Source organism: Mustela erminea, chromosome 15 (assembly GCF_009829155.1).
Source record: "Mustela erminea isolate mMusErm1 chromosome 15, mMusErm1.Pri, whole genome shotgun sequence".
In the NCBI taxonomy this organism is placed as follows: domain Eukaryota; kingdom Metazoa; phylum Chordata; class Mammalia; order Carnivora; family Mustelidae; genus Mustela; species Mustela erminea.
In genome coordinates, this window is record NC_045628.1 from 52,467,177 (window position 1) to 52,539,265 (window position 72,089).

Genomic DNA, 72,089 nt, shown 5'->3' on the forward strand with positions numbered 1-72,089 from the left:
GGGAGAAAACACTCTCGATTTCTACCTTCAGGCTTGTTGCAAGAATCCAGATGAGCTACGTGAGGGACCTTGCGCCCAGCTGGAACTCAGTAGCGCCTAAGCGGAAATATTATTCCTACTGATGTTATCAGAAGTGCCAATACACTGTTGTGTACGTGTCTCCTTCGTCTTCAAGGAGTTATTAATTCCCTGAGCCTCTCCAAGGTGTTAGGCAGAACCAAAGTCCATATGTGATGCTACTGATCAAGCAATAGAGCAGAAAGTGTTTAAGGTGGACAAGAGCTATTTGGAAATCACAGAGGCAATGATAGGAACAGAAGCGAGGGGCCGTATTCCGTGATGGTTAATTTTATGTGTCAACTTGACTCAGTCAAGGAATATCCAGAGAGCTGGGAAAACAAGGGAGCTGTTTCTGGGTGTGTCTGTAAGGGTATCTCCAGAAGAGATTAGCATTTGAATTTGCACACAGAGTAAAGAGATCACCTTCTCCAATGCAGGTTGGTACCATCCAATCCCAGAGCTTGAACAGAAAGACAAGATGGAAGAGAGATGATTTTGTTCTCTCTGCTTGAGCTGAGACATCCATCTGCTCCTGCCTTTGAACACTGGACATTGGTGCTTCTGGTTCATCAGACCCTTGGACTCAGACCAAGATTCTTGGACTTGGACTTACACCATCAGCTTTCCTGGTTCTCCAGCTCGCACAAGGCAGATTGTGGGACTTCTCAGCCTCCATAATTTCATGAGCCTATTCTATAGTAAATATCCTTTTATATCTATCTGCCTGTATCTATATCTTTACCATACTGGTGTTGTTTCTCCAGAGAATCCTGACTAATACAAGAGCGGTAGGCAATAATGATAGAATTAAGAGAGACAGATGGAAGCTTACCTTCCTTTTGCTTGGAGGCTGTGGAAAAGGTCTTCCCTTGAATCCGAAGGGAGAGAAGCTGTTGAGGAGGAAGGGAATGCCCTCAGAAGTGGAGAATTTCAGAGAGAAAGCATATGTGGAGAGGAGCAATGTTTAAATGAGAGAACCTGAGCCCAGGAGTACACAAAAGCTTTCCAAAGTGTATGTGGGCACAAATGGCTCAGAGAAAATTAAGTTTCACATGCTCCATTTCCTTGCAAAGTCTCTCCTAGAATTAATATTCCCAAGAACACGTCTGTGGCCAAATGTCCTAGAGATTTTCCTGCCCTACCTTTCCTTTAACAAACACCCATTCCCCATTTTTAGCTATTATTTTGTTGTGGTGGTTGACTATTCCCTAGCTTTTCTATGTTGGGGCATGATTTTGCCCAGAAGGGAGTCTTGTAAGATTCTCATGGGGAGATGAAGAAAAAGATATGATCAGTCAACATCAGGAGACTGGGAGAGGTGTCCTAACCCCTTGTGTGTGGTGAAAGATAGCCAGACCAGAGCTCTCATCACACTCGGTTTAATCCATGTATCAGAAGGGATCCTGACACACGGTGGGCTGTATTCTGTAACCGATGGGAAATCGTCAAAAACGATTTTTTCAATAAATTGCTGATGACATTGCGCTTTGAGAAAAATGACCCTATGTCCAGAAAAAAAAAAAATCTCATTTTTTAAGAGAAGCAATTGCAGTAGCTAAATATTTGAACGTAGTTAAATATTTATAGATTCACAACGTTAAATATTCAGGTTACCTCTGGTAGGCAGATGCTCCCTGGCATCAGTCACGGCCTCACAGATGCGTGTCTCTCTCATTACCTACTTCTTTCGTTATTCTTTTAAGCCCTTTCAAGTCACCTAATTGCTCCAGCAGCCAGGACATTTTTTATCAACCCCTGTTAATTAAAAGGCTTAACTTCCAGTGCTCTGTGCCTAGAGCCAGAACACGTCTGGAATTCTTCATCTTGGTCCTCGGCCCAGGACCTACTACCATGACCACCCACAGTACCTCCAGCCCCGTCCCTCACCTGTTCATTCCTGGCCCCCTCTGAAGCGCCTACTTCCCCTGCCCCCGCCATCTGGAAAAGAAAGGGGCAGGCTCTCCCTGTGGGTCTGCTTCCTCTGTAGGAAATAGAGGACAAATTAGGGATTGTCCTGTAAACCTTATGGCTTGGGTCAAAAGTAATAGGACAGAGCTCTGCCATCTACTGAATCATCTTCTGTGACCATAGGTGACTCGGAGGATTCTCCCCCTTCATCCCTCCCACTCCTTATCCCCCCCCCAACCTTATATGTGCTGCTGTAGCGAGTCCTCCTTCCACCTCACCTTAAACTTGACTCCCAGTCAGAAACTAAATGAGATCCAAATAATGCCTACACAACACACAGAGCTGTCGATCTCTGTCTCTGAGGTCCTTGGGACTACCCTGGATAGTTCGTCTTCCTTCTCAGTTCTACAAATGTGTGTCCTTCCAACAAACCCTTTTCTGTCTAAGCTGGCTTGCACTGCATTTCTTTTCACACACACATTCATCCATGAACATGCCTACAAATATAGAAATTTCTGATTCTTTATCATCACGTTGGTAGAACAAGGGGCCGCAGTTCTATTCTTCCATAAAACGATAAAGGCTGCTCTGATAGGCAATACATACCAGGAATGCACAGATGGATACCATGGCCATTCACCAGAATCAACAGATGTTTTTGAGTTCCAGATAGAAGTCAGTGCCCCCATGAATTTGCTATCCAAAGAGGGCACTCACCACTAATTTTGACAACTGTTATGGAAGAAGGGCCAAACTCTTGCCATGATGGTTCAGGACAGGAAGAGTATTACCCCATTTGGGGACAGAGGAAAGCCTTTGCGAAAGAGAAGCCATCTTTGCTGTGCACTGAAGGACAGTGAGAGTTCCAGCCGGCCAAGATCCCAGAAAGGAACATTCCAGCCAGAGCACTAGACACAAAAGCAGAAGAGCAACTAAAGGCAAGTAGGGAAGCAGCGGCCATGCTGTGCCTGCCTTGTGCGAAGCCAAAACAGCGTTCTCTTAATTTAATAAACAACCAGAAAAAGTCATAAAATGTTTCTGAGCCAAAGAATGACACGATCTGAGCTACACTTTAAGAAGATTAATCCAGTGGAATTATGTGGGATGATCTCAAAGGCAGAGAGAAGGCAGGCAGAGAAAGGAGTAAAAAAGCCAAGGAAATCATCTTAGGCGGCAGATAATGAGGGATTGAATTAGGACAGTGGGAATGGGAAGGAGGGGGTTGATGGACGGAAGGCATCCGGCAGAAGTAGCAACTGACAGGCTTTGACAAATGTACGCATGAAATCTTTCACCAAAGTGTATATCGTTCTTATTTGGTGTTACTTAGGGTAGTCGAGATTATAGACCATCTGTCATCGATGCTAAGAAGTGAGACAGATTTGGGGCACCTGGGTGGCTCAGTTGGTTAAGCAACTGCCTTTGGCTCAGGTCATGATCCTGGAGTCCCAGGATCAAGTCCCACATCAGGCCCTCTGCTCATTAGGGAGCCGGCTTCTCCCTCTGCCCCTCGCCCCTTTCATGCTCTCTCTCTCTCTCAAATAAAAAAAATCTTAAAAAAAAAAAAGAAGCAAGACAGATTTTATCCCCATCGAAAGCAGGCTGTTGGACACTCAGGGGCCCGTGCTTACAGGGGGTACAGCTGGGAAATATCACAGGGCAGGGCATTTCCAGGGCCAGCCACCGACTCAGTCAGGGATCACATCAGACTCCTAGGCCCCCAGCACCTCCAGAAGCGGAACAGCCCATAGGCAGCTGAATTATCACTGAATTCCTAAGTTGGCTGGGGATCCTGTTGGGCTGCACTGCACTCAGAGACTAGCCTGCTTCACGGTGCCCCCTGGGAGCAGACCCAGGACTCAGGACAGGGACAGAGTTTATATGTTAGAGGACAGTGAGTGAGGCTGCCTGTCTCTCACTGGCATCCCAAGCACCCAGCACACGGCCAGCATATACATAGAGACGCCCAATAACTGAACACATTAGGATTTCTAGAATGTCCAACCCTACTATGGAGTCACCCCCCCCCCCGCCAGCTGCCACCCCTCTCCTTCTGCTAGCATCCTGTCTGCCCCCGCTCCTCTCCTGAAGCACCCCAGAAAAACTGAGCTTCCTATGACTTCCGCTGCAAGCTGAGAGGGGCCAGAGCACGACCCCCACTGCAGGGAGAGCAGCAGCGGGAGCAGGAGAGAGGGCTGGGAGAGGGCCGGCTTGCAGAGACAGGAATCCAATGCGGCCCCACCCCCGTCAACTGGGAAGGCCATAACAGTCGCTCTCTCAGGAGCAGACAGAACAACTGAATACATTAAATAATCATTTTTTTAATTTGAGTCGGTAAAGCATTTGGGAATAGCAACAGTGTGAACAACCCTCACAACCCAATAACATTCCAGGCGGACACCGCGGTGACTGCTTGTCTCAACACTTGTTCCCCCTCTTATCTCTCTATTGCTTCCAGCCACGATTTGATGAATCTCTGTGCCAGGAAAAAAATAAAACTTATTAAAATTATGCTGTCAAACTGTTGTAATTTTCTTTTATCTTGCTCTCAGCTGTTTAAAAAAAAAAAAAGAAAAGAAACAACAAACTGTTCCCTCCCAGGCCCCGGAGACCTTGGAAACAGTATGGGTTTCAGGTCCTTCTGCTTCTGCCTTGCACAAACAGGGGGGGTGTCTCGTGTTCTAATGGGGGTCTACAGAGGTCTAGAGAGAGAAGCCCCTTGTGGTTCCCCTCCCCACTGCTGACTCTATGTGAGTCGTCATTACATATGTGTGAGGCATTTTGAAATAGAGAAGTTATAATGATCAGAATTCTGCCCCCTGCCCCACACACAAACACACGCATGTTCAGGCAAAAAGCCTCGACCTCTACTGGGCAGCAGTCATGTCCATGATCTTGGTCCTAGAGATGAGGTCAGTGGGAGCTACTCAGGAACTGCTGAAGCAATTACCTGGACTGTGGAAGGTAAGGGGCCTACCAGTCTTCTTTGGGGGACAGGCATCTTAATCAAGGATGCCCTCCCTGGAGATCACATGGCCTGGTGAGCCTCAGCCTTTCGTGGCCAGTGAAATGAAGACCACAGAGGTGGGAACTGCCTCAAGAACGAGCTGGTGAAAGCACCTCCGGGAAGCACTTTCAGCCACAGGCTGGGAAAGAAACAAAAGGTTTGGGGTCCTGGCAAGCAGCAACAGCTATACTGGTGGAGCGCAGACCTTTCCTGAAGCTAAGATAAAGAATCAACTCTCTGTGGTCACATGCATCGCCTCAGCTCTTGTATTTCTGGGTTGTTTGCTTTGGATTCACCGCCCATGCATTTCCTCATAAGATTCTTTGGGGGATGGTCCATCCTCACTGCAGCTGAACAAAGGGAGTAGAGGGTATAGGCTGCTGGACCAATGTACCCATGGGTGATCAGGCCACTGCTTGGTCACTTGGAGGAGTGGTGGCCAGGGCAGGCGCCCAGGTGGAGGCCAGGCAGGTGGGCAGGGGAGAAAAGTGAAATGTAGGGGCTGGAGGTCAGAGACCCGTCCTCCTGGGGACAGCCCCCATTCCCGCTTTACCTCCTCTGCCTTCTCACCTCCATTGGCTGGAGAGTGTGGCTGGGGACTGGGGAAAGAGAGGCGTTTAGATCAGGGACTTGCATTTGGACAGAAGGGGCGCAGCAACTCACTCTGCCAGGGTTGGCTGAGGAACCTTGGACAGGATATTGGATATCTCGAAGCCTCAGTGTTTTCATTTGTTAAAAAGGAATAATGTTTTTGTTGCTGTTGTTGTTGTTGTTTTTAAAGATTTTATTTATTTATTTGACAGACAGAGATCCCAAGTAGGCGGAGAGGCAGGCAGAGAGAGAGAAGAAAGCAGGCTCCCCCGCCGAGCAGAGAGCCCGATGTGGGGCTCAATCCCAGGACCCTATCATGACCTGAGCCAAAGGAAGAGGTTTAACCCACTGAGCCACCCAGGCGCCCCAAAAGGGAATAATGTTAATGCCTACCTCAGGGGCAGGTTGGTGCTGGAATTCAGTGAGATATTCTATGTAAAAACTGAGCAGGATTTCACTGCCCCATCAGCACATCACCCCCTCCACACCTGAAAAGCACCCTTCCTCTTTCAGTGAACTGCCTTTCCTGACCCCTTCACTCAGGTGGCCACATGCAAGTTGCTACCTTTAACACGACCTGGACCGCAGTGACTGATGGAGAGGCGATCACCCTTTTTCAGCCATGCCAAAGCTAATAGACACCCTACAACTATAGTCATTGGTCCAGAGAGGGTGTGTGCCCCTAAGCAAGTCATTGGAACTCTTCAAAAGGAACAGGGAGTACAGATGTTCAAGTCCTTGGCTCTAGTCCCCTGCCTTCTGTGATTTAGCTCTATGCTAATTCTTTACTTTTATTATTATTATTTCCAGTTAGCCATTGTATAATATGTCATTAGTTTTTGATGCAGTGTTCAATTGTCGTTAGTTGCACATAACAACCAGTGCTCATCTAATCCAAATCATGTCAGGATCAACCAAAGAATCCTATAAAAACCAGAAGTGGGATTTTTTTTTTAAGATTTTATTTATTTATTTGATAGACAGAGATCACAAGTAGGCAGAGAGGTGGGCAGAGAGAGAGGAGGAAGCAGGCTCCCCGCCGAGCAGAGAGCCCGATGCGAGGCTTGATTCCAGGACCCTGAGATCATGACCTGAGCTGAAGGCAGAGGCTTAACCCACTGAGCCACCCAGGCGCCCCATTTTTTTTTTAAAGATTTAAATGTCTTTAGTAGTTCTTTGCTTGTAAATTTTGACTCTCTTTAGCACCATGTTTATTTTAAAACGTCTTAAACAGTCTGCTTACATAACCGTACAAAGAAATTTCTATGAGAAAAGTAGTTTTCCGTAAAAAGGAAGAGGTTGGGAACTAAAGGATTCCCAAAAGGGTCACTGGGTGGGTGAAGGTCAGGAGAGAGTGGTTTTGACATTCCCTTGAAACTGGGCCGGTCTTGGTGACTGTCTCCACAAAGCCAGTGTAAGGGAGACAACACTTTGATTTCTGAGTTTGGGATAGAAAGAGCCACGGAGCTCCTGCAGGTTTATCTTGGGACACTCAGCCTGGGAGCCTTCAGTTGCCATGTACAGAGCCCAGAGCGCTAAGGCCACCAGATGGAGACGGCTCAAGGAGAGAGAGTTGCCTGAGGAGCCCAGCCACTGGAGTCTTCCCAACCAGGCAAGCTTGTGGGATGAAGAAGCCTTTGAGATGACCCCAGGCCCAAGTGCTGTCTGAGGCCGTGGTCGAGAATGACCCAGCTGAGCTCAACCTCCAGAACCAGGAGCAAAATAAATAACTGTTATTACTATCACCATTGAAGACTGAGGTGGTTTACTGTGCAGCAACGGATGGCCAGAATAGCAAATGGAAGGCAGTCAGCATCACTTCACTCTGCTAGAGATCTTACCTGAAGAGTCAAGTAAGCTATTTGTTACCAGATTATCTGCCAGGTCTGGGGACTCAGCCCTCTGAGACCAGAGCTCTAGGGGCTTGAGTCAGTTGAGAAAGAGTAATTGTTCATACTGCCTGTAAGTTTCAGAATCACAAGAAGCTACACCTGGGGCACCCGGGTGGCTGAGTTGGTTGAATGTGTGACTCTTGATTTCAGCTCAGGTCATGATCTCAGGGTCCTGAGATTGAGACCCGCAGAGGGCTGCCTGCTCAGCAGGGAGTCTGTTTGTCTCCCTCCCCTTTCTGCCCCTCCTCCTGCTCATGCTCACTCCTTTCTCTGACTCACTAAAATAAATAAATCTAAAAAAAAAAAAAAAAAAGAAGCAGCAGCAGCAGCTACATCTAGAACTAATGAAAAGGAATGATGTATAGGAGTGGACATGACTTTGAAACATTTCAGAACGTGAAGGAAAAAAGCATGTTTGTGGTTTTGCACAGGTGGATGCATTTTGTGGTTTTGCACAGATGGTGCACATGCACACCCAGGTACCGAAGAGCCAATGGCATATGATAGCAGACTTCCCTACCATGACCGATCAGGAGATACAAACGTGGCCCCCCCGCAAGCCATCCCAGGGCCTTCCTGGCCGTTGTTCATGCTTGAGCTGGGATGAGACTAGTGGGGCAGAGGGAAAGACCCTTCCTGTCTAGACGCGAATCTATAAAGACAGAGGATCAAATCTGACCGTGGAAGCGGTTCTAGCCTCATGAAGAAGGATGCCAGCACACAGAGAAGAGAAGAGAACTGGTGCAAACCGGGGAAGCCCATCTGGGGCTTGAGGACCTGTGTTTTCCACCATTATTTATGCCGGCCAAAAATTCACTGCCAAAGCTGTTTAACTCAATCATCTGCAACCAAAAGAACGTTTAACACCATTCCAGGGACACAGAAAGCCCCAATAACTGCTTTTCACACGTAGCTGTTGCCCATTGCTGTGCTTCTAGCAAGAAGGGTAGAAGTCAACTATGTATGAGGAATGTATTCAAAGCCGCACCCCATTGGGGCTCAGTGGCCCATGAAGTCAGCTCACCTCATCCCCCTACTGGGAGCCCGTTAAATACAGGAATGCCCGGATCCCGTCTCACACCCCTTAATGAGAATCTTTAGGGATGGGGCCTCGGTGTCTGTATCTTGTTAAAATTCCATTATTGGACTTCTGATTATATAAACACAGGTGTTTATCTCTACTTCCTCCCCAAACCTGATAAAATGACAGCAAAAGAATTAAAGAGCTAAAAATATGCAAACAAACAACAAACAGGAGAAGACTAAACAGATGAGAAATGTCAATAACATTTTGTACCGTGGAAATTGTATGGGAAAGGCAGCAAAGAAAGCCGAATCCAAGTGCCTGCAGGGGAAGGCAACCAGAGGCAAACCTATTTATACTCCAGGACCCCGGAAAGCTCAGGAATTCATAATACTAGGTTCTCCTGAAGGCAGGGAGGCACAAAGCAGGTCCCCATGAGGAGGTCTGTGTCCCAGGGGCCTGCCCCACCTTGGTAGCCAGGCAGGAGCCCTTACCCTGCCAGGAAGAAGATGAGGGTCATTCGGAGAGGATCAAGGAGCCAGGTGCTGGAGTCTGGGCCTTAGGCACACTTGAGGGCAAGAAGAGCTTCATCCAAGAAAAGAAGAATGAAAGGAAACACCACACAGACTCTTAGAAGCAGAGAACCAGCTGGTTTCCAGAGGGGAGGGGGACCCAGGGAGGGGCAAAGAAGGTGAAGGGGATTAAGAAGTACAGTCTTCCAGTTATAATATAAATAGGACATGGGGATGTAATGCACAATATGGGGAATACAGTCAATAACACTGTAAAAACTATTTCCGGTGACAGATGTTAACTGGACTTACCAGAGTGACCATTTCTATGTTGTACACATGAAACTGAAATAATACCATATGTCAATTACACTGCAGTAAAAATTAAAATAGGAGGCCTGGGGGCTCAGTTAGCTGAATGTTCCACTCTTGGTTTCCATTTGGGTCACGATCTCAGGGCCATGGGATTGAGCCCCAGCTCTGTTCCACACTCAGTATGGAGTCTGCTCCAGATTTTCTCTCCCTCTCTTCCTCTGGAGCACGCCCCCCCCCCCCAACTCCCTGGCACATTCTCTCTCTCTAAAAAAAATTTTAATAATATTAATTAATTAATTAATTAAAAATAAAGGCAATACTGCAGGCTGAATGGAGAACCTTCTGCCCCCTTCTATTCTTGCTCCTCGAGCTTAACTGAAACTCTGAAGGCAAGACTAGAAACAGTGTTCCATTCTGAGAAAACTGCTAGGATCCAGAGAAGGACGCACAGAAGAAAGCGTTTTTATATCCCCAACAAACAGCCAAGTCCCCATCTGTTGACCATACCAGTTCGCAGTCCTGCCCACGCACACAGAGCTATCACTTCGCTTGTGGGGGCCTCACACTCCAGTATCGGTGACAGTCAGATAAGTGAGGAAAACCACTGCAGGGGAAGAGAGGCCAGAAGCAATACACGAGACAAGGAAACCTGGAAGAAATAAAGACAATGCAGAAACTAGAAGAAAGCTTCTGTAGTATTTACAAGCATGCGTGTGCACACAGGCACACACATGTGCACGCACACACACAGGGATTGTCCCTTCCTCTCACTTCTTCAGTAGCTGCTAACAAGTTTTACTAACTGCTTTTTTGGGGTTGTTATTTTACTTTTCAGAAAGATTTTGTCCTTTCTGCCGCTTCACAGTCTCAGTTTTCAAATAAATTGACCATTTTCTGCTTTTCATTTGGGAGCTTTGCACACAGAAAATGTCAGTCCTGGAGTCCACCATAACCACTCTTATGGCCCTTTAACCTCCCGTCATTCTTTGGAAGTCAAAATCCCCTAGAAGAGAAATGCCGGCTTTTGTCCATTTGACTAGGTAAGGACCTGCTCGGGAGGGCTCTGCGGGGACACAGACAAGCACAAACGCCGCTACCTCACCTCCTCTGTGAAATGCAGAGACCAGCTTGGGAGCCAATATTGATAGATCTTGGGATAGGAAAAAGACCGCCTTTCACCAAGGAATGTTTCATTTGAAATTACGAAGATAATGCCAACAGTGCCTGTCTTTGGGCTTTTTCTGAAGAAATGGTATATATTCAACTGGGCTGAGCCAACCCTCTCCTCATAAAGGCAATGACAGAAACTTTCAAGATGCGTTGGCTGTTTGGCACAACATAACTGTGTTAGAGCACCCATAAGACGCCCCTAAAAGGGTACAATGTCGCTGCACAGCAAGAAGAGGATTTTCTTCAAAAACGCAGATATATGCGATTTCTTAAGTTCTATCTCTCCCTCTACGTGATCTCAACATGTTGGTTTCGACAGTGTCTCGAAGGCCCCCCTCCCGCTCTGCAGAGGTCCTGAGCAGCTAATGCCCAGTTTCTAGCAGAGATCACCTCTTCCAGAGGAGCGATGACGGAATTAGGACTGGCTCCAGGCCGATGTGGCCACCTGTATGTCGCTGAAGCAGACAGTAGAGAGATTAGGAAGCAGGGGGACATAACTACCCAAAGGAGAATTGATGGGTACAGTGACGGGCCAGTGTTCATGAAGCGCTTCTCCTGCGAAGTAGTTAAAAACAACTCTGTGGTAACATGAGAATAGTATTTTCTTCAGCCACTAAATTGTATTTATGCCGTAAACCACCTTATAGATTATTAGAATACCGGAAACCACCTGTGGATCAAAAGAAACAAATGGCAACATTCAACAAGCAGTAGAAATCATTAAATCATCCCAAAGGGGATAATATTCAAGGCGTTTCACTTGACTATTTTAAAATTGTTCTCAATTGCTAAAATAACAAAGTCTTTTGCCATACGCCTAGTTTTTTCCCCATCATTTCATTTTAAGCCTTACAATACTTTTAGGGAATAAATAAGGCCTGCTATTACTCTCCCCAATTTACGAAGGAAAATAAGGCTCAGGAAAGCTAGGAGGTTGTCAAAGGTCCCGCAATTAGCAGGAATAATACCTAACCCGGTACAGTACTTTGTAAGACGCGAAGCACCTTCGAAAACATCAGAGCCCCTGGAAGCCTCCCAACAGTCCTGTGAGAAAAATGTTACTAGTAGGTTCATTTCTCAAGCAAACAGAGGCTCTGAGAGGTGAGAATGTTCATGGGGGCCAACCCTGTCCACAAAGACCCAGATCCCAAATCCTAATCTCACCCTCTTCCCACTTGAACTCAAACCCAGGTCTATCGCCCACAAGGCAATTGCCCTTTCTGGTAAGTCATCTGCCCTTGAAGAAGATAAAGAAATAAATCTTTCTCCTCCTTGACTGGCAATAGTTTAGCCAAATGCTTTGAAAGCCTTAGCGTTCTTGGGTGCTACGTTGACTCTTTCAGCAGCAGTCCACCCAACAGTCCGTGTAAACTGATTTACAAATAGAGGACTCCTGAGAACTTGTAGAAGTCTTAACATGTCCATGGATAGCACAATATTTGGCATTTTAGATCCAGCCAAGAAAGGCTGTGGCTTTAGAAGAGCTAAGTGTGTCTTGGCATGCCATCGCTAAGCCCTGAACCAAGCCTATGTCCTTGAAAAAGCATAGGTGAGGTAATAATAGCAAACCAGGCTTTATTAAGTGTCCACCTGCAAAATGTCGAGCTGTCTGTGTGCCCCAGACACCCTTCCCTCTTCACGGTAATCTCAGTCAAGGTCCCTGTGGGAGACAAGGTGGCGGGGAGGGGGTTGCGTCTACTCACAAAGCCCAAAGGTCATTAGTCTTCACTTGGCATTTGGTTCATTTGGTTACTTCTCTTATTTTTCCATTCAAAGCTAACCTTAATTCGGCACTGATTTGGGTGTCTAACATATTTTCATTTTTCAAGCAAAATTTATTTATTTTTAATATTTTATTTATTTATTTGACAGAGAAAGAGATCACAAGTAGGCAGAGAGGCAGGCAGAGAGAGAGGGGGAAGCAGGATCCCCGCTGCACAGAGAGCCCAATGTGGGGCTCGATCCCAGGACCCTGAGATCATGACCTGAGCCGAAGGCAGAGGCTTAACCCACTGAGCCACCCAGGTGCCCCTCAAGCAAAATTAAAGACTGCCATTTCTACACCCCTTGTCCCCAGTAAGAAGCAGCTTCAGTGACAACTTTTTTATGAAAGTTCCTCATGACCCAACAATGGTGCTTCATTCATCTGAATTGAAAGACAGGGTTGTCAGAAAATCTGTAAGCTGTTTCCACAGAAATCCCCGAGTGCTGTGAATAGTATGTCTGTCCGGCTCCAGCTTCAGCACAAAACTTGGCTTGGTGGAGTTCATAAAACCAGTCTTCAGATGCCATAAATGCCCCATGGGTTTTGTGTTGACTCTGGAAATGCCATACTCTGTATTTAATCTTTCCACACGATGTGCTCATTAGTTCAGTTTCCACATTCCTGAAATACCAGAAGTTTCTCATGTGTTTAGGGTACACTTTTAGGAAATCGAAATGGCTTACTGCTTTTTAAGTTTGGTATAAATATTAACTACTACTTTTCCTTTCAACATTTTTACTTTTCCTAAACAAAGTGAAGGCAAAAAGAAAGAAAAGAACTGAATACTGCTTTGCAAAAGTCCAAAGTTTTTCCGTTTTAGTTTATCGAATTCTAATGTCACTAAGAAAGTAGTCTTTGAATTAATACTGAGTCTCAATGTCAGTGGAAATCTTGGTCCCAAGAGAATTGCTGGGGCTTTAAAACAGAAAATAGTTCACATGATACATGTAACCACCATAAATCTGAGAAGGCAGCTTATTAGGGAAGCTTCTCTTTGAATTGCAGCATGAAAGACTGATCTAGTTAAGAGAGAGATCTTGACTTCGAAGAGAGAAGGTAGAGTCGGTGCCTATGGTGATTCTCAGATTATGCATTTGATTTTTTTTTTTTTGCAATTAAATAAAAATGTAGGAGCCTCTTGATTGCTCATGTTTGCTTCTGTTACAGCTGCTCCCTGGGGAAACGGTATTTTCGCCATCTGTAAATTGGCAGTAACTCCCAGCTTTTCTTTATGTCACAGCATATGTTATCAACAGTTTTCTGTTTCGCCTGCACTGGATCTGCTCCTTTAAATCCTTACTTAAAACTCACTTTTCCTGTGCTTCCCTGTGTTAAGGCCCACCAGCCTCCTTCAGTCTGTCACTACCATGTGTCTCGTTCCTTCCCATTTAATTTAGCACCTACTACATGCCTGCTTATCACCCAGCTCTCCACAACCTTCACGGTTCTGATGTCCCAATTTTACAGATGACCGAACTGAGGTCCCGAGAGATGACAAGTAACTCATCTACAGTCACAAAGGTTATTGGTGGGAAAAGTAGCGGGGCTACAGACCACAGAGCCTGGCCCATTCATTCCAATGTGCTCTATGTTAAATGACGTGCCACGTCATTCCTGGAGCAGGAAACAGCACATGAACGTCTAAGACCCTCAACACCTTATAGAAAGGTCACACTGATCATGGGTGAGACTCATAGACTCAGCAGGTCCTTGAGATCAACAAGTTCAGACTTCTGATCAGCACTCCAATCAGCAATTCTCTATGCAACAAGCCAGGTATATGATTTCCCAGCCTGTGCTTGAGCTGTTTTTAAATTAAAAAGAAAAAAAGTGGAGAATCACTGTGGATTGGATCGCATTTATGTATCAATATCCATCCAGTGGTTGAGTTTCCGCAGCAACATTGCGCTTGGGAACAATTGTGCAAATGGCCCTGCTCAGGTTGGATCAAAATATTCCCACCAGCAGAGCCAGGCACCCAGGAGACACCTGGCAAGTGAGTGGACAGCGACACATGTAGCTGTTCATGGGCCTTCCAGGGACCGACGCTCTCGAAAGTGGGCCCCGAAAGAGCTAAACAGCATCCTTTCAAAACGGCACAAACAACGTGATAAACACCAATTCCAGAAGATGAGGAATCCCTCACGATCCCACCAGCCAAACTAATCTGTTTTCATTCTTCTTGCTTCCTGCTAGTCCTTACCCACATGTAAACACGATGTTTAGAGTTGTAATCAAGTATACGTGCAATTTGCTCTTCTGCTTTGCGTGCTTGACATTATATCATAGCCATTTTCTGTTGCTACACAGTCTGCATAATTATAATTTTTAGTGACTGTACAAGAGTCCATCAAATTGGCACAACATAATTTCCTTAACTGCTCTTGTTTTAGTTTTTCTTTATTATAAATTACTCCACTATGATCATCTTGATTTTTATTGACTTTTCCCCCTTCTTTTGGATTATCTCCTTGGAGTCAAAAATTAGCATACTCTTTAAAAAACAAAGTCAGTGCAAATGGCCTCTGTTTTGAATTTTGTGACATGCTAAAGATCCCTGTCCTTAGCAGAACTGACATCAGGTATGGCTGTTCTTTTATGTATTAATATTTAGGTGTCCCACAACTTTGTGTCAGAAAGAGATAAAACTTTGCACTCCATGAGCATACTTTCTAAAAGAAAATAAAAAGAGAACTTTTTAAAGAAGAGTAAAATTATTTTCACGTCTTCCCCCAAAGAAAGTTTTTCCAAAAGTTTTTGTTACCTTGGGGTGCCTGGACGGCTCAGCCATTAAGCATCTACCTTTGGCTCAGGTCATGGTCCAAGGTCCTGGGATCGAGCCCCGCATTGGGCCCCTTGCTTGGTGGGAAGCCTGCTTCTCCCTCTCCCACTCCCCTGCTTGTGTTCCCTGTCTCGCTGTCTCTCTCTCTGTCAAATAAATAAAATCTTTAAAAAAAACTTTTTTTTATCTTTCCCTTTTTAAAATCTGCTACATTCACCTCCTATACTCTTCAAACATGAGTTTTTAAGCAGGAGCTTGAGGTCACTGGATTTGTTATTCAAGGAGATCACTTGGTCCCCAACATAGGAGGTGGCTTAGACAGAGTTGAGGCATAGCTGGGGTCTGGTTGGGAGATCCCAGCAGTAGGTCAGTTAGGATGGCATGAGGCTCCGAGGTAGGCATGGTAGGTGGAGTGGGGATGGCCAGAAAGGGGCAAATGCTGGTGACACATCTTGAAGATCAATTTGGTGTGTGCATTGGACAAGCGCACCTGTTGGCCAGCTCTCTGGAGATTTTCAGAAGAATGATCCTGTCCCAGGCTCAGGTTAGGAAAGCTAGATCACTGCTAAGTAAGAATCATTTGAAGCACTCCAGAATCTCTGAGCGCACTTGCCCAAAATGTCTCTAGAGAGAGTCATTCATTGAAGGTGACATCCTGCCTCTCCGTGGGCCTTCAATTACAAGGCAACCTGCTCCTGAATGAATGACGCACTGTGACATGTTTCCCAATGTGGTGAGGAGGAAGCACTGGGCTGGGGAGTCAGAGAATGGAGTCCTAGTCCTTCCTGTGTGGTCATGGTAAGTCACTTGATCTTGCCAGGCCTCAGTTTACTTAGCTGTAAAGTGGGGATAATGAGGACTGTCCCACCTGTTTCGCAAGCTGTTTTTGAGTATCATGTGAAATCACCTGTGTGAATCTCTTTGTAAACTCTGATGTCGGATGGCTTGGGGAGTAGAAAGAGGCAGGAAGTTGATCACATCACCGGTTGTTGCTGACTGATAGAAAGCAAGGCCTTCAATGAATGGGACATGGGACAAGTAAATTTTGGTGAGTGTGCCTGAAGGGTTGTCTCTGTCTGCTTGGGCTGCCATCACAAAATATCACAGACTGGATGGTTTAAACAACAGACATTTATTTCTGAAAGCTCTAGAGGCTAGAAAATGCAAGATCAGCTTGCTGGCAGATTCAGTTCCTGGTGAGGGCCCTTTTCTCTTCCTTGCCAACAAACACCTCTTGCTGTGTCCTCATAAGGTAGAGAGAGTGAGCTTTGATGTCTCTTCCTCTTCTTATAAGGGCTTTAATCCCAACATGGGAGCCACACCCTCGAGACTTTATCCAAACCTAATTACCTCCCCAAACCCCTACTTCCAAATGTCATCACACTGGGGTGGGGGGGATGGGGGTCAAGGCTTCAACCTCTGAATGTGAGGGGGACACAACATTCAGTCCATAACAAGGGAGAACACAGCACTGACAGGAACAGACCCACACAGGAGGCTGATGGAACTCGGAGTACCTAGTACAAGAGGATGCCTGAGGACAGTGAATGAGGGTGTGAGTCCCAGCTCTGTCCCTTTCTAGAGCTCCATGATACGGACAAGTTACTAACTTTGTCACACCTCAACTGCCTCAACCAAAATGAAGCCTGGTTCCTTCACCAAATATTTTACTGAGTAGCTACTATGTGCCTGACAATGCTCTAGGTGCGAAGGATGAAACGGTAAATGAGACTGGCCACGTCCCTGCCCTTGCGAGGTGCCCATGACCGTGGGGGATAGGGGTGCTCTGAAGTCCTGTGGGGGTCCTGTGTGGGTACTCTGAGGAGTTCCTGGTATAAACTACATGGCACGGTGGTTGTCAGAATAAGTGTCCTAGAACTGTTAGGTTCTATTATCATGTGTCATCATTTTTCCAGGGTTGGTCCTGTGAAGACACTATATGAGTAGAACAAATGAATAGAAATCAGGGGCATTAACCCTGAGATCCATTCATATATTCCCCTCTGTTTGTATTTGCTGTCGTGGGTAGAACTTGCAGGGTCACCCCCACACCGCTCCTTCCACTGGGGAGCCAATATCTGCGCTACTTAACCATTCATTCTCTGGGCTTCCTTCTCCACTGAGTCCAGAAGGGCATTGCTTATTTAGAAAATGACATGTTCCGAGTTATTAATACATTCCAAATATTAAAATTTCAGTGGAAGCACTGGGAAAATCATGGCAGGATCATAATTTAGGAAGGCCAGGTGGCTAATGAATGCTTGGTGCCCAGGAATATCTTGATTCCTCTGCCCCTCTCTGCCAATTAACAAAGGCGCTGATGATCTCGGGGCTGCTTCTGGCCAGCTGGGATAAATCAGCCTGCTGGCAGCTGCCCAAATGATGTATTTTAAGGGCACGGGCCATGTGGCTCTCTATTGCAAAGCAATTGGGGTCACCGTGTTTGCATATGGATTAACTTGCTGTGCAAGGATCCTACGCACTTACTGAGCACCCTGTGGGTTGACATGCGGTAGCGATTCAACAGTGATAAAGAGGAGGCAGACCTAACGACCCTTCAGAATGCCCCCATTTTCATTTCTCTCCATTCCTATTTTTAGGACTTCTAGCAAAGAGAATGCAATTGACTTTCCCTATCTATTTTCTCAGCCCCTATTCTTAGAAAGAATTTCCCACAATTGACAGAAAAAGGTATCTGGATGAGCATGGATGGAATAAAGAAAACCCATAAAGATCCATACAGATGGGACTTGAAAATTATCAGCGGGCGCCTGGGTGGCTCAGTGGGTTAAGCCGCTGCCTTCGGCTCAGGTCATGATCTCAGGGTCCTGGGATCGAGTCCCGCATCGGGCTCTCTGCTCGCCAGGGAGCCTGCTTCCTCCTCTCTCTCTCTCTGCCTGCCTCTCTGCCTACTTGTGATCTCTCTCTGTCAAATAAATAAAAATTAAAAAAAAAAAAAAAAAAAAAGAAAATTATCAGCATGGCCCATATTCCTAGTGATTCTAAAGCAAGTACGTTAAAGTTATGGTCATGTTGAATACACTATTAACTGGAGGAGTCATTCTCCAGGGGTCCCCAGGGCTAATCCCAGTGAGCTCAAGTGGTAATTGCTCTGTTGTGAACAGTCTAGAAGTCCCTGAATATTTTGTCTCGATTCCCCTGAGCAATCATGTGTGACACAGGGGAGGTGACTAACTTAGTCCTTATTTAGCCATTCAATAAACTTTTATCAATGACCTACTATGTCCAACACACCATACTAAACATTAGAAAGATCCAAAGACATAGGAGGCAGTCCCTAGCAAGCCAGAAACCTGCCATCTTAGAAGAGCAATTAGGAATTCACAAAATAACCACCACACAAGGTCATACAGTTCGCATGCCAACTTTTCTGTGATTCCTGGGACCTGTGATCATAGGTCCCAGATTTTCTGGGCTAGTTCTGACAGTTCATGATCTATGTCATTTTCCCCTCTAAATCTTGGAGGTACTCCCAAAGTCAGAACCCAGCCTCTATTTCTCAGACTGCCTCTTTGATCTGGAAGCAAGGCAAAAATCCTCTGATTCTTAGCTAAAAATTGTGGTCACTGAACACACGAGTAGCTTATACCATAAGGCGACGGACGGTTCATAATTCTGCAACAAGCACTTAATGAGGAGCATGAGCCCTTTCAGCAAGGTTTTCTGAACCATGACTTGGCAAATATTTTCGATGGCCCTTGCACTGCTTTTCTTTTCATTTATTAATTAACTATGCATCTGCAAATGAACAACAGTGAATAAGACACAGTGTTGACCTCGCAGAAGCTTAGGTGACAGTCTAGTGAAGAAAACAGACTCCACCCCGCCCCAAAAAAATAGGGAACGATGTTCCTGGGGAAATGGCCAGAGCGTCTTCCATGCATTCAAGGACTTTTTTTTTTTTTTTTTTTTACAGATTTTATTTATTGGTTTATTTGAGAAAGAAAGAGAGAGGGCATGAAAGTGGGGGGAGGGACAGAGGGAAAAGCAGACTCCCTGCTGAGCAGGGAGCCTGATGGAGACCTTGATCCTGGGACCCCAGGACCCTGACCAGAGCCCACGGCAGACATTTAACCGACAGAGCCACCCAGACGCCCCTCATTCAAAGAGTTTAGACTTGACTCCGATAGCACCGCCAGCCACTGTGGGTTCCTCCTAAGCTGAGGTGTGAAGGGGTATGAGTTGCACTTTCCAAGAGCGGATCTTGAGAGGGTACCGAGAGAGAAGGGGGCAGGGTCGGAGCGAGGTGTGAGGCTGGGGAGGACGGTCGCATATCCTCCTGGGGATGACGGCCACAGAAAGCTCCACTGAAAGGGACGACAGCTCATGAGAGCGGAAGGCCGAGGTGGAGCCAACCAGCCATGAAACAGCCCCTGGGTGGGGGGGGAGGGGCAGGGGAGGGCAGGAGCAGCTATCCCCCTAGTTACCCACAGTTCAGTATCACTATGCTCTGAGCACTTTCCCTACACTTTGGCATTTAGCTGAGGAGAAGGAAGCAGCAGCAGAGGGATGAGTAGTTAAAGATAACTTGAAAATTAACTGATCTATGTGGACGGACACAAATTTGAAAGCCTCAACATTGGCTAAATTGAAGGGAAGGAACCCTGCTTTGATAATCCCCAAAGGCAAACAATCCCTGGTACTTAGCATTGGAAGAGGACGCTTTTTTTTCCTCCAGTGCATCTACCATCAGTGCAAATGCTTTTTATTATGCCGATACAGGAGTACTTGCTATATTCACTCCAGACTGGCCAGGTAGCAGAAAATGGGAAAGGAGAAGCAAATAGGACCCGTGAGCCAATTAGTTCATGAGTGCCGGGATACAGGGACTCTAGAATAATGCACTAAAGTTAATTGTCCATGATAGCTTTACGTCAATGTCCTCTTCGTCTCTCTAAGCTGGGGAGTGTCACCATCAGAAATTTCTAGGGAGAATCCTGCCACCTGTGTGGAGTAATTCCGTGTTAGTGGCTCTGTGGAACCCCCCTTCTGTCTTCGACGACTTGTCCCTAAATCGCTTGCCTTCTCCTCCTAAATGACCGAGTGTACAGAAGGAAGTCGTGGCAGAACTAGTGGGTATGATGCCAAGCATAATAAGTCCGTCAGAGAAAGACAATTATCATATGATCTCACTCATATGTGGAATTTAAGAAACAAAACAGAGGAGCATAGAAGAAAGGAGAGAACGATAAAACAAGATGAAATCAGAGAGGGAGACAAACCATGAGAGACTCTTAATCATAGGAAACTAACTGAAGGGGAGTGGGGGGATGGGGTAACTGGGTGATGGGCAGTAAGGAGGGCACTGGGCACTATGTAAGACTGATGGATCACTGAACTCTACCTCTGAAACTAATAATACACTATATGTTAATTGATTGAATTTAAATTAAAAAAAAAAAAGAAGAAGAAGAAGTAGTGGCAGAAAGCTGTACGTAAAATCCTGATGTCAGAGCTCTGTGCCCTTTTCCATGCCTCTTCTGGAGGAGGGAGGCTCTGCGGCCTCCATGCCCCAAAGACAAGAGCAGGTTCTGATTGCCCTTGTCCATTCCAGAACTTTTCTCCAGGCTTTTCTCCTAAAGTTCCCACAACCATTCATATGGCCTTTGTCATGCTCTCATCTCTGGCTGGGAAGTCCGTGGGGAACATTCTCCTGTTTTCCTTAACTACCTCTGCAATTCCTTCAGGGTTTTCCTTTACCACGTCCCTATCGAGCCTACTTGCAACTTCAAAACCCACAGGGACTCTGAAGCCAGACTTCAGTAGCCTCGGGTCCCGTAAGCCATCACTCCCACCCTGCTTCGTCACCAGGCCTACACGTTAGACCATGTTCCCACACGGAGCCGGTCTACCTATAAGATCTCAAAGACTAAGTTCTCCCTGTGGTTATCTCTGGAGCTCTTCCTTCTTCTGTCCCTCAGACCACCGCCATCAGGCCAGCTCTCCCCTCTCCTCCCAGTTCACCAGCCCGTCCCTACTTCACAACCTCCTCTCCCAGCCCACACCCTACAATGTCCCGGCCCCCCGACCTTCTGCCCTTCCTAAGACCATCTTCAACACCCAAGGTGATGGTTAATTTTTTTTCTCAGCTTTACTGAGGTACAGTGGACATATAAAACCGTAGAATATTTAAAGTGTACAATGTGAAAATCAAATAAATAAAAACTAAAGTGTACATTGCGGTGATTTGATATACATATACATTGCGAAAGGATCCCCCCACCCCCACTGAGTTCATTAACACACTGTGATGGATAATTTTATGTGTCAGCTTGACTGAGTTTAGGGATGCCCAAGGGGGCCGGTAAACATTTCTGCCTGCGTCTGTGAGGACATTTGCATAAGAGATTAGCATTTGAATGGGTAGACTGAGAAATCATTGTGTGAACCAATTCCTCATAAGGATCTCTCTTTCTGTATTCCTATAGGTATCTTATTGGTTCCGTTTCTCTGGAGAACCCTAGCTTATACACCCAATTTCCCCCAACACCATCCATCATCCTCTCTCTTGCTCTGAGTTTGTTCAGTGCCAGTTGGCCAATAGCCACTTGGTGCCAATGTCTTGTTCTCCAGACGCAAAGGATCATTGTTTTTGTAAACTCCATATTGTAGCTCTCATATGTTATCAATTTCTCCCATACTTTGTAAGCCCTGCTTGGTCTCCCACCTTTCCATCTCAGCAGATGGCCTTCTCTGCCTCTTTACTGTTACTAGGTATGACATCTCCCCTTGAATTTTCATAGCTCTCAAACTTAATGGACCCCAAACTTAGCCAATGCTTCCTATTATCTACCTAGTTGTTTGTGCTTGAAATGTGAGGGTCATCTTGACATCTCGCTCTTCCGTGTACCTCACACTCCTCAATCTCCAGAGTTTGTTGATTCTACCTATTAAACAAACCTCAAGTCTGTTCTTCCCGCCTCCATCACTTATGATTGTTTTAGCCACCATCATCCTACTCGGATGCCCAAATGATGTTTTTAAAATGCAAATCTGGGGCGCCTGGGTGGCACAGTCAGTTGAGCATCTGACTCTTGGTTTCAGCTTGGGTCATGAGCTCAGGGTTGTGAGATCAAGCTCCACATGGGGCTCCGCACTCAGCACCGAGTCTGCTTAAGATTCTCTCTCCCTGGGGTCTGGTGGCTCAGTCCGTGAAGCATCTCCCTTCGGCTCAAGTCATGGTCCCAGGGTCCTGGGATCAAGTCCTACAGCATCGGACTCCCTACTCAGTGGGGAGCCTGCTTCTCCCTCTCCCTCTGTCTCTCTCTGTCAAGTAAATAAATACAATCTTTGAAAAACAAAAACAAAAACTCTCTCCCTCTCCCTCCACCTCTCTCAAAATGAATAAATAAATCTTATAAAAAAATGACTTCCCATTATTAGGAGGAAAACATTCAGCATCCTTAACATGCCCTAGCAGACCCCATTTGCTCTCTAGAGCCTGCTATTCTTTCCTTCTCTGCAATGCACACTTCTTTCCTTCTTTCCAGTGGCAAACTCTTCACCACCACATGGTAACACTCTGTGTCTCCACACTTCCCACACCTACACTCATCTCCCCCTGGAAAATTCCTATTTGTCTTTCAGTTCTCTGCTTAAATGTCACTTCCTCAGGTGCCGCCTGCCTTCCTCACCCAGTGGAGTTAGATGTTATTTTGTCTTCAGTGCACTGGGCTTTTCTCTCACATTGTTTATCACAAATGTAATGACACCATTATTTTGTGATTACCTGCTTAATGACTGTCTTTTCCACTGCCCTAGAGGCAGCTCAAGAGCTGGGACCCTGTCCCATTTGCTTGTTGCTGTGTCCCCAGACCTGACACAGTGCCTGACACAGGGCAGAGTTGGGCTGTCACCTCCAAGGAAAGAGCCTATGAATCAGGTCCATCAGGAGGTGGGGGAGGGGAGCAAGTCTATGAAATGGGCACCCTTTGACCCCCTTCTCCACAGGACTCCCCTGTGCTGCTCCTCCCATCTTCTCATCACTGTTGACCATCTTCATGTAAACATATTCCTTTAAAATTGTTGAAAATATGCCACTTCAACAGAATGAGCTCAGAGGGTGCCAGTGGTCTCCCCACCCACTGCTTACCCCCATTTGTTGTAAGAATGAGCCAGAAACTTGCATTTCAGGGGAGGAGCAAGATGGCGGAAGAGTAGGAGACCTAAATATCATCGGGTCCCAGGAGTTCAGCTAGATAGTTATCAAACGGTTCTGAACACCTACAAAGCCAACAGGAGATTGAAGAGAAGAAGAGAAGCAATTCTATGAACAGAAAAGTGACCACTTCCTGGAAGGTAGGACGTGCAGAGAAGTGAATCTGAGGTGATATCAGAAGATAGACCACGGTGGGGGATCAGGGGGAGGTACCAGCTTCCAGTAAGTGGTGGAGACCCAGAGCACAAAATCAGAACTTTTAGAAGTCTGCTCCACTGAGGGACGTCACACCAGGGGCTAAGCGGGGTTGGAGCCCTCACGGGGACAGTGTGGTCTCAGGTCTCCGGGGGTCACAGAGAGACTGGGGGTGTCTGAGTGCAGCAGAGCACCCAGGTATCGGAGCAGGGAGCGAGCTTTCAGCTCGGGGTTACCTTAAACTGTGATCCAAGGCACAGTCAGGCCACTGCTCTTTGGGCAGGGACCCTACAAGCGGCAGAACCAGGGAGACTCACTTTCCTCCTCCAGGGGTAGGGAGTGGCGCATGAACAGGCTACAGGAACCTGCAGGGGTTGGAGACTCCCAACGGGGCTGTGTGCCTGCGATAGAAACGCTCAGTCACAGGCCAGGGGAGCACGGAGCATGGGCCGCAGACCAGAGAGGAAGGAGGGATTGACCACTTTTCTCCAAGGGCGCACTGAGGAGTGGGGCTCCAAGCCCTCAGCTCCTCCAAGCCAGAGATTGGGAGGCCGCCATCTTCATTCCCGTCCTCCAGAACTCTACGGAAATTGTTCAGGGGACAAAAGCTCCAAGAGCGAACCCAAGCAGATTACTTAGCCCGGCCCCTGGCAAGGACAGTGCAATTCCACCTTGGGGAAAGACATTTGAGAAATCACTGCAACAGGCCTCTCCCCCAGAAGATCAGCAAGGACAACCAAAAACCAAGCTCACTCATGAACAAGAACTGCAGAACAGCAGTGTTCGGGGAAAACACCACATAGAATTCATGGCTTTTTCCCCAGGGTTCTTTAGACTTTCAAATTTAATTTTTTTTTAAATTTAAATTTTTAAAATTTTATTTTTTTCTTATCCTATTCTTTTTTAATCTTTCCTCATTCCTGTTTTAATGTTTTTTAACTATTTTATCTTATCAATACATTTTTAGAAAAATTTTAAAATTTTTATTGTTATAGTCATATTTTATCCCTTCATTGTATTTAACTTTATTTTTTTGTATACATACAGGTTTTTCTTTCTTTAAAATTTTGGGATACAATTTCTTCTAATAGATTAAAATATACCATAAATCTAGAGGACGGCTTTATTCTAGTCTCCAGCCTGATCACATTCTTTCCTCCTTTTTTTTGCCCCCCTCTCTTTTTTCTACCAACTTCTTATCTTACCAATTCCTTTTCTGGAATCCTTTTTAATTTTCATCTTTACAGTCATATTCCATCCCTTAATCATATTTGCCTTTATTTTGTGTGTGTGTGTGTATGATGTTTTTCTTTCTTTAAAATTTTGGGAGGTAGTTTCTACTAACAGACCAAAATACACCCCAAATCAAGTGTGCGGCTCTGTTTTAGTCACCAGTCTAATACACACACACACACACACATATATATATTCCTCCCCCTTCTTTCTTCTCCCCCAGTTTCAGTCTCTTCTGATTCACTGAGTATCTATTTTTCTGGGGTCGTTGCTACCCTTTTAGTATTTTCTCTTATTCATCTATTCTTATCTGGACAAAATGACAAGGTGGAAAAACTCACCACAAAAAAAGAACAAGAGCAGTACTGACAGCTAGGGACCTAATCAATACTGACATTGGTAATACATCAGAACTAGAGTTCAGAATTTTGATTATCAAGGTTCTAGCTGGGCTCAAAAAAAGCATGGAAGATACTAGAGAATCCCTTTCTGGAGAAATAAAATCCTTTCCTGGAGAAATAAAAGGACTAAAATCTAATCAAGTTAGATTTCAAAAAAATCAAAATCTTGCCATTTGCAATGATTGCAAATGGAACTAGAGGGTATTATGCTAAGCAAAAGAAGTCAATCAGAGAAACAGTTATATATGATCTCTCTGATAAGAGGAATTCGAGAGGCAGGGCAGGGGGTTGTGGCAGGTAGGCACGGAAAAACTGAAACAAGATGGGATCAGGAGGGAGACAAACCATAAGAGACTCTTAATCTCTGGAAACAAACTGAGGATTGTTGGGGTGTTGGGGGGCAGGGAGAGGGTGGCTGGGTGATGGACATTGGGGAGGGTATTGCTATGGTGAGTGCTGTGAATTGTGTGAGACTGACGATTCACAGACCTGTACCCCGAAGCAAATAATACATTACAGTTAATTAAAAAGGGGGGACTCATTAAGAAAAAAAAGAAACCTGCATTTCTCCCCCACCCCTCACCGTTCCCTAGTGCACCTCTCTACAGAGCCCATGTGTCCCCAGAACATCCCTGCCGTCTCTTACTCCTACCAGTCCCTGTCTCCTCAAGCTTTATCTTCCTGCTTGCTTTGGCCTCACCCTCTCCTTCCCTATCTTTCTGTCATCTCTTTCCCTGTGGCCTTCAAAGGTCTTTCCAGCTTCGGGAGAACTTTCTTGATCCTCCAACTCCCTTTTTTTTTTTTTTAAAGATAGATTTATTTATTTATTTATTTATTTATTTATTTATTTGACATAGAGTGAGAGAGGGAACAAAAGCTGAGGGAGTGGGAGAGGGAGAAGAAGCAGGCTTCTCGCTGAGCAGGGAGCCCCACAAGGGGCTTGATCCCAGGACCCTGGGGTCATGAACTGAGCCAAAGGCAGATGCTTAATGAGTGAGCACCCAGGCACCCCTATCCTCCAACTCCCTTGACCCAGCCCCCTTACTTTATTTTTCCCCAAAGTTCTTGAAAGAACTGACTTCGTGTGTTACGTGCACTTCCTCCCCACCTCGCAGTTATTTATTATTTCATTCACTCATTTTTTGAAGTAAGTGAGTGTTCTCAATACAGAATTTGAACATTCCAGAAGACACACAATGAAGTATCTTCCTTTCATGGTGTCCCCAAGCCACCCAGGTCTCCTCAAGGGCAACCCCTGCTGTCAGTATCTTGTGTATCTTTTTAGAGAGCATATACATACATATAATCTTGTTTGCATTTTTTTTGATACAAAAAAAGACATTTATACACATTTCCAACTCTTGTCTTTTTTCACGTAAAATATGTTAGGAAGTGCTCTACATCAGGAAATCCAAAGCTGCTCCCTTCTTTCAAATCGCTGCCAAGAACCCTCTGTGAGGATGCACCATAAATTCTCCACTGTGGACACCCAAGATGTTTCCAGTCCTTTTGTTCTAATGAAGATGCTGCAATGAATATCTTTGCATATATAGGATTTTTCCACCCTTGTGAGTGTGTCTGTGGGATGAATCCACAGAAATGAGACTGTATTTTGCATTTTGGAATTAAATTATTTTCCATAAGGGTCGTACCAGTTCACTCACCCACGACATTAGATGGGAGACCCTCTGTCTCTCCAGCCCAACAGCTGCCAAGTCCTACAGATATCTTCTGTGGGCGCCGGTTCCATTCTTGCCTCCTTTCCTGGCCCCACTGCACCCTGCTTGTCACACGTCCTCCCTCTCCAGCATCCCAGAATGGAACACTTCCTCCTGCTGCCGCCCTGCCCATCCAATCTCCCTTCGGTCAGGACACCTGGGTTCCTCTCCTGGACCCTTGCACCTGGTGACTCAGCCAGCAGAGGCCTCTGCACGAAGCTAGAACTCAATATGAATTAACGAAGCTTGGCTCCAAAATGAGGTGCTTTGTCATCCTAATACTGGCAGATGGCATTTCCAAAAGTGAAAAATACTTTCACTGTTCTGCTTTTAAAAAAATACATGTTTTAGGTATTCCTTTGGACATAATGTTTTCGAGGTGCGTGTGTGTTGCCATTGTTGATTTGTTTGTTTAACTCAGGAAGTCGACCAAACATTGCACTGTCATTCTGGTCTCCCCAACTCCTTCCCTCCAGCTTCCTCTGCTTGGCTTTTGATTTGGCTAGAGCTCTACCCTCCTCCTAGACCTTCTAGAGACATTGGTGACCAGGGCCATCTCCCAGCCCTGCTCAGTGCTCTAGTCCCAGGGACCCTCCAGCAGTGCCAGACTCTCCTCTCCATTCTGTCCTGTTCTACCAGCTTCCAACCCACACACAAAGTCAGGAAAAGCACCTCCAGCACCATGTCACAGCAGGGTCCTCTGACACTGAAAGAGATCTTTGGATGGTAGAAAGAGTCCTGGCACTGTCACATTTTTGGGATTGCAGGACTCGATATCCTCTACCCAACCCTCCCCATCTCCATCCCCACCGTGACACACTAAGGGCGCTGGGGCGGGGTGGGGTGGGAGGTAGGAGACTCAGGAGAGGGTCCGGAATGCAGGACGAGCTCAGAGCTCACACAGCGGCTGGGGCGGGAGAGGGAAGGGAGGAGAGAGGTGAGGCTCTGGAAGGGGTGGGGACCGCTGGGCTGGCCCGGGCGGGACAGGGCACTGTGTGTGCGCGGCGTTGAAATGCCCAGCACGTCGGGGCAGCGGGACAGAGCCCAGGGCGCGCGCGGAGGCTGCCAGGGTCTCGCTTCTCCCGCCACAGCCATGATAGAAAACTCCGACAAAGTTCCCATCGCCCTGGTGGGGCCTGACGACGTCGAGTTTTGCAGTCCCCCGGTGAGTAGGGCTCGGGATTCCCGGTCCCACTGCCGGAACAGTGGACACGCAGGGCCCGGCTTTTGCGCGGGGGTCCGAATCCACTGCCCGGAGTCAGGGATTCGCGCCACCGAATCTGGGAGGCTGGTGCCCAAACCCGCGCGTGTGCAGGGTTCTCGGGACCCCAGACGGCCGTGAAGGGGAGGGTGGGACCGGACGCAGGAGCGGGCGTCCTGTGGCGGGCGGAGCGTGCACAGCCGCGGGGCCCTGGCCCTCCTCGGGCAAAAGTTTGCTGATCGCACATCCACGGCTGAGTACAAGGGACCTTCGGGAGGGAGCGCGGCGAAAGGGGACGCGCCGTTTCCCACCTCCACCTGAGGTGCGGGGTGCGGGGGTGCAGGCGGCGCCGACGTGACCGGTCTCCCCTCCCCGACCTCCCCGGCCCCGGCCCGCAGGCATACGCCACGGTGACCGTGAAGCCCTCCAGCCCCGCGCGGCTGCTCAAGGTCGGAGCTGTGGTCCTCATTTCGGGGGCGGTGCTGCTGCTCTTCGGGGCCATCGGGGCCTTCTACTTCTGGAAGGGGAGCGACAATCACGTAAGTCCAGAGGCGGCGCGCGGGCTGCGGACCCGAGTCTGGGTGCGCGGGGCGGGGCGGCGCGCGGGGCAGCGGCGTCCTCACTGTCACCCGCATGTCCCCCCCTAGGTGGAGCCAGAGCGCTGGGCCGCGGGGGGTCGCCCGCCGCTGCCCGCGGGCCCTCTTGTCCCTGCCCCCGCTTTTCTCTAGGTCCCCCGGGGCACCTTCTCCCTTCTTCACCCAATTCCACCAGCTGCGTTCCGCTCTCGGCAACTTCGTTGAGAAGCAAGTCAGAGTTTTAAGGGAGAATATTAAAACATAGAGTAGCGGGAGAACGCAGGGGACAGTTGGAGGAAGACCCTTTCCCGCGGATCTCAGCCTGGCGCTTGCCGCCAGCGGCCCTGAGACTGTCGGTGAGGCCCCTCACCTGTCTGGCCTCGGCCTTGGCGAAGAAATGGAGCTAAATCATCTCCAAGGCCCTTCCCAGCCGAGAAAGGCTACTAATTTAAGAGCCTAGGACAAAGATGGGCCTGGGGAATAGTCAGAATAGTCAGCAGGGATGAACTTGACCTTTCAAGAGTTTTTGTTTCTTTCACTGCATGTGACCTGTCCATGAATGCGCCCTTCTCTCTTGCGCTGAGGAAAAGAAATGGGCTAACTTCGTAAAAGGTGGCAAATCTCTTTAAAAATCAATTCTGGCCTAGTCACGTGTGATTTAATGGTAAATGTTTTCACTAACTGCTGTCCTACTTTCTTTGAATGTAACTATTTATTTTAAAGCTCCATTGGGTCTCAAAGCATATACAAAGCGCTTCTAACATGACTGGGCAGAATTCCAGGGTGTTCTTAAAGTACTCTGAATTTTGTTCACCTCTCTAAAGGGGGGGGGGGACATTTTATCTTGATGACCATTGCCAGGCCTGGTATAAGCTTATTTCCACTAATGGAAAAGAATTCCATCTCCAGGATGCACACAAAGGGCTTTTTCTTAATCACTACCCTCCGAGGATCTGTGACTGCTGTTTGTCACCCCACCCCTCTCTCCCACCATGAAATTCAAAGCATGAACGAATTCCAGTACTTAGAGAAAATGGTGCTGAAAGCAATTCAACCATTTTACACATCACATCTTCTGCAGTCACTGCATAATTTGTATTTTTAACTCAAATGCCTACTGTAGATAATCATGCCATTTAGCACTGAGTCTGTTTGAGAGACTATATCAAATTTACGAGCATCGATTTGTAAGATCAGAACTGCACAGTATTTTGTGTATATTTGAAAAGTGCCTTAATGTATTTGTATTTTAAATATAGAAGTTAGGCCAGATTCTCATGTTTGAAAGCAGCAAATCCGAACAGGAGAATGATTTCAAGATCTCCATCTCCATTAATAGCAGGGTTGAGATTGTCATCCCTTGGGAAATTGTATGGTATTCCACTGTAAATGCTATCTTTTAGATGACAAAGCCTCAGTGGTATAGGTCATTTGGAGATAAAAATAGCTTTGCTTTTGGGGGGGGGCGGTAGGGATTTTAGACATGCTGTAAATTCAAATGAGTACTATTTGGCATTTAATTATTCAAGGCAAATACAAATAACTGACAAGCTTCTAAAAAGAGAGACTGAATGATCATCCTAAGTGAGGCTCCGTCTTTTCATCTCATACTTCACCAAAAGAGTCTGGTTCAAGAGAGCTGTATTAAATTCTAAGACTACAGAGGAATAGTGAATCACATTTTATTGCCAACAATCAAAGTTATTTCTATTTCCTGTACAGGCAGAAGAATGCAGAAAATCATGTTTTGTTTTGTTTTGTTTTGTTTTACTCCCAAAATATTTGGTGCTGCTCTAGATTACTTAAGTTTGAAAAACAAATCACGAAACACGAAATCGGGTCCATTTGGCACCCTCTCCGCGGAGCACGCGCTCCGGTGTGCTTTCCCTGAAGACAAGTATAAATAGCCCAAACAAAACATAAATCCAAAGAGGTAAGTCTCCATCAGACAAAAGACATCCACCACTAAATGGACTTCCCCACTCTTCAGGAAGGATCCACGCTCTGCTTTTCTATATTAGTTTTTTTTTTTTTTTTAAGATTTTATTTATTTATTTGACAGACAGAGATCACCAGTAGGCAGAGAGGCAGGCAGAGAGAGAGAGGAGGAAGCAGGCTACCCACTCAGCGGAGAGCCCGAAGAGGGGCTCAAAGAGGGGCTTGATCCCAGGACGCTGGGATCACGACCCAAGCCGAAGGCAGAGGCTTTAACCCACTGAGCCACCCAGGTGCCCCTCTATATTAGTTTATAGAGGAGAACCAGCTGTCATTCCCCTCCTCTCCCTTTCATATGGGCAAATCCCCTCAGGACAGGTTTATGGGACAGCTGGGGGACTAGGAAGCATGAGAGTGCTCACAATTGGGGGACACGTGCCTGAGCTCAAATATTGAGGCCAGGTCTCAACCAAGTGACTGTACATGGAACAGGCATTGAAATATGAGGAAAGTCCCACTGAGAAGAGAGAGCCAGCAACCCTGCTCTGTGGGAGGAGGGGATGAGATCAGTGCTTGAGACCTTTATTCTCAGACTGATGTTTCTAGAGAGTGTCCCAAACATGATGTCATGAATCTTATAGAACCCAGGCTTCATTATAAACTCATTAGCAAATATTCCTGGCCGCAAAAAGCACTGTATGGAGCAGAATTTGGGCAAATAATAAACTCCCTTGTATTCAGAGAATCTCCTGAGGTGCCCATGGCTCTGTGGGCTCAGCAGACAATGTGACCACTGCCCCACCAGCCCAGCCTCCTGAGCTCAGGGCCCAGGACTTTGGAAAGAGCTTTGGACTGTGGATTCTCCCACCATTCACTTCACCAGGGCACAGGACTCCCGCAGGGCACCCCTTCCCCGCCCACCCCCTCCAGCACAGTGCGCTCCTTCTGTACGACGATCAAACGATCGATGATCGGCTGAGCTACTTAGCTACGTTACAAAAGATGCAGGTCCTCTGCCTGGTCAGGGAGCTTCTTTCCGGGCAAAGGGGGTGGGAGTGGGGGAAAGGAAAATTAGGACCACAAATCACTCTTCTAATATTCTAATTTTGTCTCCTTAAGACCCGCTAAGAACTTGGAAATGGTTCATTTGTGAAATTTTGCATTGTCTTACGAGTAAAAGCTTATGTGCAATGTTTTCTCAAACACACACACACACACACACACACACAGCCTCTTATTGTACAAGTGAGGGACGCTTGTTGCAGCAAGAACTCACACACATGTGGTCTGCCATACTCCCTCTGACAGTCACGCTTAGCCCGTGTGAGTGGTGGCTGCCCAGAGAGCCCAGGGACAGAACAGAGCCCGCTTTCTAAAGCTTACCTGCAGAAAGCACTGGCTCAGCCAAAGAAAACAGGTTTCCCAAACTGGCTGATCACGAAGACGCCCTGAGATGCAGAGGCAAACAGACTGGTGGGCTCTGCTCCAAATTCTGGTAAACCAGAACCACTGGAAGTGGTTCTTGTGATCGGGCAAGCATTGGGGACAGCATACTGCAGGGATCCCAGTGCAGGGCAGAAGGAAGGGCACTGGAGAGACGGCCGGCTGAATTTGCGTGCCAAGATTTTCTGTGCTGCGGAATAAAGGCCGTTGCCCAGAAGGGGACTGCTTTGCAAAGCCATTTCTACATCTCTGCTGGTAAAATAAAACTGTGCTCTGTGGGTCTCATGATAATGAGTTTTCTACAAGTAATGATCTGGTAATAACAGATACTTCTTCCAGGGTCTGTCCATGTAGCAGTCTTTCTTCATAATGAGGGAGAAAATCAGACTTGAATTGAATCTCAGCTATTTGCAGTTCTGACCTACTGACCTAACACTAAGTAGCCAGTGTCTCTTATCAGTTCTTGATCCTTCCTCTCTAAAGATTTTATCTTCTATGTTACATAAGATATATAGAGATACGCACACATACATTTGCTTCTAAGTCAGAAAAAGAAAGAGGGAAGGTGAGGAAAGAGAGGGAAGGTAATACCCACCTATTACCCCACAACACCGAGAGAGAGTTCAAGCAGGGTAGTCACACACTGAGCAGGAGCAATGGGAGTGTTATTTTGTTGGCGCACTTACACGATGCCTGAACTAAGCCCTTTGGGTGATCTAATTTAGTTGTAAACTAAAAAATATTTCATGGAGTTATTTTTTTTTTAAGATTTTATTTATTTATTTGAAAGAGAGACAGTGAGAGAGAGCATGAGCGAGAAGAAAGTCAGAGAGAGACGCAGACTCCCCGTGGAGCTGGGAGCCGGATGCGGGACTCGATCCTCGGACTCCGGGATCATGACCTGAGCTGAAGGCAGTCGTCCAAGCAACTGAGCCACCCAGGTGTCCCCATGGAGATTTTACTCAGAAATCCAACACATAACACAGATAACAAGCAGAGCTGCTCTAGCTAAATTGTAGGTCGACAGGAGAGAAAGGAGGACCGTCACAGTCCCATCTCGTCTGCCACCGTCGCCTCTGGGCCATCTCTGTGAAGCCTGCAAGTTTGAAGGACAGAAATGAACACCACCTATATGGTCCAGCTTCTTCATTTTATACCCAAGGCACCTCCCAAGACCCAGGGATAAGTGGTGCAGCCCCTCGTTTTTCTGATTCGTGGACAGTTGCTCTTCTCCCGTGCCAAGTCTCCCTCCCTTCTGCCCCCACACGTCTCCTAACAATATGCCCTACAACACCATATGCCCGTCCCCTAGTCATTAAAATGACTAACTCCCACTTTGAGCTGAAACAGATGCGCACATTGACCTTGAGCTCCACAAGCGCTGCTCTACATCCGGCATGTCCCAGCCCTGCCCGTACTCCTCACTCTATACCAGAGGATGTTGTAAAAATCTTTCAATTGAGGTGCCCCTGCAGACTTGTTCAGTTAACAGCCCAGTTAACCATTTACCCATCGATGGCTCTCAACTTTGACTGCGAAGTAGAACTGATCTAGGAAAAGAAAGATCTACATCCAAGCCCCATCCCCACAGGGTCTGATTCGACTCGTCCAGGCAGGACATGCATGCGCGGTAGCTGGAGCTTCTACCCAGATACCTGTAGGGCGCAGCCAGGATCGCAGATCACTTCGCTATTTGATTAAGTATCCGAGACTACCAGAGCTTTCAGTTTTAGGGCATTTTTAAAGAAATCATTGTATTAAGTGATCGGGTGTACAGATGAAGCCCTTATATGTAAATATATTAATGATGATCCGGTATATCTCTAACAGATGTGAAAGCCACCTCCTATACTGCAGGTCTAAAGATAAGCCCTGAATTGCTCTAAAAAGGAAGCGTCACTGACTCCTGTGTTCCCTTCCAGATTTACAATGTCCATTATACCATGAGTATCAATGGGAAATTACAAGATGGGTCAATGGAAATAGATACTGAGAACAACCTGGAGACCTTTAAAATGGGAAGTGGAGCTGAAGAAGCAATTGAAGTTAATGATTTCCAGAATGTAAGTATATTTCATGCATTTAGAGAGTTTAACCAGGCAAGCCTGCAAGGCTCTCCTAATCCAGGCAGAAGCAACATCTCTCACACACAACCAAACGGTAACTGTTCTTTATGGCAGTCATGGCACCACTAATTCACATACATTAGGCAGCATACTCTCTCTGAGAAAGGACCACTCTTTGTCCTTTATATTTTCTAAATGAAAAAAACAACACCTTGGCACTGAAAAGAACAGGTACTTGGAACTTTTTAATTCTCTTGGCAGAAGGACTCGAAAGAGCTATTTCTTTCCGAGCAGCTTTCACAGTGTATAAAATGCTCAGAGCACCCCCAGAATGTTCCGAGGTCTGAAATGGGAGCCTGCGGAGAGGAGGAAAATTGTAATGACCTGGCGATCTCATCAACAACTGGTGGGATCTACTTACATACCGCTCTCCATTCTTCAGATTTCCCATTTAATCCAGAAAATTAGCATGGAGAAATTCCCCTGCCATAATCCTATGTTTTCTGACCATGGCCAATTACAGATAAAACATTCAAGTCTCCTTTGAAAGGGGCAAACACGTTTGTTTTCATAAGTTTAATTTACAGGCAATTTGAGACATCAAGCTCTGTGACCGTGCTTCAGCGTAGGACCTCAACACAGCGGCCCTCAGGGCTCTCTCTCCTCTTGGTCCACGTAAATATTTTATTCTCTTCATGTTCAAAGATGTGGAAAAGGCATTACTGTTTGTGTTCTCCTGTTAAATCTGTAGATGGAGTAGGTGAGACTTGATAATGAAAAAAGGCACTTGAAAATAATGTCTCTTCTGATAGTTTATTGGCCTACGAACATCTCATCGACCCGCCTTGCTGCAATTGATGAGAAAAACTAGAGATGCTTTTCATTTGAATGGAAGAACTCCCCTTGCTGTTGCCAAAAGGCATTTCACAAGTCCCTTTGAATACCAAACAGATGCTAACCTTGGAGCCCCGGGGATGGGTGATGTTAGGTATTCCTTGCTGTGACAAGGACTGGCTATGTTCAGAGTCGGCTCTGGCTGGGGGTTGGGGAGAGGGGCCCTGGATGTGACCATTTAGTCAGAGCTTGGTGAATGGTTCTGGTCAGTACACAAAGATAATTTCTCTGGATGTATTAAAGGCTTTTACTGCTAGACCCAGGACAAGGTAAAAGCATTTTTTCTTTGTACTGCCCAATGAAAGATGACAAAATGTAGCTCCCACACACACATCATTCAATCCAGAACAGAACTGAATACCTAGGATGTGTCACAAGATCAAGATACGCAAAGGGAGCTACACAGATGAATAAGAAAAGATCTATGTCTCTCAAACATGCATGAATCAGGAATACACTTTTAAAATATTTTAATCCCAAACCTATATTTCTGTTTTATAATCCTTCGGTTCTAATAATGGTATTGATTGTGTTTTGTTCTCGTAGGCCAACAGGACCACAAATATTTTATAAACTGATCAATTCTCTTTGATAGCTTCCACATTTCTCTAAGTCAGAACTGGTGAGTAGGACATTTTTTTGATGGATGGAACCTGTTAGGGGTTTAAACAAGCCTGGACTTTTGAAAACACATGAATCAGACACTTTGGCACCTGCACTATTACTTTCTCCTATATTTTAAACCATCCGTCAGATTAGAGGTGTTTATCGAGGCCTACTGTGTGCAAGGGACAGTGCTAAGCGCGAGGGATGCTCTGACACTAGGTCCCTCCCTCAAGGACTTTGCAGTCTAGGCCAGGAGGCAGACATGCTACGCAGAAGTGACTTCAGGCCCACCTGGGAAATGTGCTATGACAGAGCTGTGAACAGAATGAAACATACCAGTGGTGGGGGGTGAGGGTTTGGGGGACAGCTGTTGGCAACTTGGAGCTGAGGTTTTACAGAGGTGATGACAGCTGCATCAGGTTTTGAAGAATGATGAGGATTTCCACCAACAAAGAAGTAGGGGCAGGGCTTTCCAGACCCAGAGAGGAGTCCTGAATACAAATGCACAGGCCCACTCTTGAGTTCTAAGGAGCCCAGTGTGGTGGAAGGTGCGGAAGGGGAGCAGAGGGGTAGAGCCAAATTAGGAAAGGCTCCAAATTGTGAACCGTGAACAGTCTCCCCTGCTAAGCTAGGACCCCACCTAGGTTTTAGTAGAGCCATTGGGGGAAAAAGCCCTCGCGAAAGAGAATAGCCCTGCACAAAGGGCGCTAGGCTGTATACTGTGAAAGAAAAAATTACCCAGGCCACTTGTTAAAAAGGAGAAAGCAGGCCATATTCAAAGGAAGCTACTACAGTGGGATTTTACAGTAGGGGAGAGAGAGATTGTTTTGAACTCTGAATTCTGAATATGATAAGGAAAAGTGAGAGTTTATAACCAAGGAGGAGGGTAGGGGTATTGGTGGATAGAAATTTACTAAGCTATGGAGTAGTTCTTTACTAAACTGAACCAACAGGATTGTTGCTAAAGGCAAGCCAGGGTGATCAGGTATCAAGGGTGGTCAGATCTAGGCCAAGTCAGCTGGATTCTTGCTCAAACTGGAATAAACTGACCAAGGCAGAGCCCACAGTTGGGGCCTGGTCAAAAGGAGGACTCAGAGGAGACTGACTTGAGGTGAGTCAAGGAGGGTCTTTGTCAGTACCCTCAAGGAATACAAAGAGGGGTTTGTTCAGAGTGTATGAGTTACATTCTAAAACATTTTACCCTCAGAAGTATAAATGCTGTGGGCTTAAGCCAACCCTTTCTGGCCTAATGACTCATTTATATAATATAAACCCTGGTTAGAAATTAAGATAGAATCAGCTAGTGGGTATATAAAAGTGTTCACTCCCCAATTCTTTTAACTTTGTGTATATTTGAACATTTGAATTTAAAAAGCCGAAGGAAAGAAAAAAAAAATAGCACAACCTACCTGGTAGGTAGGTAGGTTAGTGATTTCAAAAATCAATATAACCTTTCATCAAAAAATTAAAAATGAAAATACCATTTGGTGCAACAATTCTAGTACTAGGTATTTACCTAAAGAATATGAAAACATTAATTCAAAAAGATATATACACTCCTATGTTTATTGCAACATTTTTTTACAATAGCCAAGATATGGAAGCAACCCAAGTGTCCATCAATAGATGAATAAAGAAGATATGGGGTGTGTGTGTGTGTGTGTGTGTGTGTGTGTGTGTGTGTGTGTAGTGGAATACTACTCAGCCATGAAAAAGATGAGATATTGCTATTTGCAGCAAGGTAGATGGACCTAGACAGATTGATGCTAAGTGAAATAAGTCAGAGAAAGAGAAATACCGTATGATTCCACTTACATGTAGAATCTAAAAAACAAATGAGTAAACAGACAACAACAACAACAAAAACCCAAAAAGCAGAATCAGACCTATAAATACAAAGAACAAACTGATGGTTGCCAAAGGGGGCAGGGATGAGGGGATAGGCAAAATGGGTGAAGGAGAAAGGGAGATACCGACTTCCAGTTATGAAATGAATACGTCACAGAGGCGAAAGACCCCCCACAGGGAATATATTGTGCATGTAATAGTTTGTACGGTGACAGATGGCAGCTACACTCGTGAACAACACCACATGAAGACTTGTTGAATCACTATCTTGCACGCCTGACACTAAGGTAACATTGTCAGCTATACTAAAAAAAAGTTTACAAAAATCAATATGGCCAACTATAACATCAAAGAAACATAAGACAAAAGCAATTCATACTATAACTGGGACTTCCGTACGCAAACGCTCAGCCTGATGCATTTAGAAACATCATGATGTCAGGCGCTTGCTCCAAGAGGTGAGTATTCCTCGCAGTGCCACAGCCGAAAATACGGACTGACTTAAGTGTGTGTTGGCAAATTAAATACCAGGTTATTTTCTCAAACAGTGAACAAACCACCATTTTCTGTCCGTGTTCACGGTAATTGCATTCCTCAGAATGTCCTCATGCATTGAGACTGTGCCGGAAGTCATGTTGTGTCGATATGTAAAAGCATGTTAGATTCTAGGCACAGATCCTTTCAACCAGGTTTTCCAGCCAGGCCCCGGGGCACTCGGTACTGCAGGACTTCCCTGGGCTCTGTGGGATCCGGACCCCTGGACCCTGCCCACAGGAGGCCAGGAGAGCCCCCCACCACCCCGTCTTTGTGACAACCAAAAACTCCCTGTAAGATTTCTAAAGTGCCCTCTTGAGGGAAGGACCCCCTTCTTGGAAACTTCTAGTTTAACGCGCAGAATTCCATTAGATCCTCTAGACAGAAAAAAAACGGGCAGCTAAAATGAGATCGCTGACTCTTATTTTTAAAAAAAATGCTAGAGTATTGGACTCATCATCTTTGCTAGCAAATTTCTTCATTAGCACCAGCTTCTAAGGCCTTGTTTGTTTGCAGAAACAGGGGTTTGCTTGGCTTTCCTGTGCTTTCCCATTCCCTCTGTTTAATCTCTTAATATATCTGGCTGCTTGATATGGATTTGTAGCCAGACAAGTTGGTTAATATGTGTGAATTCCTTCCCACAGGACCCATCCCTGTGGGGTTTCAGTTCTCTTTGCAGCGTGTAGACTGTCAGAACTAGCTCAATACTAGATTCACATTCGGGGCTGCGAATCTTTCAATACACTCAGCCCTGTCCTTTGGGGATAAGGTTGTGGCTATATGGTGTTTCCTCCCTTGCAACTTACCTTCAGAGAATGTGGGGGTTGCAGGTGGAGGGAACATATCAAATGAAGGCGGCAGTCACCCGCCCCCCCACCCCCAGCCACCACCTTCTGTTTTTCAAATGGTGAGCCCTAGATTCACATGCAGAAAAAGAGCAGCAGGCCTTCAAGGAGAGAGCAGGGAGCAATGGTTCTCAAAGGTGTTCCCTGGGCCACCAGCGGCAGCAGCACTGAAGAGAGGAGCGTGGCCCCCATTCAGACCTACCACGTGAGAAACTCCGGGGGTGGGGCCCAATGTGGTTTTTATTGATCCGGTCTTCCGGGTGAATTTGATGCCAGGGGCAATTTGTGAGCCGCTGGTACAGAAGAAACTTGGATTCGAAGGCTGTGTCTTAGTCTGTTCAAGCTGCTGTAACAAACTCCCAGAGCCTGGGGGATTTCTGAACACCAGAAATCGCTCACAGCTCTGGAGGCCGGGCAGTGCGAGATTAAGACACACCCGCAGGTGAGCATCTCTTGCGGGCCTGCTTGCTGGTTCGTAGTTGGACCATCTTCTCATTGTGTCCTCACAGGGCAGAAGGCGTGAGGGCGCTCTCCGGGGTCCCTTTCAGGAGGGCACTGATCCCATTCTCGAGGGCGCTGCCTCGAGGACACCATCACCTGCCAACGACCCTCCCTCCAAATCCATCCCACTGCTGGGAGGCTTCAACATAGGAATCTAGGGGAGGGGACAAAAACATTCTGTGTAGAGTAGGCTATTTCAGTCATTTAACAACTTTGTTATCCGGAGTAAGTTCTTTTCTCCCTGAACTGGTGCTCTGTCACCCTGGCTATACCTTCTAACCATGTGGGGAGCTTGGAAGCTTGGAGCTTGCTGATGGGCCCTGGCCCAGGCCAGTTATGTGGGAATCTCTGTGGAGACCCCCAGGCATCGACGGTTTTCATATCTCTCCAGGTGGTTTTGGTGCAGGGAGTCCCTCCTCCTGGAGAGGGCAAGGAGATTGCTACCCCCTCTCTCTGGGTGAGAGGTGATGCTAGGACTCATGTGTCACATATGTGAACAGGGCCCATGAGGCCACAAGGCAGAGCACGAGGGGCTTTAGGAGCAAGGAGCCTTTCTTGCTCTGTGCTCCGGCACATCGCCCCTCAGCCGTAGGGCTGCTGGCTCTCGGAATACATACAGGAGAACTGGCCGTCAATGCCCTCTGTTCTTCGTGTAAGAGGGCTGAGTCCTGAGTCAAAACCCCGAGAGATTTCTGAGTACTTTTCTTCCCCCCGCCCCCTGCAGCACTGATGCTGGACCAAGTCCTAAATCTTCTTGACATTCGTCTCAACTGAACAGAAGATTAACAAATTGAGATGTTTGGATTTCTGTGGGTGTCTGTTGTTAGGGCATAAAATATGTAGGCGTTTACCTCTGTTTTTGGCCACTCACTCATCGTGAAAGCCACAGGTTCTCCACTTCCATAGGGTGGAAGTAAACACCCTTGGGACAGAACGTGCTGTCAGGCTTCGTGCACCTGCCGTAGATTCGGGCCTGAGCCGTGAGCCAAGCCTGGAGTCCTGCGGCTGATGTGGCCCCGTAGGCTGGTCCCTAGCGTGACAAGCAGGAGACACTGCTTGTGTCTCACAGGGGACAGAAACAAAGCATCCAAGTCCTCCGGTAAGGTCTGGGAACAAAGGTCAGCTCCTGATGATATAGGGAGCTTTGCTATTTCCCTGCCTCAGTGACTTAGCAAAATCTGAATTCCTGGAATTAATAAATTGGGTGCACATCTTTGGAGAACATCTGTGGGATCACCAAAAAGAAAAAGATTCAGATACTAATGTCAAGAGGCTTATAACTGAGTTGGGACAGAACCTTGATATAAGGAGTGGCATGGGGTTCTAAGCACCAGATGCGGGGGAAGGAAGGCTTGTGGAAGGCAGAGGAGGAGGAGCCCGTCACACCTGGGAGTCTTTTCTGTTCATCTCTATACCCAGTTCCTGGAACAGGGCCCATCTCGCGGTTAAATACATTGATTGAACAAATGAATGCATAGCAGGATGGACAAACTTTTCTTTCCTAGGGCATCACCGGCATCCGTTTTGCTGGAGGAGAAAAGTGCTACATCAAAGCACAGGTGAAGGCTCGCATTCCTGAGGTGGGCACCGTGACCAAACAGAGCATCGCTTCTGAGCTGGTGGGTACCGGTGGCATGCTTTGACAGACAAAGGGGCTTGGTCTTCACATGGCCCTTGTTTGCCTAATGTTGGGGAGGGAAGTGATTCGTGATGAAAACAATGTAAAGGACTTCTCATGATAGAATCTTCATGAAAGGGGCCTTGGGAGCTTTCTAGCCTCAGTTCCACTCAGTGTGGGAATTCCTCCTGGAAATCTCCAGCAGCCGATCACCACGCCTGTGCTGGAAAACAGCGACAGGCCTTTCCCTTCCCTCGGCACCGGGCAACTTTGCGGGGTGGGGTGGGGTGGGGTGGGGGGTTGATTAAACCATTGCGCCTATTCTGAGCCGAGCTGGTTCCCCCTACAGTTTCTTCTCCTTGGTTTGAGTTTAGCCCAATGAAGCTCTTTAACATGTATTAATTCCTTTCCTATGTGTCAGACTCGTGAGATTTTTTAAAGCATAATTCTTCCATTTATTATTAACAACTTGCCTTTGAGCTTGATTTTATAAAAATTTACTTTAAGAATTGCACAGAATTCTAAAGACACATCTACTAGCTTACATTTACTCGATGCTGTAGGGCTTACAGCGTGGTCACACACGTCATCGTCCTCTACTTAAGCTGTGGCAGGGTATGGTGGGGAGAAAATCAAAAAGCGAAAAATATGGGTTCAAATCCCAGCTCTGACACTATGGATGTGGCTGCAATTCTTTGAACCTCAGTTTTGTCACCTACAAACTAAGGGTCTGCCTCCTGTCCCCAGGGCCTTAGAACCTACTGGATAATGACTACACAGCTGCTGCTATAAATTACTAATTCCATTATGATCAGCTTTGGTCCTCCCTGTATCCCTGAGAGGGAGGTAAAGCCAGCATCAGCTCCCTTAAGGCAAAGGAAGAAAAATAAGAGTAAGCAGAGGTGCCTGGAAACTGCCTAATTGTTTGCTGTCATAGGAGCAGCAGCAGGTGTCTCAAAACAAAAGCTACAACAAACCGTGAGTTTTTAAAGCTGGCCGTAATAGTACATACTATAAAAATGACACCCAGACCTCCTTTGTTCTGAGCCTTGAGCTTCTCTTATCACATTACCATTTTGTTAACAGTCCTAGCACTCCGTTTCTGTAACACAGAATCCTTTACATGTTCTCTGTAAACGGCCGTAGAAGCAGTTCTCCTCTCCTGGCTTCTGAAAGGGCCAGCTCTCCAGCCACAGCAGACCGAGATCTAATCCTAAATTTGCAGTACATTTCCGGGGCTTTATAAAAACAAGTAGTTTTTTTTGTTTGTTTGTTTTTGATTCTTATTTTTTAAGGATTTCATTTATTTCTTTGAGAGAAAGGAAGAGCACAAGCAGGGGAGGGGCAGAGAGAGAGGGAGAAGCAGGCTCTGGGTTGAGGAGGGAGCCCTATGTGCGGCTCAATCCCAGGACGCCGGGATCATGACCTGAGCTGAAGGCAGACGCTTAACCGACCGAGCCACCCAGGTGCCCCATTTTTTCTGATTTTTTAAAAACAATACTTGGTCATTACAGAAAATTTGGGAAATACATAAAAGAATAGAAAAGAAAATCACCCACAATTGCTTAATCCACAGATGTTCATGTTAATACTAATGTTAATGTTTTGGTGAATTATTTTCGTGTGTGTGTGGGTGTGTATGATACTCTTCATGATTAAAAAAGTTATATTGCTCTGCGTTCTTACTATCTTTAGTTCTAAAATGTAGATTATAATGGATATATTATATGTCATCAAATGGTTATAATTTAAGTCTTTTGTTCTTGAATACTTCAGCCATCTTCTGTTTTTCACTATTTCAAATAGCAATTCAAAATAATTATTTGAATATAGAAATAATTCACGGTGATGAACAGTTTAGCATTTTCAAGCTTTGTCTGCATCTGATTCTTTTCTTTAGACCATAGAAGCGAATTATTTTTCCTGTGTTGTTTCTATTGTGCTTGGTGGGTCCTCTGGTGGACAAAGCCAGATACAGGCAACCTGTTTGTGTGAATTGGGAATGTGTCCAGCTGTCAGTAGCAGAAAACTACACTCAGAGTGACTGAAACACAAAAGGACTTGTTTTTCTCCATAGTAGGCAATGTTAGGAGGGGGCCAGCATTGCTGATGTTTTTGGGCTTTCCTTCCCAGCTCCAGCCATCAACCACACATCAAGGAAGGAAGTCAGGAAGAGGTTGAGCAGTGCCAACCGTGACTTCCCTTTCATCAGGAACAGAAGGCTTCTCAGCCCCCCAGCATACTTCAGTGTGAACTGCGGGGTTTAGAACTGGTCACATGGGCAGCCCTAGCCACTGGAGGATCTGAGCAAGGGAGCAGACAACGTCTCTCCTGGGGGCGGGGACACTGCTGCCTCACACAAAAGCAGGGCTGTGTGGCAGGGGCAGGGAGAGGTGAGGCGGGGTGGGCAGCTGGGACTATGTGCTGCAAGCTGATTGCACATCGCCAGCTTGTAAGATGCCTAGGTCTGAGCACCCCACGCTTTCCCTGCACGCTTTAGCTTATGATGGGGTAGATTTATGCACCACTTGGTCTTATAAATTTTTCATCAGTTTTGTATAACTTTAAAATGCTGCTATACCCAAAGAGCATTCATTTCCTGGATGGAGCCATTTAATTTAAGGTGTGAATAAGTGGATTACCTGAGTGTTAGCCTCCTCCAATAACTTTAAGTTGTTTTAATGCAGCCATAAGCCTGGGGGAGAAGGTATAAATGAAGTGCTGCTTTTAGCTAAAAATAGGGAGAAAACATTTTAATTTCTCCAACCTATTGCAAACTAATAAATACATGAAAGGAACAACCTGGCAAAATAAATTTGTCTTCTGGGTTATCAGACGGTTCTCAGCATCTCGCTGTAGAAGAAAATCCAGGGTTTAGCTCTGAAATCTCAGTGGTGTGGTTGATGCGAGGGACACCTGAAATGTGTTTTGTTATAGCTGGGAAATGTAGAAATGGTTTATGTTAAATAATACTTTGAACTGAAGACATTAAAGAACCAATCACTTGCTTTTTTCCATTGTTGTTCAGAAGCTGCAGAACAAAACCCCAAAGGATTTTCACTTCAAATGAAGGGCTCCTCTGTCCTTTATAGGATTTCAGAGACTATTCAATTGCTTTTCCTCAAAAAATCTTTGATCAAAAACATCAGATTAACCTAAGTCTCAAAGTTGGTATCAAGTAATTTTCACTTCCACTCAGGACACTCGGTATTCACACATTTCAGTTATCCAAAGGCAGGGCGACAAGACAGGCAAAGACAATATTGTGCAGAGAGTTACAAAGACAAGACACACACCACACTACACCCCCACCCCCCTACACACTACATACATACCACATATATACCTCACAACCCCACACATACCCCCTACAGCCACCCTACATATCCCCCATATACACCACACATCCCAAATCCCCACTCACCACACCATACCACATACACACCCCACCACCCCACACATACCCCCTACACATACACACCCCCACACCCATCCCACGTACCCTACATGCCCCCCCATATACACCACACACACACCCCACACCACATACCCCAAATCTCCACACACCACACAGACACATCCCACCTTACACACACCACATACACACCCCACAACCCCACACACACCCTCTACACTTACATACCTCCAAATCCACCACACAATCCTACATATCCCCCCACATACACAAATGCCCACACATACTACAGACCACACACCCACACACACACACCCACATACACCCAACCACACACATACCCCCTACATGTACACACCCCCACACCCTACATACCCCATACACATACACAACTCCCCGCCATCCCACACACACATGCAGTTCTCATTAAGTTTTTATTAGGTTAAATAATCTACCAGCACGTGACTCTAAATACACAGCATGCTTCGTTGTCCTCTTTGTTCAATGCATTTCATTTTTACTTACTTGCAGGAAGGCAAGATCATGCCAGTTAAATATGAAGAAAATTCTCTTATCTGGGTGGCTGTAGACCAGCCTGTGAAGGACAACAGCTTCTTGAGTTCTAAGGTCTTAGAACTCTGTGGCGACCTTCCTATTTTCTGGCTTAAGCCAACATATCCAAAAGGTAACATTTTAAATTCTCTTAATGCTGCTGGGAATTTCCCTGTTTGGGTGAGATTCCTGTGAGCCTTCCACAGGCCTGAGCCTGTAACAAGGAAGATACATCAGGATGCGTGCCGTGCAACGGTGTCTCAGTAATTGGCAAGAAAGATCAAAGAGAAGAAAGGTGACAGCCATGAATGTTTCAGGGAAGGGACTGAGCAGCAGGGTTAACAGGAAGTGGATCACGGAGACAGAATACCACGGCATTATCTGCCATTTTTACTTATGACACTCCCCCCCCTTTTCTGCTCTGCCCCTTAATCTAAGTTGTTTGCGCTTTCCAATTTTCCAATTTTTTTTAGTTTTTTATTCCTATGGCAGAGAATCAAGGGACTAAGAAGCCGTCATACTGCTGAATCTTTATTATGTTCAAACCTAAAATTATGGGACGGCCAAAAGCTGCTGTGGTATAGTCTGAGATTCTTTAAGTTCAAGGCTCGAGCATCGGCTTCCAAGTCCCTTGAAAAGTAATGAAGGGCCCCTCGGGTTCAGAGCTAGCTTGGAACACACCTTCGAGGTCTCTGTGGGTGGTGAAGGCCGGGTGAGCCCTGAGGGCCAACTCTGCCGTGAATTTCTCTGTACCCGTGAATTTCTCTGTACCCGTGAATTTCTCTGTACCTGGGGGTCCTTTCACTCTTCACCACCAGTCGCCCCACTCTCCCCCACCCCACCCTAAAGGCCTACTTTGGAGCTGTGGCTCAAGAGTAGAAGAAAGGCCTTTCTCCCGGCACAGCTGAGATATACTCTGTCTTCTCAAATATTTTATGGGCTACAGAAGAGAGCAGCATGATAATAAAATACAGGCACTAAGACCACCAAGCTTAAAAGGGACAAGGGGCAGTGATTATTGAAAGGGAACAGTTACAGTTTCACAAGATGAAAGAACTTATGGAGATAGACGGTTGCACAGCAATGTGAACGCACGTAGCACCCCTCAACATTAAAAATGGTTATAATAGTAAATTTTATATTTTACCCCAATTAAAAAAAACAAAAAGCGAAAAACAGACAGACAAACAAACTAAAAACCCTCACTAGGCTTAGAGAGTCCAGGCTTCTGATTCTGTCACCCCTAATTTATTCCTACAGGTCACAAGTCTCATTATGTCCCAAAGCTTGCATAAGATGGTTACTTTCTGGCCCAGGCAAAGCCAACAGGATCCAGTTTATAAGCCACTAGCAGTAGCTTCCTGGAAGAGTGAGTTGAGAAGGATCCTGAGGCCACATGCAGGCTCAGTCAGGAATAGCATGAGCAGTGGCTGTCACCACTGGAGGGACTGGAGAGGGCTGCCAAACCGAGTCACTTTCGCTGTCCCTGCTCTTGCTCCGGTGGGCGCTTGCAACTCACAATCCTATGGTCTTTTGCCAAGAGCTGGCTTTTGATTCCTCACCTGCCCTCACATGCAACACGCCTTCTTGCTTTCCACCTCCCAGGAACTACAATACCTGTCCCTGGTCCAGTCAAGGACAAAAGCCTCTGACTCTGCTACTATGTAGAGCTCTAATCACTTTCTGTTTGAGGAGAAGCCTCTTCTTACCCAGGAGCTCATTCATTTACTCCACACACTTTTCTGAAGGCTTACTCTGTGCCATTTACCAGCTCGAGGTAGTTGGGATGCATTGGTGCAGAAGAGACAAGAATCCCTGCCCTCAGGGAGTTCATGCTGTAGCAAGGGGGGTCAGTAAACAAACACTAAATTAAAATAAGAAAATCATATGGCAGCCTATGCAGTGCTATGGGAAAATAACAGAGCAGGGTATTGGGGGGTGAGGATGTGACTACGGAGTTAGTGTGACTGATGGGATGAGAACCTTCATCCTTTGGCAAAGCAAGCTCTGTACTTCCGAGATGTAGCTTGGCCCCTCACCGCCCAAAGCATTCAGTCCTTACAACACCCACCCCAGAACTACATGTTAAGTCCAACACCAGAAAAGTGGAAACCACCTAAATGGGGTAAATAACTGTTGGGGTCGCTAGAGGGCGGAATATTACACACATTAAAGATGGAGGATATTTTTTTCCCAGTCTTTCATAAATGCAGTCACATTTAACAATAAAATCGAGGAAATGAGACCCGCTCTGAGGATGCCTGGTCCCTAACACCTAATTCTAATAAAAGCTCCCCAACTCCAAGGTCCAGCAACACCTGTCTTGGATCCTTAAGCAGGCAGGTCATCAGCATCACACGGCAGTGTTTTCAGAGACAGTGGCGGCTGGACACGGTCAGGGGGAAGGCTGAGCACTGGCTGGGGGCCAGCGGCCAGCCACTGGGCTACAGCTCAAGGCTTTATCCTCAGTCATTCTTTACCTACAACTGTCCAGGTAATTACAAATATCCCCATTTTATAGATGAAGAAACCAAGGTTCACGGATTTAGTAACCTGCCTGAAGTCATTCAGTTAGTTAAAAATAGCGCTGAGATTTGAATCCAGGGCTCCGTCATGCTTCTCCAACCATGAACTCAGAAACCTAGAAGCTATCTGTGGAAGCTCACGTGGCCGTAAAGCCCATCTAAGTTCTCAGAACTAACACCGCATTATGTAGTCATCACCACCTAACATTTGAGTACTTATATGCCAAATGCTATGCTAAAACCCTTAGACACAGCTCTATTCTCTATCACTACTCTGTGAACTGAATACATTACCTCCATTCTACAGATGAAGAATGACTCAGACACCAAGGCCAAAGCTATGTGCGACTTCCCACATGTTATTCGGCAGCCATGGGTCATGCCACAGGCCCCCTGTGGTGGTGTGAGGAACTAGAGTACTGGGCTGGGAGCCAGAGAAGTTCACCTTTGGCTCCTGTTTCTGTCACCCATTCTGTGATCTTAGCCAAGTATCTTGGTCTTTCTGAGTCTTGAAGCCCTTATGTATAAAAGTATCTGCTTTTTCTATCCTCCTACAGGATTTCAAAAAAAAAATTAGCCAAGATAACAAATCTCCTAAAAACTATAAAGCTTCATACACATACAGTCTACTCAGAATGCACAGGGCTAAGGTGCCTCATTGGCTCAGCTGGTAAAACATGTGACTCTTGATCTCAGGGTTGTGAGTTCAAGCCCCATGTCGGGTGTGGAGCCTACTAAAAAACAACGAAAGAAAATGCTCAGGACTGCAATAACAGAATACCTGATCATTGGTGGTTTCAATAAATACAGGGTTTAGTCAGAAGTCTGGAGGTCAGTTTCTGACATTAGCAGCTACTCAGCGATATCACCAAGGCTCTTTCCTAGCTTACTGTTTGCTACCCACAGCATACTGGTTTATCACCCTTGCGCCTATCCCTTCTGGTCACAGATTGGCTCTCATAACCCAGATATATCTATGTTCAAGAAGACAAGCAGAGAAAGCTGTTTCAGTCCTCTTTTGTCAAGAAATCAAAAGCTTTCTCAGAAACTGCACCAACATATTCTGCTTACATCTCACTGGCCAGAAATGTTCCAACTGGTCTCTCTTAATTGGAAGGGAGGCTGCGGAAACAAGCGGTATTTTACTTCCTCAGTCCCTATAGTAGAAGCATGTAAGGAAACAGAGAATTGAGAGTGGATTTTTGTCAGCTCACAGTGTCTCCCTCAGTTAGGACTATAAAACCAAATCTTGGTTATCTGTATCTTTAAGTATTAACCTAAGACTCTGAAACTATTAAAAATTCCTCAATACAAATTTCAATAATGAAACAAGAATGTGTTTTGATACCTCTTTACGCTTTTACCTTGATAAACATAATACTTCCTCAGTTATACAAATAAATGAATTAACTTACAGCAAAATTTTTTTTTTTTTTTTTTTTTTTTAAGAAATCCAGAGAGAAAGAAGAGAACTGGTAAGAAAAATTGTTACAACTACTACAAGAAGACCACACAGCGGACCACAGGGCAACCCAGGCCCTGGAGGACCAAGTAACGGAACCAGACCTAGTGTTCAAGAGGATTCAGAACACTTTAACCCAGACAACCCTTACCATGTACGTACTGCTGTTTTCATGACTGCTCAGACATATCCCTTGAACAGAACATTGAAGTGGTGGTTATTTCTACTTGAGGTTTCAAATGAGCACTTAATAATCAACTTGGATTTTTATTCAATTATTTAAAAAATACATATGAATTTGTCACAAAGTTTATAAAATGAGGGTAAGACACTTAAGCATGGTCTCTCTAGTGCGAAATCCAGTTTTGTTGTAACCCTTATTCAAATTTTTTTCTGTGCTCTCCCCTTTATTGAGTTGTAGGCAAATCCGTGAAGACAAATTCGTAGCAGGAATTTGATTATTCAAAAATTATTTCCAAGAATGTGCCCTGGGGACAGTACATGGAATGAAAGTATTCTCTTCCCCCCCTTTTATATCCACTTTAATTCATCCATTCAGCAGACATTTGCTGAGAACCTGCTCTTTTCCAGGCCCTTTGAACGCAGAGAGGAGTTGGCTTCTGCCCTCAGGGGCTCTCAGTCCAGGTCGGGGACAGACTCATACAAACAGATAAAACATTTCAAACTGAAACCCTGGGCATTGCTATTTATAAGGATGGCACTAATGTGCTAAAGACTTCTCAAATCTTCAAAAAAATTTATTTACCGTAAGTGAAGGGAGCAAAAGAATAGCAAATTCTTGTAACTAGTATTTTAAATGAAAAAATAATTCATGCATTTTTTTAAAAGTTTATAAAAGGGTAAAAAATGCGTTACCCTTCCATCTCAGACACCTTCCCCACAGCCCAGTTTTCTTTGCACAAGAGTGTACCGCACTAACACATTTTTAACACCATAGAGCATACAAACTTCTATACCTTGTTTTCTTTCCAGTCACAGTATTTTGGAGATTGCTCTGTCTCCTACATACATATACCTCATTCATTTTAATGGCCACATCATCATATTCCATTGTGTGGATAGATGTACAGAAATTTAATTAGTCTTACTTTGGTGGACACGTAAATTATCACCCTATCTTTTGCTCTTAGAAAATACCGTTAATAGTACACAACATTGTGTATGCCCCACACAGTCACGGGAAGGAGTAAATGAGGTAATGCAGGCAAAGCTCTTAGACAGTGCTTGGCACACAGTAGGCATCACCTTGCTCGGTTTAACTATTAGTCATATATGTATATCTCTTGTACATGTGTGGGAATTTTTTTTAGCATAATACAGATGTATGGGTCTACTGAGTCAAAGGAGATGGTAATTTTACATTATTTAATGGAGGATGCTAAATTGTTTCCCAAGGAATTACACCAGCTTCATGTCTTCAATTGTAATGAACGGGTCTCATTTATTATCAAACTTCAAAAAAAAAATCTTTACCAGTCTCTTGGATGTAAAATTTTATCTTCTCATTGTTTCACCTTGCGGTTTTTAATTATGTGTAAGGTTGAGCATCTTTTCTTAGGCCAATTCATCTATTTTTTCCTGTGTACCCTCTTCAGTTTTATAGTGTTTCACGTGTTGCAAATTTATTTTCCAGTTTTAGACTAACATATTTTAGAAAGATTTAGAACCAAACGTATTTTTTAAAATGACCCAAGCTTATTGGAAAATTCAGGACCACCACAGTACTGCATTCCCTAAAGCTCAAATAGTAAAAAGAGAGAAATGTATCTGAATAGGCAAACAAAATTTAATATAGTTTAATCTCCAGGTAGCTGAGCTAGGTAAATCTGGCTCAAGGGAGAGGGCATCAGCCCCTTCACAGGGGCAGGATGTGACTTTGCCTGTCTTGCTTCAAGACTTGAGTGATCCATTTTCCTTGAAAAACTCCAATTCTTTTTCAGTTTTTCCTTTATTTTGTGCTCAGCTTTAAGAAGAAACATCTCCCTAGGAGCTCAGTCCTTCACATGTTCCTTTCAGGAGATATCTTGGGGTAACAACCTAAGATTTCCTCCCAGCTCTCCAATCCTAAGAAACCTTTGTTGAACCCTCAGATGAGGAAATGCCTCAACCAATAGACTTTTGACTTCTCCCACCCTGGAAAAATCAGCTATAATCATTTAATGAGGTGGTTTTCTTTTTGCTGTCCCAGATGAACCTAGTTCGAGAGATAAGGAGGGGGAAAATGGAAAGAGTCTGAGGAATAAAGAAAAAAATGGTTTAAGAGTAAGGGAAATATTTTGACGATTAAATCTGAACGTAAGTTCTATCAGATGGTGTTAAGGAATTGTCAATTTTGTTAGGTATGATAATGGCATCGTAGTTATGTAGGCAAATATTGTTTTAGAGGCACACCCTAATGTATGTATGTGTGAAATGTCACAATACCTTCAATTCTCTTGAAAGTCACTTCAAAATTTAAAACACTTCAGAAAAGATTAAGCAACTTTTGACAAAAGGTTAGTGGAACTGTCAAAACTAGATGTTCAGTTCAGTTTTTTCCCCTTTCCAGTATGTTTGATATTCCCATAATAAAAAGCCCCCCCCCCACCACCACCAAAAGGTAAGACTTGTTGGTATACCAGAAAAGGCAACAGCATTCCAAGGTTCACTTTGCTCAAGCCTAAACTATATTTGGTGCTGCATCTCCCCAGGTTTGAGTCCCTCAAGGAGAGATTTCAAGTGAATTAAGAATACACATTAAGGGCTTCTTGGCAATGTAACTCAGTAACAGAGAATTCAGAATCTAACCCCCTGGGAACCTATGAAAGGGAAAACCAGATACACAGACTTGGCAGAGGTCAGCTTCCTTCCAGTTCTGTGATATCTCCAGCAGTGAAAATGGGGATTGTGTAGGTGATTTTTACTGCATCCATAATTTTATTTAGGTAATAATAATAGCACATAGAAACTAGAAAATAAAGTTTAAGGTCTTGAATTTTTAGACATTATATGGTGCCTTTTCCCGAGTGTTACAGAACCCTTAAGGTTGAAATGAAGGCAGAAATCTAAATGATGCCAGCATTCTCAGCCAGTGCAATTGTAACAGCAATCTATCAGCCCAGATCAATGAATTTCTGAGACCTGGAAGTCATCAGTACAAAATGGCATCAGTGTTCCACTAACTTAAAGTCAGTAATTACAGAAATGTTACTTTTCAATGTCTCCTTTTTGTTTGGCTAACTTAAAACAAGCTGACTCACTATTGAGTGGGAATCATGGCTCATTAAAGGCATGGAGAAACTTTGTAATATTAAAAACAAAAAACAACCTTCCTGCCAGTGACAGATGGAGGTTCCTTGGTATTTTAGAAGGAATTCTGAATTATAAGGGTCTAATAAGATTGAAAACCTCTTACAGAAAATTATGCTGATTTCTTATACCAATGAAACATTCAGGATCTTATTTTAGAATAATGTGCATGCTACAAAATTTTTATTATGAAGGAAACAAAATAATTGCCTTTTATTTCACAGCAGCAGGAGGGGGAAGGCATGACATTTGACCCTAGACTGGATCATGAAGGAATCTGCTGTATAGAATGCAGACGGAGCTACACTCATTGCCAGAAGATCTGTGAGCCCCTGGGGGGCTACTACCCATGGCCTTATAATTATCAAGGTTGCCGTTCGGCCTGCAGAGTTGTCATGCCATGTAGCTGGTGGGTGGCCCGCATCCTGGGCATGGTGTGAAATCACTTCATGTACCTGGGGTTTGTATCATAAAAACTCAAGAGACAACCAGAGTATGAGGCATCTTGATGCTGAAGGGACCACAAAGTATTTCATACTCAATTTGAGCAATGTTACTCAAGATACCTTTCCCAGAAGCTCTCAACTGTTTTACAAAACTTTATCCAGAATGTGCAAATGTACTGAAAGGGTAGTTTAAAATGTCGTAACAATTTTTTTATTACTTGCTGTTTTTATCTGCTTTGCTTTGCGAATAGGCCTACTTAATAACACTAACTTCCCAAGCTACTTTGAAATAAACATGAAAAATCACTTACAAGGTCAAAGATCTCAGTTGTACACTTGAATTCATTTTAATCAAGTCACTGAAGTAATTGTTTTTGGTTGCTATTTATACAGAATTCCTCCATTGTTCTTAACCTTTATTGTTCTTCCTAGTCTTGTAAATGTGCTCCAAAGTTCCCACATAAAAATACATACAAAAGAGTAAAACGGGACAGATAATGGAATTTACCTGAAAGCAGGCAGTGTTAACTTCAAGGTAGAGCTCACAGGAAATCTGTAATTTATAGCTTGTGCAGGCATGGGATTAACAGGGGGCTGCTCTATGTCAGGAGTCACCCCATGGAAAAGAGCATTAGGATAGAGAGGGAAAATGAAGATAAATCTGACTTGTGCAGAAGGACTTTCACTAACATTCTGAAAAGCAAGTCTTCACACCCTTTTCAATCTGTTCAGTGGTCAATGGGCATGAAGAAGCAGAGTGGTATCTACCTTTATAGTACAAATCAGGCTGGTGAGGTACTCTCATAGGGATAGGACTGACAGTGCTGCCTGGCAGATCTGGCTGAGAGGAATGGCTTATTTATAATGACAGAAAGGCTCTTAGGAACAAGGACTGTCTTTAGAAACTGGAGTATTACATCAGGTAAATGGGCAGGTATTTTGTATTTTTGACATTTCAATTTTGAATCTCAGTTTGAGAGACAAAGAACTTTCTTAAGGAAAATAAAAGCTTTCTAAATACAATGATTTAGAGAGATGACAGAAAGGTCTTGATATCATGACTCACACCAGTGCCATATTCTAAATAAACCGTATTACTATAGGTCTAGTTTGCCAATTTAAGTTGGTAAAATCTTAACAGTTTCTTAAACCTGGTTATCAGATCATCATTCAGATGTCTGCGTTTAATGGAATATACAGTTAAGTTAGGTCTCTACATGAAAAAGATATGAAGGAAAGACACATGCAGAATTATATGTCCAATGGTCACAGTGTTCTCAGGCAGCGGCAACTTTTGGCATAGACAGGAATTTTACATGTTTAGTCTTTAAAAACGGTTGTTACTCTATTCACTAAGCAAATATTTGTCAATGGTTCTGCCTATCATCTCCAACCTCACTGTCCAGCAACAGGTACTTGATTCTAGAACTAAACAAAAAGGGGGGAAAAAAAAACCACCACAAAGACTCAGTGATCCCAGCCCACAAGAGCTTGTGGTCTCAGGAGAGACAGAGATAATCAGGACTCACAGTCACAAGCAAGCCTTGGCAAGGATGGGAGCACTGGGCTTCTTGGAGGAAGAGAATGCCTTTGCTAGGTCTTCAAGGATGGGTAGGGAGTTAGCTGGGTAAAGGTGACAGAGGAAGGAGTTCGGTAAAGTCAGAGGTATTAAGATGCATGATATAATCAGGCAAACAAGCATTCTGGTTGAGGAAGAACATATTAAGGTAGAAATGTAGATAGAAGAAAGTTTGCTAGCACAGAGGGAGCTGATGAGGTCTCCATTTTTAGATGGACCAACCTTGGTAGCTTTCCTTGAGAACGGAGCAGGTGCCAGATTTAGTAAGGAGCAAAGCATGTCTTGCGAAGGAAGGCTGTGTCTTGGAAAGGTACTCCATTCAGAGTACCATAATTAAACAGAAGAAATATGGGAAGTGAATAGTCTACCTCATAATTAATAATAGAGTTATGTTGTGTTATGAAAAATCACAAAATACCCAAGGAATCAATAGAAAAAAATATTGATGTTTTAAGGACAGAGGGGAGATTCAAGGTTGACTAAGGGTAGAAATGACAGACTCAAATAAAATGAAAGGCCTACTTTGAAGGAGGAGAATGAAGTGTACAAATGAAGAACATTTAGTAAAAGAAGACACACCAGAATATAAACTTTTCACAAACTGGTACTAATCCCCAGATTACCTTTAACCAGACCAATCTAAAAGCTGCAAATGTAGCCCAGTTTGCTCTGCTGAATCTTTTTTTTTTTAAGATTTTATTTATTTGACAGAGAGAGAGATCACAAGTAGGCAGAGAGGCAGGCAGAGAGAGAGGGGGGAAGCAGACTCCCTGCTGAGCAGAGAGCCCGATGCGGGACTCGATCCCACCACCCTGAGATCATGGACCTGAGCCACCCAGGCACCCCTGCTGTGCTGAATCTTAACTCTGTGTGTACTCTGTGTATGTATATATTATATAAATGATACATGATATTTTATTATTTTACAGGTACTCATTTAATTTTAAGCAATGTTGTAAACCAATCCTATGGACATCACAGGTTAATATTCAAAGTCCTCATTTGACTCAGACTGGAAGGACTACTATAGCCTTAGATGTGATAGCTGCTGCTACATATGCACAAAGAAAATGAAGAATGGTCATGGTGGGTTCCAGTAGTTTCTTTCTATGTTACATTAACATATCTCACCAAAATATGCCAACATATGTCCACTGCAATTTTAAAAACTTGTCAAAACTTCTTCCTCCTTCCACCACCACCACCTCAAATAAATGACAAGAGAAAAGTAAATACATTCAGAATAATCACTTAACCCACTCAACAGTTGTTTCTTACACCAGATTTTATTGCAGTCTGATATACAAGCTACATTCTTACAAAATAGAAATTTCTTGTGTGTAGGGGATAAATTTCTGTATAATTAATTTATATAATATAAGCTGTATAAGCTGAATATGCTGATGTTTTGTGAAAATTTTATAGAAAGGGTCACAGTATTATTTAGAGTTAACTGCCTTACTGAGCGGGGGAAGAGGGAGTGGACAAAAGTCTACATGCACAGATAGTATTGGTAGCGTACCTCAAACAGGAAGGTATAAATTTGAGTCGATGCAAATGTTAGCAAAAACATTTTACAGGCACAGCTGAATTTTAGTGTTTATAAAAGGAAGGTGAACTCCTTCTGAAGGGCTTCTGTACATATATGCATGCTCGTATCCTATATGCATATACAGATTACACTTTGAAAAAGCCCAATATAGTATTCAGAATCAAATTTACAAACAGTTTAAGTTAGTGTTGCCTGACTTTTAACAATAAAAGGAATTACTACAGATTTTATTTAAAACTGTTTACATTCAAAAGTAATCAATTTCCATATAGTTTTTAGGTACTTACCCCATAGAGGTAAGTACATCTAATATATACATTTATTGCATGAATGAGCTAAACCTAGCAAACAGCCAATTTTAGGCTTCCTGACTCTTTTCCTTATCTTAATAGTTTTTAAAGTCAAATATATACGAGTCAGTCATTATTAGGGTATATGTTATCATCAAAGTGATAAAAATCAGTAATGGGACCGGAAATAGTACATCCACTAAGCTATAACTAAGTCCTTAGATTAAAACATCAAATTATTTAAAAACTATTTGTTTTAAGAGGTATTCCCCACAAAGTTCCTTATATGAGCTTAGTAGTAACTTTACAGATGTTCTGGTCATACTCCTATTCTCTCTGTGCCTGCTCCTTTACAAAAAATTCTCTTTGCATCAAATTCCTACAATTAGAACCCCAGAAAATTCAACTTCTTTTTTCTCAGATGGCTACAAAAATTTGAGTAACAATGAGACAGATTGAAATAACCTCTATATACTTTTTAAAAACTAGGATTGTATTTGTAAATTCACTTGCAATTACTTAAAAAACAAACAAACAAACAAACCCACAAAAAACTCCAAACATGATTTTGGTGGTTTCCTGTCCTTCAGACTTCCAAGGTGTGGATTATTTCATTGCAAAAAGTTCTCTTTTCAACTGTTATATTCCATTAACCTAGACTATTATCCATTTTTATATAATGAATTCACTTTATACTGACATAGCTCAAGACCTTGGAATAAACTAGTCAAGCATAAACTTTCCTTTCAGAACATAATGCTTTTAAATGCCAGTTTTCTTTTCAATTAAAACCATATTCCTGCCTGTTACTGAGTTAGCTAGACAACTACACAGTAAAAGAGATCTCCACAGGATATAAGATACTCAACCTAACACACATGATACTCAACCTACTCAACCATCCCCATAATTTTTAATATTCACTTAGCACCTATGCATAATTAGGCAGCATCTGAGAACATTCCAGTTGCTAAAGTAGAAAGTTTCTCATTATACACCAGTACTATGCCATTGCTCTGAATGAATACTGAGTTTTCTAACACTGTCTGCTCAATTTTACTAATATCTCAGCAGTGACAAGTTAGCATCTTGTCCAAATATTCTCAGTTTGTTTCACTTCGAAAAAGATTTCCTTTCACCAAGTGTAATACCACACAGTTACATAAATTCAATCAGCTTACCATAATGACCCTAAGGTTCTAATGACAGAGGAACGAAAATAATCATTCAGCGTCTCTCCTCTGCCTTTACATCCGCGTAAGAGGGAAACAAATTCTACAAAGGAACAAGCACCCAAGCAGCTGAAATTTATAGGAAATAAGGCATTAGAGAACATTAAGTGCTAACATCATTTCTTTGGTCTCTCCTCTACCCCCTTGAAATCGGGCGTTTAAGGGCAGTGCCCTTCACAATTCAAAATTACTGGGTCGTTAAAAACATGGATTTTTCCCAGCCCTATTCCAACCTACAGATTCAAAATCTCAGGAGGGAACCCAAAAAAGGCTATATATTAAAAAACAAGCTTCCCTGGTGAGGGTTATTCACCACTGAGAACTACTATGCTATGTATTATACGGAATATCTGACTACTGCTATAATTCTGAGTTGCCTGATAACTTGGGGCAACTGCCAGAAAGTCAGTACATGTTAGGGGAAATAAAATTTTAGGTGAGTTAGATTCGGATTCTGTCACCAACTATGTGTGTGTGCTGTGTTAATGAATTGTTATTTAAAAAAAAAACAAACAGTATTATGAGTGCACTCTGGAAAAAAATGCTCCCGTAAAACCAAAGGTTTGGACTAGACAGTATTTAAGATTCATTCCAGCTCTAAAATTCTGATTTCATTTTTCTTTGCTTTGTCTCCTTGTATTGACAGGGGATGAAATGCAAATACATGTTTAAGGGAGTAATAGGTACCAAAGCTATTTCTAGTCTTGGCAAATGGGCCATAAAAACATGCCCTGCTGATCTGATTTTTACAATTCTATTAAAACATAAAACCACATACCACACTTATTCTTAAGTCCCTGTTCACAACAAGGCATTTTATCTAATTCAATTTTGACTCTGTATCTACTCTGCTATAAACTATACTTATATTCCAGACAAGAAATAGCTTTGCTAAACAAAGATTACACTGAAATGTGATATTACTGTAATTTAACATGTGAGGAGAAAAGGGCAGGTGAGTTCGGAGACTGAAGGATTCCCATACACCCAAATTAAGTCATATACCAAAACGGAAATTCATTCGCATCAGTACTTCCAGATATTCAGAGTAAAACTCCACAATAATCCCTATTAGATTTATAAAGTAAATTTAACTTGACTTTATGAACATTTGGTAAAAATAAAATTTTCAAAAAGAATGACAACTGACAGAATTTTGAGTGAGGACAACAGGATTTTCAGCTAGAACAAGCTCTGGCTTGGCAACCATCGTCTCACCTGTACTCCCTGCAAGCCCTACCCAATCCAGACTTCCCCTCTCTCCCTTGTCCCCCCAGTCAGGAATCTCAACCCTTTGTTCACTCCTGCATTGGGCCTTCCCATCTGCCATTCCTTCTGCTGGGGGAGGCACTTTCTCAAACATCTGCACAGCTCCTTCAAGTCTGTGTTCTAATGTCACCTGCTTAGTTCTTACTTCATCTTTTATCTCAAATTTGTTCTCTTTGAATATTTAGTTTTCTTCCTCAGCACTAACATCACTTAATATACATGTTGATTATTTATCTCATGAGCAAAGATCCATGAAAGGCAGGGGATTCGGGGTTCCTCACCAGTGTGTGAGAACAGTGCCTAGCACATACCTGGCACATATTTTTCACTTTCCTATATTTTTCTAATACCTATATTAAAGTGAAAACCCACTTAAAAAATACATAGCTTTGGGCGCCTGGGTGGCTCAGTGCGTTGAGCCTCTGCCTTTGGCTCAGGTCATGATCCCAGGGTTCTGGGATAGAGCCCCACATACGGCTCTCCACTCAGCGGGGAGCCTGCTTCCCCCTCTCTCTGCCTGCCTCTCTGCATACGTGTCATCTCCCTGTCAAATAAATAAAAATCTTAAAAAAAAAAAAATACATAGCTTTTGACAGAAAGACCTCAAGGGTGTTCACACTGTTAAAAAATAAAGTACACAACCCCTACCAAAGACGGTCATATGATATTCAATATCTTAAAACTTCTTTGGAGGTTTTGAGGGAAAAAATGTACAAATAGTTCAAATTTTTGTATCCAGAAACTGGTATGTTTATAAGTGAAATTGCTTGACTCGCTCTTGGTTTCCAGACCCTTCCATATGCCCAAACCAATTCCATGCCTGGCTTTATAATCTCTGGCCTCTCTGCCTCTTTAACTCTACCCAAGTTTGCTGGGCTCAAGATTCTTCTGGAAGAATGACTAACCCAGTTAGAAAGTAAACTTCAGTCCCATCTTTAAGAAAACATATATATTTGGTTTTCAAACAATCAAGACAAAAGAAAAAGAAATCTGAAAAATCAATAACAAAATAAAAAACACATGGATATCACCTTGGTTTTGATTACTTACAAAATAACTGCTATTCCCTCTAGTAATATAGGTAAGTTAAAAACAAATTAGATTTAGCTCTCATGGCCATGAGTTAAAAACCTACTGAAAAATTACTATTTTTTCTATATTGATGAATAAGTGAAGTGATCAATTTTAAGGGAAGGATATAAAAAAGTAAAATTTTTAAAACTAATTAGTTTGGGGAAAATAGCAGTTCCAATACTTGATTATCTACTATGTGAAAGGCACGGAGCTCTGCATCAATGATCCAAAGCTAAGGAAACACCACTCTGAGATCGACACACAAGGTGAAAAAGGTAACTGGCAGCGGATCCTAAAACCAGGGACCATGAGAGGCGCCGTAAAAGGCATCAAGGCACTTCCACATCACGGCTTGAGTGGCAAAGAATTCCTGTAGAGGACATGGAATGGGGCACTTCATAAGAGTACTGACACTCTCACTGGGGACACTTAAAGAATAACTGGGAAAAAATAGGGGCATTCTATGCAGCATTAAGACCATAAGCAAATGCATCCATCATTCAATAGGTTAACAACATTCCACAAATTCTGAGGGCCTACTTCCTATGTACCAGGTACAGCAGATCCAAAGTTGGAAGCCACCACCACCAACCTCCCCCAAGCAGCTGTCACACAGGAAGAAACAGGTTATGTATAGTGACTTAATAATAAAGAACAGATCTGACTCGAACATATTTGTAAGACAGTCACATAGAGTAAGACTCTGGCCTATACACAGAAGCCCATGCATGATTATGACAACCAGCTCCAAACCATTTATGAAGAGAATTCCAGTCTTCCTTTAAGTCACTGAATCCACCTGGGTTGCCTTTAAGTCTGTTCATTAATGGGCTGAACTAGGATCATCTTCTAGTTAAAAGGAGCAGGATGGAATAGAAAACTATGCCCACTCCAGATTTAGTTAATTTAGCAAGCCAGCTCACTTGCACCTAGATGACTTGACTAAAAGGAAGACCACTAAAATCTTTAACTTTCATCTCCAACAAATGGAGGCCCCTTAAAAAAAAAAAGAAAAAAACAACCTTCCTGGTCTCTGCCATTACTGTAAAAGGCAAGCAACTGAAGACAGTTGCAAGCTTAAATGCTCCAGGCACCTGCAGCCCTCTAACCAGCCTTGTCAGGCACCTGCAGCCCTCTAACCAGCCTTGTCAGTGCCTGGTCAATCCCCAGTGTTAGAACTCCAAGCAACTACAGGGGCTTTTCCCAATCCTTCCCCTTCATCAGCTCAAAGAAACCACTCTCTAGTTAAGACTGAGTATCTCGGGGCACCTGGGTGGCTCAGTGGGTTAGGCCGCTGCCTTCGGCTCAGGTCATGATCTCAGGGTCCTGGGATCGAGTCCCGCATCGGGCTCTCTGCTCAGCTGGGAGCCTGCTTCCCTCTCTCTCTCTCTCTCTCTGCCTACTTGTGATCTCTGTCAAATAAATAAATTAAAAAAAAAAAAAAAAAGACTGAGTATCTCTATCCTTACTGACACTGAAGCTACACTTGGTGCTCAGCTCCAATGTTATTAAATAGCTCCTGCCCTGAAATATTAAAGTAGTTCAAATAGTATGGGTTTCCAATAAAACTCAACAAGTTCCTACCTCTAAACCTATTCCCTTTTGTTTAGGCCAAGAGATATCCACCCTTTACTCCTTAGCTCTTCTGCCCCCCCTTGACTGGGGGGATATTTCTTTGAAAATATGCTGGAATTTCTCCTGAAAGGGGGGAAATAATTCTAGAATTTGAAAGCAGCAATCAAAAGAGCCACATAGGTTAACAACATGATCCTGCAATGTTTTATTTATTCTGTCTTGATGGCACTAGAACTAATTATAAGGACACTGATCATTTGTCCCTATTGAACCAGCAACCACTCTCCTTATGGGCAAAACCCTCAACTGTTATCGGCAGAGTGTCACAGTGCACCTCCTATTAAGATCCCAATAGATCTCTCAAAGCCTCTCCCTAGAATTAATCAATACCCTATAAATAAGGAGGTTCTCTAGGGTATTAAGCTCACAATGGAGGACTATATAGGCCTGGGGCCTCATTATCCCCTGTACTAGTCCCTCTCTATTTTACCTGTTTAAAAAAAAAAAAAAAATGGTTGCAGAATGGAGCTTTGTACAGGACCTCCAAGCCATAAATAGTACGGTGGTCATCCTTCACCACCCAGTTGTTCCCAATCTCCATACTATTGGCCTCTATCCCTGCTGAAAGCAAGTATTTCACCATGGTTGTCTTCTTTAGCAACCCAGTAGATAACGCCAGACAACATCTCTTAGCTTTTACTTGGGAAGCACATTACATCCCCCAAAATTCTCCTGAAAGTCCTTTGTACTTCTCACAAACCTTAAAAACTGATCTAGAGGGGTGCCTGGGTGGCTCAGTGGGTTAAAACCTCTGCCTTCAGCTCAGGTCATGATCCCGGGATCCCAGGATCTCGGGGTCAAGCCCCGCATCGCATGGGGCTCTCTGCTCAGCAGGGAGCCTGCTTCCCCGCCCCCCTGCCTGCCTCTCTGCCTACTTGTGATCTCTGTCAAATTAAGTAAAATCTTTAAAAAAACAAAACAAAGCAAAACAAAAAAACTAATCTAGATCATATAAAATTTCCTGAAAGCTCTGCCCTATTGCAATATGTAGATTACTTGCTTCTCTGCTTTTCCATCTGTTAAAACTTTTAGCTTTACAGGGACACGAAGTCTCCAAGAAAAACCTGCAATTCGTTCAAATTCTGGTTTGGTATTTAGAGCACCTAATTTTGGAACAGGGGCTACGATTACATCCAAACAGGTGCCACGGCATCCTACACTTCTCAAAAACCAAAACTAAGCACCAATTACAAGGTTCTCTCTTGGCCACTCTCAAAAATTCAATTCCAAACTTCTTTCTTATGGTCCAACTCCTGTATGTTTACTAAAAAACAACAAACCTGACCCTATTATTTGGTTAAAACCAACATAACTGAGTCTTTAAAGTCTTAAACAAAAGACTAACAAATCCCCCTGTCCTTAGACATCTTGATAATCAATTTCCCATTTTCCCTTTTACATAATGAAATGGAGAGGAATGTCCTTGGGGTACTTGCCCCAACACATGGGAAACACCATTGGCATATAGGTTATTACAGCCAACATCTAGACCCTGTGACTTAAAAGCACACCCCACTCTCTGCCTCAGAGCCATTCCTGCCATTGTTCTTTTATTCAAGGTCCCTGAAGAAATAATCATGGGATCCTTTCTTACTAGTCATGTTCCCTGTTCAGTAGAAGCCCTTCTAAATTCTCCTCATACTCAATTCCTCTGTTAGTTGCCTCACCTCCCATAAAATCCACTTACTAAGTACTCCTCACAGCAGTACCCTTTACTTGTGGTTTCACTTTCTAGCAGAGTTGGAGAAGTTGTTTAAGGAGACAAGACAGTATCCAAATCAAGTGTGCAAATGCAATGAAACTGGGCTCTTCTAAAAGATGGCCAACAGAACCTACATTAATAAAAGAGCAAAAGAGGCAGTACAGCATAAAAGAGGGAAGGACAGATTAACTCTGATACCATGTGACACTGCTGCAGGGTATATGATACAGCCAGGTAGAGCATACAGAGGAAAGAACCCATGTGCTTGCAAAAACAAAAGCAAATTATCTGCCTGCCTCCTGGTAACATAATCACAAAGCGTGGGTGACAGCCATTTTATTTATGTGATGGTTCCACAAATGCTTCATCTCAGAAGTGAAAAAATACTCAGAAGAGGAAGAGTTGGAATTTAAAGTCCTATTTAAATAGGACTTGGCTATCCTGAGTCTGTTTGCTATGCACTTGGCTATCCTGAGTCTGTTTGCTATTTAAATGAAAATGCTGAGGCTATAACTCTGACCTCCAAATATAACCTCACTGATTAAGCCCCCTGACCAACACATCTTTAGGTTTGTCAAGGCCACATACACCTGCCTTGAATTTGATCACATTCCATTGGCTAATCTGGACATAATGCAATGCTGGAAGTCATTCACTATTGCTGATATAGTAACATTCATAAAAGTTGCAATGAATGAATTAAAACCAGAAACTATATATGACTGCTGGAAGAGCTTATGGAATCAAGTCATGAGTGACTTTAAAGGCTTGCACGGGACTGATGGAGAAGTTAAAAAAAATCCTTCACATAGCAAGATAAATAAGTGGATTAGAACTAGCGAATCTATTTGATGAGTAAGTTGAAGCACATACTGAGGAACACCTAGAAGTGTTACCAAGTGAGGCAGTGAAAGAACTTGTTGAGTCATTTACAAAGGAAGAAGATGAAGAAACTGAAGCAGAAAATAAAGCAGAACCAGCAATGTGGACATTAGCAAAATTTGCTGAAGTGTTTTGAACTGCACAGACATAAAGCGACAAAATCAAGGAATATGATCCTCAAATGGAACAAAGGACTAAATTCACCTGTATGATCCCTGAAGGATTACAATCTCTGTAGCAACACTCTGACAGTTAAAAATAAAGAGACAAATTCCAATTACAACGTTCTTCTAGAAGTTTTAGGCAAAAAAAACTCTACAACTTTTAAGTACCCCAGTCTTTGACACTGTCAAGGCTTGATGATCCAGGACCATCTGAAGGAGATGATCATCCTTCTGAACTTATTGTTAGAAAGTCTTTAACCTCATATTATTTTATTTATTTATTTTTTTAGAAAGATTTACTTATTTGAGAAAGAGAGAGAGACAGATGGCATGGGGGGCAGCAGTGGGTGGGAGGGAGAACCTGAAGCAGATCTCATGCTGAGTGTGGAGCCCAAAGAAGGGCTCAATCTCACAACTCTGAGATCATAACCTCAGCCAAAACCAAGGGTCAGGCACTTGACTATGCCACACAGGTGTCCCAACATCATATATTTTAAACTTTATCACAGGTATGTACATATAGAAAAAAGTGTGTGTGTGTGTGTGTGTGTGTGTGTGTGTGTATGGTTCAGTACTATCTGCTGTTTCAGGCAACCACTGGTAGTTCTGGTAAAGCATCCCATGCAGGTAAGGGATGTGGGGAAACTACTATATAAATCTTTCTCACTATAACAATCTTCATTCTGCTACTCTTCTCCTCTCCTTTACTGATAAAACTTCTCATGACTGCTTATTATGAATGGACTCCCTCCATGAAGACTTCCAGGAAACTCCTTTGGATAGCACTGATTCCATGCTTTACTGATAGTACTTATTTAAAAGGTGAAAATGGTAAATACTGTGCTGGCTATGCACTTCCAAATCACTCTGAAGTTATTGAGTTGGCACTTTGCCTTTGGCCACCTTAGCCCAACAGGCTGAACTGTACGGTCTCCCCAGGCCTGCAACACTGTAAATATGGGCATACCTTGTTTTACTGGGCTTCACAAACACTGTTTTTAAAAATTGAAGGTCTGTGGCAATCCCGCCTCCAAGCAAACCTGCTAGTTCCATTTTTTCCAATAGCATTTACTCACTTTGTGTCTCTAGGTCATATTTTGGGTTTTCACAGTAATTCAGAGTGTTGCATTACTGTTGTATATGTTACGATAATCTGTATCTTTTTCTTTCTTTTTTTTTTTTAGAGAGAGAGGTCACATGTGGGTTAGCATGAACAGGGGGAGGGGGAGTAGGTGAAAGGGGAAGGGAGAGTATCTTGAGCAGGGTCCATACCCAGCAAAGACCCCCAACGCAGGGCTTCATCTCACAACCAAGATCGTGACCTGAGCTGAAATCAAGAATTGGATGCTTAACCAACTGGGCCACCTAGGTGCCCATGACCAGTTATTTTGATAATACTATTACAGTTTGGGGGTAGCATAAACCACACCCATATAACACACTGAACTGAACTGGTAACTGTGTGTTCTGACTGCTCTACCAACCAACCATTCACCCACATCTTTTTCTTTAGTCCTGCCTGTTCTCTGAGACACAACAACAATGAAATGAGACAAATAACCCTACAATGGCTGCTAAGTGTTCAAGTAAAGAGTCACATGCCTTAATTTAAATGGAAAGCCAGAAATGATTAAACTTAGTGAGGAAGGCATGTTGAAAGCTGAGACAAGTTGAAAGTTAGGACTCCTGTACCAGCCAGCCAAGTTGTGTGAATGCAATGGAAAAGTTATTGAAGGAAATTAGAAGTGATATCCCAGTGAACACAATGGGAAAGCAAAATAGCTTTACTGATGATGTGAAGAAAGTTTAGTGGTCTCGACAGAAGATCAAACCAGCCACACAATCCCTTCAGTCAAAACCTAATCCAGAGAAAGGCCCCGACTCTCTTTAATTCTATGAATGCTGAGGGTGAGGAAGCTGCAGAAAAGTTTAAAGTTAACAGGTTGATTCAGGAGATTTAAAGAAATGAGTCATCCCCATAACATACAAGTGCAAGGTGAAGCACCAAGTACATATTGATACAGAAGCTGGATCAAGTTACCAGAAGATCTAGCTAAGATAATTAATGAAGGTGGCTACACACTAAGCAAAACATTTTCAATGTATGGTTGGGCCCTGATCAACACAGGCTTGAACTGTGTGGGCCCACTCACACAGACATTGTTTTGTTTTTTAGTACATATACTGGAAAATGTTGGGGGGATTTGCAATAATTTTTTTTTAAAGATTTTATTTATTTAATTAACAGGCAGAAATCACAAGTAGACAGAGAGGCAGGCGGACAGAGAGAGAGGTGGAAACAGGCTCCCTGCTAAGCAGAGAGCCCATGTGGGGCTCGATCCCAGGACACTGGGATCACGACCTGAGCAAAAAGCAGAGGCTTTAACCCACTGAGCCACCCAGGTGCCCCAGATTTGCAATAATTTGAAAAAATGAACAAACTGCATAGCCTAGAGATACTGAAAAAAATTAAGAACAAGGTATATCTCAAGAATGCATAAAATACACATGATTACTAGCCTATTTTATCATTTACTATTCATAAAATATACACACATCTATTATAAAAAGTTGAAACTTATCAAAATGTACACAATACACACTAAACAGCATGCTACTAAACAACAAAGGGGTCAACCAAGAAATCACAGACGAAATAAAAAAAAAATAAATGAAGATAAATGAAAATAGGGGTACCTGGGTGGCACAGTTGGTTGAGCATCCAATTCTTGATTTCGGCTCAGACCGACCTCAGGGTCAAAAGATCTAGCCCCATGTTGGCTCTGCACTTAGTGCAGTCTGCCTGGGTTTCTCTCTCCCTCTACCTCTGCCCTCCCCACCTCCTCCTCTCTCTCTAAAGTAAATAAATCTTAAAAAAAAAAAAAAGAAGAAAAGAAAGAAAGAAAAGATATATGAAAATAAAAACACAAGTCCAAAATATCTAGGACACAGGGAAAGCAGTCTAAAGGAAAAGTTAAGGCAATGCAAGCCTCCCTCAAGAAACAAGAAAAATCTCAAACAATCTAACCTTACCCCTAAAGAACTAGAAAAAGAATAAACAAAGCTCAAAGTTAGTAGAAGGAGATAAATAATAAAGATTAGAACAGAAACAAATGAAAAAGAGATTTAAAAAAAAATAGAAAAGATCAATAAAACCAAGAACTGGTTCTTTGGAAGATAAACGAAATTGACAAGTCTTTAGCTAGACTCTCAAAAAAGAGGACCCAAATAAACAGAATAAAAAATGAAACAGGAAAGGTTAACACCACCACAGGAATACAAAGAACTATAAAATACCATGAAAAATTATATGCCAAAAAAACCTAGAAGAAATGGATAAATTCCTAGAAACATAAAATCTCCTAAAACTGAATCAAGAAACAGAGAAAATGAACAGACTAATTATTAGTAACAAAACCAAACTGATAACCAAAACTCCCTTCAAATAAAGTCCAGGATTAGACAGATTCACAGGCGAATTCTATTAATATTTAAGGAAAAGTTAATACCTACTCATGCTCTTCCAAAACAGAAAAGGAAAACTTCCAAATTCATCCTATGAGGCTAACATTACCCCAATACCACAATGAAAGACACTAAAAAGAAATTATAGACCAGTAACTACGTTGGACACAGATGCAAAATCCTCAACCGTTATTAGCAAACTGAATTCAATACACTAAAAGGATCACAAACCATGATCAAGAAGATTTATTCTAGGGATGCAAGGATGATTCAATATACACCCATCAATGGGATACACTACATGAACAAAATGAAAAATTAAAATCACATGGTCATTTCAACGGATGCAGAAAAAGCATCTGTCAAGACTCAATATCTGTTCATGATAAAAAAATTCTCAACAAAATGGGTTTAAAGAGAACATATCTCAACATAATAAAGGCCATATGTGGAAAACCCACAGGTAGTATCATATTCAATGGTGAAAAACTGAGAGCTTTTCCTCCAAGATCAGGAACAAGACAGTGATGCCCACTCTGGACACTTTTACTCAACATAGTACTAGAAGTCCCAGTCACACCAATCAGACAAGAAAATGAAATAAAACGCATCCCAATTGGTAATAAGTTAAACTGACACTATATGTAGATAACATACATAGAAAACTCTAAAGACTCCACCAAGAAACTATTAAAATAATGAATTCGGTAAGGTTGCAGAATACAAAATCAATACCCAGAAATTGACTGCGCTTCTATAATAATCAGGTAGCAGAAAGAGAAATTAAGGAAGCAACTACATTTGCAATTGTACCAAAAGAGTAAAAATCCTAGGAATAAATCCGAGGAATAAACTTAACCAAGGAGATGAACAACCTGTACACTGAACCATGAAACAATGATGAAAAAACTGAAGAGAGGGGTGCCTAGGTGGCTTAGTCATTAGGCATCTGCCTTCCGCTTGAGTCATGATCCCGGGGTTCTGGAATCAAGCCCTGCATCAGGCTCCCTGCTCGTCCGGAAGTCTGCTTCTCCCTTCCCCACTCCCCCCGTTTGTGTTCCCTCTCTCGCTGTATCTCTCTGTCAAATAAATAAATACATAAAATCTTAAAAAGAAAGAAAGAAAGAAAGAAAGAAAGAAAGAAAGAAAGAAAGAAAGAAAGAAAGAAAGAAAGAAAGAAAGAAACTGAAAACAACACAAATGAAAAGACATACCATGCTCATGGATTGGAAGACTACTGCTAAATGTCCATACTACTCACAGCAATCTAGAGATTTAACGTGATCCCGTCAAAATACCAACAGCATTTTCCATAGAACTACAACAAGCAATACTACAATTTGTATAGACCCACAAAAGACCCTGAGTAGCCAAAGCAATACTGAAAAAGAAGAACAAAGCTTAAGATACCACAATCTCAGATTTCAAGATACACCACAAAACTTCAGTAGTAAAAACAGTATGGCACTGGCACAAAAACAAACACACAGATCAATGGAACAAAATACAGAGAGAAATTAACCGATGTTTCTATGCTCAATTAATCTATGAGAAAAGAGGCAAGAATAAACAACAGGGAAAAGACAGTGTCTTCAATAAATGGTACTAGGAAAAGTGAAGAGCTAAATGCAAAAGAATAAAACTGGACCACTACTTTCTCAGAGCATACACAAAAATAAACCCAAAGTGGATTAAAAACCTAAATGTGATACCTGAAACCATAAAACTAGAAGAAACAGAGGCAGTGCTTTCTTTGATGTCAGCCTTAGCAACATTCTTCTAGATGTCTCCTCAGGCAAGGGAAACAAAAGCAAAAATAAGCTACTGGGAATATATCAAAATAAAAAGCTTTTGCACAGTGAAGGAAACCATCAAGAACATGAAAAGGTAACCTACTGAATGGGAGAAGATATCTGCAAATGGTGTATCTGATAAGGGATTAATATCCAAATATATAAAGAACTTATCCGGGGCGCCTGGGAGGTTCAGTGGGTTAAAGCCTCTGCCTTCAGCTCAGGTCATGATCCCAGGGTCCTGGGATCAAGCCCCACATCAGGCTCTCTGCTCAGCAGGAAGCCTGCTTCCCTTCCTCTCTCTCTGCCTGCCTCTCTGCCTACTTGTGCTCTCTGTCAAATAAATAAATAAAATCTTCAAAAAAAAAATAACTTATCCAATACAATATGCATTCTGCATCTTACAGATCAAGGCATAATTTTAATTTCAAGGCTACAACTGCCATAGATAGGGGTTCCTTTGATGGATCTGGGCAAAGGAAGCTGAAACCTTCTGCGATTTTAGATGCCATTAAGAACACTTGTGATTCATGGGGAGAAGTCAAAACACCACCATTAATAGGAATTTGGGAGAAGTTGATTCCAATTCTCATCGATGACTCTGAGTGGTTCAAAACCTCAGTGTAGAAAAATAACTACAGACTTAGTGGGAATAATAAGATAGCTAGAACTAGAAGTGAAGCCAGAAAATGTGACAACTATGGTAATCTCATGATGAAAGTTTTAACAGATGAAGAGATATGTCTTATGAATGAGCAAGAAAAGTGGCTTCTTCAGATGAAATCTATTCCAGGTAAAGATGCCGGGTAGACTGTTGGAACAACAACAAAGGACTCACAATATTACATAAATTTAGTTGATAAAGCAGCACCAGTGTTCCAAAGGACTGACTCCAATTCTGAAAGTTCTGTAAAATCCTACCCAGCAGCATCACATTACAGAGAAATCGTGTATGTAAGAAAGAGTCAATTTACAGGCAAACTTCACTGTTGTCTCAAGAAACTGCCATAATCACAATCTTCAGCAACAACCACCCCAGTCAGTCAGCAGCCGTCAACATCAAGGCAAAACCCTTCTTCCAGAAAAGGACTTGTTTAAAGCTCAGAAGGTGGTTAGCATTTTCAGCAATACAGAACTTTTTTTTTTTTTTTTTTTTGAAGAGAGAGCACAAGCAGGGGGAGCAGCAGGAGAGGGAGAAGCAAGCAAGCTCCCCATAAAGCAGGGAGCCTAATGTGGGGCTCGATCCCAGGAACCTGGGGCTATGACCCAAGCCAAAGGCAGACACCTAATCAACTGAGCCACCCAGGAGCCCTAACAATAAATTACTTTTTAATTAAGATATATGTTGTTTCAGACATACTGAATTACACACTTAGCCTACAGTATAGCATAAACAAATTTTACATATACTAGGAATCCTCTGTAATATCTCTCTCAAGTGATAATGTAGAAAACTTGACTAGCAATGCTCAACTGGCCTCAGAAAAGGAAAAATAAAATTAGAAATCTAGTAACTGTTGTTTCAGTGAGACAACTCTGGTTTGGCCAAACAATAGAAACCTTAAGGTCTTAAAATGCTCATACCGGGGGCACGTGGGTGGCTCAGTCGGTTAAGTACCAGACTCATGATTTTGGCTCATCATCTCAATGTTAAATAAAATTTAAAATATTTTCATAATATATATGCTTTGAATAATTGGTCTTCTGATGAAATGATAGCTTTTACGAACCAATACTGATGGGGAATTATCAATAAAAACACAAAAGTTCCTACTTTGCTTGCCACACCTGCTCCAAATACAAGGAATATTATCAGTACTGCTCCCGGACACTTTATTTATTTAGCTATCATGCAAGTAAGGGGAAGGGAGGGACAGAGGGGGAATCTTTTTTTTTAAGATTTCATTTATTTATTTGACAGAGATCACAAGTAGACAGAGAGAAAGGAGGAAGCAGGTTCCCCACTGCGCAGAGAGCCCGATGCTGGACTGATCCCAAGATCCTGGGATCATGACCTGAGCGAAGGCAGAGGCTTTAACACACTGAGCCACCCAGGCGCCCCGGGGGAGAGAATCTTAAGCAAGCTCCACACCCAGTGCACAGTGTGATGCAGGGCTCAATCTCAGGACCCTGAAATCAGGACGTGAGCCAAATCAAGAGGCAGATGCTTAACTGACTGAGCCACCCAGGTGCCCCCATCCTGGACACTTTAAATTGCCCACTGGACAAAGTTTGGCAAATGGATTTCAGTCAACCTCTCCCCTGCTCCAGTCTCATAAATGTGTTTTAGTCATAGTTTGTATGTTTTTCTCGCTGTACTGAAGCTTTTCGTTGTTAGGCTATTGCCTTTTCCACGGCTAAAATACTATTAGAAAAGATCTGTCTTGGGAGTGCCTCTCCCTCTCTTTCATGGAAGGGTAATGCCTTTGTCAGCATCTCCCAATGCCTTGAAGGGGTAAGCTGCTCCAACTACTGGATTCGTCACCAGAAATCACTATCTGTCCATGACAGCAGTGACCCCTTAGTTTACCCTATAAATTAGTCTTTGGAATCCCAGATGCTACCATAAGCTTGATTTGTCCCACAGGACCCTTTAATATAAAGGTGGAATACTAAATCCACATACCACCATTCCTTGCCGCAACTTAATCCAACCCGGGGAAAGAAGAATATGATCCATCAAATATATATATGTACAGTGCTAGAGCAGTCAGCGTGAATCAGACCATTTGCAGGTTTGCTATCAAACCCATGTATCTTGGTGGTCTTTCAATATGTAATACAGTATTTGTGTCTTGGCTGAATGCTGCAAAACCTCCATACTGACCAATACGTCCATAAATGCTATGTTTATAAAGTCATATGTACACACCCCAGCTACTTCTTGACATGTGGAGGTTTTGGCAAATTTCCCCTATGCTTAGA

The 72,089-nt window shown here is 43.7% G+C and overlaps 1 protein-coding gene and 1 long non-coding RNA gene across 3 annotated transcripts; both read left to right on the forward strand.

Moving 5' to 3' along the window:
• The first annotated feature begins 27,647 nt into the window (after positions 1–27,647).
• Positions 27,648–52,837, forward strand: CNMD (chondromodulin). Of its 2 annotated transcripts, none has more exons than XM_032314902.1 (7): positions 27,648–27,917; positions 28,352–28,492; positions 33,829–33,969; positions 40,706–40,819; positions 44,765–44,918; positions 48,760–48,926; positions 52,309–52,837. In XM_032314902.1, the coding sequence occupies exons 1-7, from the start codon at positions 27,765–27,767 to the stop codon at positions 52,519–52,521; spliced, it is 1,083 nt and encodes a 360-aa protein (XP_032170793.1). In that variant the 5' UTR covers positions 27,648–27,764; the 3' UTR covers positions 52,522–52,837. The 2 variants fall into 2 exon arrangements, with proteins under 2 accessions (XP_032170793.1, XP_032170792.1); XM_032314901.1 differs by having other exon boundaries at positions 27,649–27,917; positions 52,306–52,837.
• Positions 52,838–62,039: 9,202 nt separating this feature from the next.
• Positions 62,040–69,888, forward strand: LOC116574011. The gene is made up of 3 exons (XR_004279101.1): positions 62,040–62,054; positions 65,830–65,833; positions 69,792–69,888. It is a non-coding gene; the product is annotated as an uncharacterized LOC116574011 (long non-coding RNA).
• Positions 69,889–72,089: the final 2,201 nt, after the last annotated feature.

Excerpts from the sequence above, each read along its gene's own strand:
- CNMD (XM_032314901.1), top strand. The coding sequence starts at position 27,765 with ATGCCCAGCACGTCGGGGCAGCGGGACAGAGCCCAGGGCGCGCGCGGA. Across the intron at positions 40,820-44,764 it reads AGAGCATCGCTTCTGAGCTG|GAAGGCAAGATCATGCCAGT; the intron begins GTGGGTACCGGT and ends ACTTACTTGCAG. Across the intron at positions 44,919-48,759 it reads TAAGCCAACATATCCAAAAG|AAATCCAGAGAGAAAGAAGA; the intron begins GTAACATTTTAA and ends TTTTTTTTTAAG.